This window comes from Papaver somniferum, chromosome 5, assembly GCF_003573695.1.
Source record: "Papaver somniferum cultivar HN1 chromosome 5, ASM357369v1, whole genome shotgun sequence".
Classification (NCBI taxonomy): Eukaryota; Viridiplantae; Streptophyta; class Magnoliopsida; order Ranunculales; family Papaveraceae; genus Papaver; species Papaver somniferum.
In genome coordinates, this window is record NC_039362.1 from 213,821,674 (window position 1) to 213,893,762 (window position 72,089).

The following is a 72,089-nucleotide window of genomic DNA, read 5'->3' on the forward strand; positions in this document are numbered from 1 at the left end:
CGCTCAAAAACAATAGACATGACAAATACCAATCTTAAATCATCCAAAATCAATAATTCTCATCTCCATTTTGAAGAGAATTCAAAGAGGAAGAAAATTAAAAAAGAATGAGTTCATTCTGAGTTCGGAAGAAGAAGTTACGGCCAAAACAAATCGACTGAATATTGACGTCTACAAGCAAATATGCATAACGGGTTTGCAAACGAATTTTCAAGTCCGCGAACTTAAGCCCCTGTATTTTGTTTTTAAAAGATGTTATGCATATCTGGTAGGTGTACCATGAAGTCCAAACATCTCGAACTACTATCTTCAAACCTAAATGTTTAAGAACCTTAAACACGGATCAAGTTATGTAGAAATGAACAATAAGAAAGGTACATGGATCATTATAAAAACACAAATCTTGCTTAGGTCTATAGACATAGATTTTTAGAAGAATCCGGTTGAATTCTACAGCCTTACCGACCATAATCCGTATGCCCCAATTCTCGTGCTTTCCTCACCGTATACATAGCAGGGCATTTCTTCGTGAGGATGCACTTTCAACACAAACAAGTTGTGTTGAGGTGAACAATGTCTTGCTCACCATGGCACAAAGAAAGAGTTTCTTTCCAAAAACTCTTAAATCTTGTAGTGTTGAGAAACACCCAAGGAACTGTTTTTATAAGTCTATCAAAGAACTTCAAGAGAACCCAAAAAGATTTGTGTTTCTGATTTCTAGTTTTCCAACTTATAAAAAACAGTTTCTGCAGATAGTTTTTAGTACTTTGAAGGGAAACTCTTTTGATAAAAAGAGACGTCCTAGATTCTTCATAAAAGAAGACAATACTACTATCTTGATAGGAAGTATCAGGAATTGAGCAACGAATCAATTCATGCTTTGAGATGATACACTCAGATATTTGAGATTTAAACTCCTCTTGTAATTCGTTTAGTTTATCACAACTAATTGGATTACACAGAGGAGTAGCATTGCTCTCACTGATTAGTAAATCAATATCAACCTCAGAAGATGAATATTATTCATATAACTTGATTTAGCCTGTCAAGAGATTCTTGCTCTTTCTGTAGGTATAACTCAACATCAAGAGATAAGCTCTCAAGCTTCTTTTCAAACCTGAAAACATTTCAAGGGATTTTAAACCTAGTGGAGGTTTAGATAGAATTTCTTCTACGGATTTTATTAAATCAGTCATGGAAGAGAATTCTGAAATCTCTGGATCTGGTGGTGCATTTATTGAGATAGCACTACTGTCCACAGAGTCAGATCGCTACAAACAGACTTGTAAGGTCTTGAACGTATTTGCAGGCTCTGATACCAATTAAAAAAGCGGGGGTCTAACAACACCACCCAATATTTCACTTAGCAATTTGTATGGACAAACTCGAATATACTTTTAAGAGAATCAACAAGACTCAATCAATTAAAAGTATATCAACGAGTTTATATCTCTCTGATTGATTTGATTTACTCAAGCAAGAACTGCGAGTTCTAATCAAATACAAGGAATAACTTGGATGGTACCAAAGACAAATATCCAAGGATCAATCAATATCAATCAACAACCTAAGGTCGTATTTCCAATTGATTGATTCAAACGCACAACCTGTATTATTTCAATTATAAAGATAAAACAATATAATGCGGAAATAGAATTAACACAGACACCAGAAATTTTGTTAACGAGGAAACCGCAAATGCAGAAAAACCCCGGGACCTAGTCCAGATTGAACACACACTGTATTAAGCCGCTACATACACTAGCTGATGAGCGATTAAGTCTTACATATTTACTACCCAAAATATATATTGTTGGTGCTTATTTTAGTATTTATTGTTTTTTTGTAGGTAAATTAATAAAATGGGCTCTTCCAAGAAAATCGGCTAAACCTAGGATTCCAAGAAGAAAATATGGACTACGGAGTACAGGGGTCGTGGATACTTTTGTATCTAAATGGGATAGGACCAATTTAAGTTAGTGAAGGAGATGATGGGCTGAAGTTGGTTTAAGAAATTAACATGCTCGGGCATTTTGGTCTCGTGGATTTTAGGATGAGGACTTGGTGATTAGTTCTCGAAGGATTTAGGAGATATCACGTAAAATGAAAAATTCTACTCAATAATTAATGTACGAGGTATGTCGACATGGTGGAGGAAGAAAGGAAACTAAATATCTTTTGCAACTAAAGAAGATTGATTTTAAGCATAATATATACTTCACCACATTAATACATGACATCTGATTTGGAATTGAGATAATGACAAAATGAATACTTACCTCGTACATAATATCAGTATGTGCTCATATAATATTTTCTTTCCGATGAAAAGAAAAGCAAGTGGTCGGACATGTGGCGAGTCTTTATTAGGTGATATTGTGTATTCTTAGACAAGTGGCACACTCCCATTGGACATGACATGTGGAAGAGAATTAAAAGAGGAAGGTTAGATTTTGTTGAAATCTATATATTGATGTCGAGAACAGGAAACCAGAGGAGTTATTGGAGAGCCAGTGAGCCGGTATCCAGTTTCACAATTTTCTTTTATTTCTTCTATTTAGTTTTCTTTATAATAATGAGGAACTAGAATCACATGCTGGGATTATGGAGTAAGTATTGTTCCAATAATAAAGTGGTATTTTCTTATTAATTTATAATTGTAATTTCTTTATGATTATTTGCACTGAACTATAATTGATTATAATATTTTGATTAATTAGTTGTGTTCTCTCTTGATGGTGCATGCTTAGCTTAGAGCTCTTGATGTTCCATACATGCGATTAACAATTAATATTTTTGAAATCTAATATTGGAAATATCTTATAATCAAATTGAACGTATGAATTGCATAAATATTGTTGTTAACTGAATCACTTAAAAATTGGTCAATGGTGGAATCCATAGTCTTAGTTCTTTCCATAATCTTAAATGTTAAATCAATCTTCACAAGTCCGAGAGAACGACAACCTTCTTACCACTATATAAAATTCCACCAATTTTTGGCGTCGCCGACGCGGATTTGTTTTTAAGTTTTATTTTATTTGTTCTTTTTTACGTGTTTTAGTATTTTTGTTTGCTTTCAGATTTGGAGCTAAGCTAAAGGAAAAGAGAAAGTGCTGAAAAGAAAGGAAAAGTCCAAAAATGAAAGAAAAGAGACATCCAAAAGGAGTGAAGAAGAAGATTTTGTAAATAATTTTATTTTTATTTTTTTAGAAACTGTAATTAAGATTTTTATTTTTGTAATATTTTATTTTTGGAAATTTTTTTTCCCTTCTTTTCTTTTGGACATTGAACATTGGACTTTATTTTTAAAACCCTACGGAAGGGTACTTTTAAATAAACTGCTTGCAGAGAAGGACAGCGATTACGATATCGCCTCGGCCCCTCGGGTTCGTACATGACATAAGAGTCGTGGCCCGAGTCGACTTCGAAGGTTCATCCCCCGTCTGGAACAGGAGGTAAGAATTCTAAACACCCGCGAATCCCCTGTCAGCAGGTTTACTGGATGATTTCGTATGCATATATGTTGAGGACCTGAAATCGGATTTAATTTTCTAGTAAAGGGCAAGGCCTGGCCAAATCAAGATAAGGACTCGGATTTCATCACCGTTTCCTTCTTTCCCGCCTTAGGAACACGTAACCTACGCGAACCTAAGCCTTAAAATTTGGATTATAACGAGACCGATAGGGTAACGAGCTTATTAGGAAAGTCGTTCGGAAAATATTGGTCACTCTTTTGAGCATACTTTGAAGTTCATGATGGTTTCTGTGAGTTGAATACGCCGCATTGTAACGCCGGTGAGGCCTTGGGTATCAAAGCTCCACTGAGCTTCCCTCGTATCTATTCAACTTACTTTAACTCGGATTGATTCCAGAGAGGTTTGCTAAGATTGTAACTAATTCCTTTTTGAAAGAATAAAAGCTGGTCTAGAAACAATCTAAGGGAGCCATCATGCTTTTTGTTTGCTAGATAAAATAGGCTTGTTGTGGTCGAGTCAGCCTTCTTTTTGTTTGTTTAGAATTCCTTTGAAGTTAGGATGTCGAACTGGTATTACAATAGCCAATACAACGATTATCCGATTTATTTTCAAAATGGACATTACTTTGACCATAGTGTGAATAGTGGTTGGGATCGCCTACCTTTTGAAGATTATGGCTCATACCATGGTGAGCCCAATTACTATTCACATGAATACCGGTCATACGAGCAAAATTCCTATAATTCCTCTTTTCTAGATGAGGCATGTAAGATACTTGAGTCAACGCGTAAGTTACATGAGTCGACACATAAGTCAGCGGACACATATGACTTAGTTATAGACGAAAGAATTGTAACAATGAGTGAACCTTATTTAGAAGATAACCTCAGGAAGTTAGCTGAGTCAACATGTAAGTTAACTGAGTCAACACATGAGTTTGCTGAGTCAACACGTAGGCTTGAGTTAGAGACGGAAGAAAGAATTGCTCGAATTGCACTGAATTGCCAATACATTGCTTCAAAAATCAACCTTGAAAGTGAGGAAATTTTTTATTTACATAATCAACATGAGAAGGATAGAATTGGAAGCAATACTTTAGATGAGGTTCAACCATTTTCATGTTATTATGATTATGATGAGGGTAGTGCTCAGAAGAATCTGAAATATTCAGGCATAATGATCAGGAATTTGTTACTCCAACTGATCTTTATAATGATAATATTATTTCTAGTTCAAATCCAAATAATTTTAATAATTATTCACCTATTCAAAAGGACGAGGATTTTGACTAAAGATAAGACTTCCTTAGATGATGTAGTACTTCCTTTTGATTACGAAGCCGATGATAGTTTAGAGGAGCGGGTTTATCCTGATAATATTATTGTCGAGTCTAGCGATTTAGAAAGATTAGTCTTGGAAACACAAAATGAAATCGTAGAGATGAGTGAGGATGTAACTGACTTAGAAGAATCAATTGACCATTTTCAGAAATCTGATGACCTTGAAACTAAGGAAGTTGTGACTAGTCTTTATAGAGATACTGAAAACTCTAAGTTTGGGGGTGATTTTTATTCTCCATGCGCTTTAACTCTTACAAAGGTCCCTCACTTGGAACTTAACATATATGCCTTAACCATTTTACAAGATTATCTTCATACACGTTTTCCTGAACTTAATGATGTCCAGAAAGAAGTTCAGTTGTTAGAAACCCATCCTCTGGTTGATGTGGTTAACCAGGCTACGATACATCGATTGACTTTGTTTTCCCACCAAAAACTTTTTCTCCAATTGTGGGAACTTATGAAATTGAAATGTGTCAGATATTAAGTTTCGAGACTAAACCTAATTACTTTAGGAGATTAGAGTCGACATATTTGTTTAAGAGAGGTCGCTCTCTTTATGGTTAGTTGTGTAAGTCAAATTTGATTGACTTTAAGGATCCACAATTATTTAGGTTATTATTATGTGCTTCTAAGTTTTTATTTGAGTTTTTCCAGACTCTAGAACCTGAACATTCGGATCTAACTTTTGGGGAAATGCAACCCATGAAAATATGTTATCTAGACCCAGTTATAGAACCTGAACCTGAACCACATCTAGATGTAGTTGTCTTAAACAGGAAACTAGACAAGGGTGTGCTTTATTTGTTAACTTTCTTGGCATGGTGCAGATTCCTTTTACTTGTGATAGCTCTATTTGGTTTTGGTGATCCGCAGTTATTCCAGCTATTACTTTATTATTCTATAAGGTGAGTAATCCTTTCTTAGTCTGGCTGAAGACTTTAAACTTAGCACTTCTTGGGAGGTAACCCATGCTCTTGCAACACGGTAATATCTTTCCTTAACTCTTTTGCTTCGAGTGGTAACAGTTTCTCCTTGTTCGTGCTTTTAATTTTATCTTTAGAACATTGAGGACAATGTTAAATTTAAGTTTGAGGGTATGGGAGAAACTTTTAGTTGCAATGAATAAACTCCAGAGCCTAGAAATTTATGTTTATTAAGGTTGGCACTAACCAATCTAAGTGGATGAGAACATCTTGGTTGTAGGAGTTGAGGAACCAATCTGATTAGATGGAAACATTTAAAGGGTCTATTCATAAAAGCACAGAGCTCAGGTGTTAAAATTAAAAAAAAAATGGTAGTTTCTCCATATCTCGTTGAATCCTAATCCTTCTGTTTTTATTTTTTTTAAGTGATTTGGTGGAGCACACGATTCAAGTTGTTACTATTTCTAGGGTGAAATAGAGTGATTGAGATACCCAAAAAAATAAAAAAAAAAATTGAGACCAGACCATCAGACCAACCGGAATAAATTCAATAAAGTCGACCACTGGTGCCCTTGTATATGCCAGTTGTGTGGACCTAGAGTTAGGTTTATCAACCATTTGTCCCCTTGTATATGCCAGTTGTGTTGATATTAGTCAGATCGGTATCTCAGTCCATTAGGATAGGTTCATCTTGGCAGAGGCCTTCAGAAAGATATGAGAAACACCGTTCACTTAAAACCATCTATTTTTTCTCTTTATCCATCTTCTTAATATTTCCATGTGATTGGTAGACTCCGGATATGATGTCCAGAAACTATCTGAGTAGAGCTCTGTCACTTATATATGAATTTTAGTATGCGGAGTGCAAACTCGTGTACAACAATTGGAGTTTCGCATCAGGGTACTTCCTCCTGTAGTCAATGAGAGTATGCCAACCAAGGAGATTCTTTAGTGCCTTTCAAGGTTCTGCTTAAATAACTAGGGTCTGGAGTAAAGGTTTTGTGGGTACACATCTGGTAAACCCTTCCAAGACTATAACTCGGTCACTAGGACCACCTAGTGAGTTTTTATTTTCTAGAATAAATTTTCTCGAGGACTAGAAAAATATAAGTTTGGGGGTGTGATGAGCGATTAATTCTTACATATTTACTACCCAAAATGTATATTGTTGGTGCTTATTTTAGTATTTATTGTGTTTTTGTAGGTAAATGAATAAAATGGGCTCTTCCAAGAAAATCGGCTAAACCTAGGATTCCAAGAAGAAAATATGGACTACGGAGTACAGGGGTCGTGGATACTTTTGGATTTAAATGGGATAGGCCCAATTTAAGTTAGTGAAGGAGATGATGGGCTGAAGTTGGTTTAAGAAATTAACATGCTCGGGCATTTTGGTCTCGTGGATTTAGGATGAAGGACTTGGTGATTAGTTCTCGAAGGATTTAGGAGATATCACGTAAAATGAAAAATCCTACTCAATAATTAATGTACGAGGTATGTCGACATGGTGGAGGAAGAAAGGAAACTAAATATCTTTTGCAACTAAAGAAGATTGATCTTGACCATAATATATACTTAACCACATTAATACATGACATCTGTTTTGGAATTGAGATAATGACAAAATGAGTACTTACCTCGTACATAAGATTAGTATGTGCTCATATAATATTTTCTTTCCCATGAAAAGAAAAGCAAGTGGTCGGACATGTGGCGAGTCTTTATTAGGTGATATTGTGCATTCTTAGACAAGTGGCACACTCCCATTGGACATGATATGTGGAAGAGAATTAAAAGAGTAAGGTTAGATTTTGTTGAAATCTATATATTGATGTCGAGAACAGGAAACCAGGGGAGTTACTGGAAAGCCGGTGAGCCGGTATCCAGTTTCACAATTTTCTTTTATTTCTTCTATTTAGTTTTCTTTATAATAATGAGGAACTAGAATCACATGCTGGGATTATGGAGGAAGCGTTGTTCCAATAATAAAGTGGTATTTTCTTATTAATTTATTATTGCAATTTCTTTATGATTATTTGCACTGAACTATAATTGATTATAATATTTTGATCAATTATTTGTGTTCTCTCTTGATGGTGCATGCTTATCTTAGAGCTCTTGATGTTCCATACTTGCGATTAACAATTAATATTTTGGAAATCTAATATTGGCAATATCTTAGAATTAAATTGAACGTATGAATTGCATAAATATTGTTGTTAACTGAATCACTTAAAAATTGGTCAATGGTGGAATCCATAGTCTCAGTTCTTTCCATAATCTTAAATCTTAAATCAATCTTCACAAGTCCGAGAGAACGACAACCTTCTTACCACTATATGAAATTCCACCACTAGCCTACTCCAAGCTAACTTCGGGATGGACTGTAGTTGAACCCCAATCAGTCTTCCACTGATCAAAGGTACAGTTGTACTCCCTACGCCTCTGATCCTAGCAGAATATTGCACACTTGATTCCCTTAGCTGATCTCATCCACAACTAAGAGTTGCTACGACCCAAAATCGCAGGCTTTGACAATAAAAAAAATCTGTCTCCCACAGATAAACCCTAAAGGTTTTGTTCCGTCTTTTGATAATAATCAAGGTGAAAAGGAACCAATTGATAATCCGGTTTTATATTCGCGAAGAACAACTTAGAGTTATCAATCACCTCACAACAATCTTAATCGTATGGTAGCGAAACAAGATGTTGTGGAATCACAAACAATGATACGAAGATATTTGTGATTATATTTTATATCTTGCCTATCAGAGATATCAATCTCAAGCCAATCAATCTGATTGTACTTCTACGATAGAAGATGCAAGATCAGATCACACAACTACGATAAAAGTAGTATCGGTCTGGATTCACAATCCCAATGAAGTCTTTACGTCATTAACCTGGTTTTAGAAGAAGAAAACCAAAGGTTAAAGGAGAATCGAATCTAGTATGAAAACTAGTATCACACGTGAGGTGTGGGGATTAGTTTTGCACAATACTAGATGTCTCCTTTATATAGTCTTTCAAATCAGGATTTGCAATCAATGTTAGCTTAGTAACAAAGCATTCATTATTCACCGTTATATGAAAACCTGATTTAGATTCAAGATAATATTTCTCAACCGTTAGATGAAAAACTTAGCTTGTTATACACACTTGAGAATGCACGCTTCTAGGTTTGTTAACCGTACCCAAACGTATGCACTTGTTGGTTCAACAACAATTAACCAAATGGTTAGCCATATGAGCATTTCATATCAACCATTTTCTTCTTCACCATAACTAGTTCAAATGACTTCAAATGAACTAGTTAGAGAGTTGTTCAATTTCAAGGAAATCTCATGTACTACACAAGACACAATTGAAGCAAAGATGATTTGATTCACTTGAATCAGTTCATGAACTTTTATATCCACGGTTTCCAAAATGCATTCCTTCGTCTTTTTAAGTTTAAGTTCAGAAATTATTTTCAGATATATAACCTTCTCAAGTTCGCAGACTAGGTTCGTGGACTTAAGTTACCAGGCAGAGTTTACAAACTCCAGCAGAAATTCTCGGGTTTGAGAACTTCGCCGGTTCGCGGACTGGATTCGTGGACTGAGTCGCGCACTTAGCTTCACGCAAGTATTTTGTAAACTCCAACAGAAATTCTCGGGTTTGAGAAATTCGGCAGTTCACGGACTTGGCTCACGCCATTCTTCCGGTTCTCTTGATCAACAAAGTTCGTAAACTTTGGTTCAAGGAATAGGACTTATACATAAATGTGTTTCCACAACAATGCTTATGTCTACTATTGGTTATGTAATCTAAACTCTCATTCCAATCATGAAACATTCTTAGAGGACGTTGTGTAGTTGTTACACCATTTCTCGTCAAAGCAATTTTCAAGATGATTGAATCATATCATGACTTTCGTCACATGGTAAAGATAAACTTGATCGAAGCGAAAAGATTACCAACACATATTTCGAGATATAGATAGGCGAGGTATACTCGGCTCGAAATACCAAATGTGTATAATACAAGTCTATATATATAGTATACGACTTCTTGTCTCAAAGAGTAGGAGATAGAGTAGATAGACTTTTGAGTTACAGATAAGTTCAGGTCTTCGCATACCTTTTTGTCGAGAAGTTCCACCGGTTCCTTGAGTATTTCTTCTTCTTGTATGATAAATCTCCATGAAGTCCTTCAGCTCAACTGCACTTTGTATCCTAGTCCAAGACTTAGCTATAATAGACTAGAAATCAATACTTATAGTTTTGATCACTAACATTGAAAAACATGCGTGAGATAACAACGCATGCGAGTTCGACCGAGCAGTGCTCTAACAATAGTTGTTACACCATTTCTCGTCAAAGCAATTTTCAGGATGATTAAAACATATTACGACTTTCGTCACATGGTAAAGAAAAACTTGGTTAAAGAGAAACGCTTACCAACTCATATTTCGAGATATAGATAGCGAGGTATACTCGGCTTGAAATACCAAATGTGTATAATCAAAGTCTATATATATAGCATACGACTTTTTGTCTCAAAGAGTAGAACATAGAGTAGATAGACTTTTGAGTGATAGATAAGTTCAAGTCTTCACATACCTTTTTGTCGAGAAGTTCCACCGGTTCCTTGAATAATTCTTCTACTTGTATGATGCATCGCCATGAAGTACTTGAGCTCAACTACACTTTCTATCCTAGTCCGAGACTTAGCTATAATAGACTAGAAATCAAGACTTATAGTTTTGATTACTAACATTGACAAACATGCTTGAGATAGCAACGCATGCGAGTTCGACCGAGCAATGCTCTAACAATGTTTAAGAACAAATTTATTTTCTCTTTTTTTGGCACGGAAAATGGATTTTCTGTTTGTGAACAAAAAGGATTATATCCAAAAACCTTATTATTCTACACTATAAAATGACTTTTCTGTTTGTGAGGAAAGCTGATTAGGGTCTAGAAAATTTGGCATAAACTAAACATATATGGAATTTGAATAGTCCTCGCTGGAAACTAATTTTATGTTTGCGAAAACAGTTCTATCGCTCTTTCTCCTTCTATAACAGGAACGAAACTTTCACTGACAATCTCTTCCCGTTCAGATATGTCCCATCGAGTAGGGATCTAAGAAGGCACTTTTACTCTTAATAATTTTTTTAGTCTAGTAGTTGATTAAGTTTAGTTTTATTATGCTTTTTTACTTATCATTTGGTGAGTTTTCTACACCTCTATGGTGGTTTGATCACTTCATCTAAAAATGGTTATCTCAATTTTAATGGTTGTTCTTGCCTATTTGGGGTTTAGGAACAGAAAACCTTATAAGATGTTTAGATACATTATTGAGAAGTTATTTTTCTACTTATAAAATTCAAAAAGCAGGAAACGCAATGTCAATGATTCATATAAATAAAATGTCAAAACTTTTTATGAAGTAAAATCTTTTTGTTTCGTACTTTTGGGATTGACTTTTATAGTAACATTTACGGAAAGAAAGCTGATTCGAGTCAAAAACAAAAAAATTAGGTTAGAGTAGTTCTCGTTATCCCCGCTTTAACTCTATATTCCCTCTGCCTTTTTTTTGTTATAACAATATTTTATTTTTCATTACCACATACTAAGAATAATCATGGTGCCTAAAACTAATAAAGATATATTTTTTTTTTCTTTATGATATAAACAAATATTCTTGTTTTTCGAAAAGTAAAACTCGATATGTTGTTTAACTCTTTTAGTTCAAACCAATTTATAAATCCTGAAAATTAGTAAGGTTTTGGTGATATAAAGTGATAAAACTCTATATTCATACTAAAAATGAGCACAATCTGAGATATCAAACCCCGCCTTCCGCCATTCATAATGTTAACCATTAATTTTTTTAATGGTTGATATTCAAAGTGGTAAATGATGGATTGATGGTGTTATACGTCTCGGATATTATGCTCATTTTTCATAGAAATATAGAGATATTAAAAATAACATAACACCAAAATATTGGCTTCAAGTTCATTGTCATTCGAGCTTTCTTTAAAAAAAGACATGTGATAGTGTGTGAACAAAGATATAATATGTTTCTTTTTCTTTTTGATACAAATAGATATTCTTTTTTTTTTTCGTAAAGTAAAACTCCATATATTGTTTAACTCTTTCGTTTCAAACCAATTTATATAACATAATATACAAGAAAGCTGGTTATGGAGCGTGTCTCCGACCAGGTACTGGTAAATGTTTCGCGTACAGTTTGGTTGGCCCCTTTTCCCCTCTAACTTGGTACATCAGTAGATAACAAGGTGGTGGAGGTAGCTAGTTTAGGGGTAGTAGATAACCTTGAAATGATGGTTGACAACATGGTGTCTCATTCACACCAAATTAGGTAAAGATATAGATAACATGAATAAAAGAAGTCAAAATAAATTTTGAATGATTTAAAACCTTCTCCACATTTTCCAGAGGGATTTTTTCATATCACAACGATGTGTGAGAAGAGGGAGTTAGGAGCGTAAAAATAAATGGGTTTATGACTTTTGTGTTGGAGTACTAGGATTAACTTGAGTTCCAGATTAAAAATACTTGCACTGAAGTTGAACTTTCTGTTACACACAGAGAAATGGAATGTTGCTTTGTTGTCGAATGATTGTCAAAGCTTCAGCATGACCGCAAAGTTCCAATATAATTAGTTTGAAAAGAAAAAATTGAAAGGGAATATAAAACCAAAATTGGGATGATGAGGACTCTTCTAACTCTGTTATATTTAATCTAAGTCAAATTTTCTTGACTCAATACGGTATGACTTTCTCCTTAACAATGATCTAAATATATCGAATCATAAAACAAATTAATATTACGAATTTGTTTTGGTTGAAGTATTAGATTAAGTGTATATCAAAATTCTCACCAAAGAAAGATTCATAACACTTGATCATGTGTTGCTTGTTGGGTTTCCAGATTGCGACATACTTGGGAACACACGAGGTATAATATACCTCTTGTCCTAGTGAACACGTGTTGAAGTTTGAGCAACATTTGCATAATATTTTTTGGGTTTGGTATCTTTTGGCGATATAATTATTCTTTTTTTTCTTTTTGAAGGAAAACACAATATTTTGTTTAATTCTTTAATTTAAGACAATCTATAAATCATTAAAATTTGTAAGCTTTTGGTGATATAAAGTGATAAAGTTCTGCGTTCCACATTAAAATGAGCACAATCTGAGTTAACAAACCTCACATTTTAACAATCATAATATTACAGTTAATTTTCTTTGATTGATATTTAAAGTGGTGGTATAGGTGTTATACGTCTTGTTTTGTACCTTTTTTTGTGTGCAGGATTGTGGAGTTTTGTAAGAGGAATACATATCACAAAAAGTTTAGCTTCAAGTTCACTGTCAATCGGAAAAAAAATGGTGTAAATTGTGAGATAATATATGAATGTAATTGGACAGGGATACACCCTCATCATACAATAGTTAGCCTTATAATTCATATTCTTCAATTATTGGTGAGATAAAGTTGGAATGGTGATTTTGTGCAGATTTAGGTTTCGTTTTGGTTCCTAACACTTGTTTTATGATTGTATTCATATTATATGCAAAGGGAAGCAAAATTTGATTTAGACTAAAATTAGGTGAAACTGGGAGAGTCCTCGTCATCCTAGCTAGTTGGTCGTACATTCCCTATTTCCCTATATCTTTTTTTTTCTCTAACAAAAAATTTTCCTCATTACCAAAAACTAACAATAATCTTGATACCTAATGAAAGACATAATCTTTTTCATTATCTTTAGATAGACATAAATGTTCTTGTTAAAAACGAAGTGTTTGTTTCTTTCTTAGTTCAAATCAATATTAGATGTTATCCATCATCACAATTAGTAAGGTTTTGGTAAATAGAAAGTGATAAAAAATATCATAAAATAGGTGTTACGAATTTGATTTGGTGAAATTTCTTACATAATATAATAGTTAGACCTATATTTTATACTCTTCGATTACCATGGAGATAAAATTCGAGGATGATATTGATGAAATTATGATTATTTCTATCTGATGGTTAGTGAGATCAGGTTAAAACTTATATTAGTTTGTAGATCGGATAGTTTTAGACGGGATAATATAGAAATTTCCTTTGAAATTTCAGCACTTACAGCCTTCAAGAAACAACTAATGTGTTGGAGAACTTATTCTGCATTGTTATCATGTTTAGCAGTTTAATTCTCTTTGCGTTTTTGCTAGGAAACATACAGGTGAGTCTCTGAACCTTTTCCATTCAATTTTAATATAAATAGTGGGTTTGATACATTTTCTTTTAGGTTATATTCGCTCAACTGGTGGAACAAGCTAACCAAAGGAAGCAAGAGATCTGGAGTGACCAATACATAGATGATACTGCTCAAAACATGCACAGAAACTGTGCCTGAGCATGGGTCTACTTCTAATGTTATGGGAGAGTCTATAATTGCTATACAAGAGACATCTCAATGCCGTTTAATATGCATCCCGTATAATTTTCTACTTATAAAATGTATGTCTTTCTCAACTACAACGTAAAATTGGTGTCCACTATCTTGTCTATTTTTCTCTGAAGAAAGAATTGTTTGACTTTTTTTTTATATAACGTAATAAAAGATATTGATCTATAACGCGAGTCCTTACAGAGATGGATTATTGGAAGAGTGGAGACAAGAAACTATGGTGAGGTTTAAGCTCTTCAATAGACTCTAATCAGTACTCAAAGTTATGTCAATAAGAATGACATCATAAGGACTAATAAAATCCCTATCTTCTGGACACATATGAGACACATAAGGAAGGTATTACCTCCAGGACATACTAATAAATTACAGTTAACAGTTCCATAATTCAGACATAAAATTCCTGGGCATTTTATACATGGTCTTATACTTAAGACTTTTGAAGAGCCAAAAGCGTCTTAAAGATACGAAATTTATCTTCCATTTATATCCCCCTGGTTAATTGTGACGAAGTTACGTGTGATAGAGGGTACACGTAGGATATTAAACATACATTATGTATTGTATCAAGGGATGAGAAATATCGGTGTTGTGGTGTTATATATATTCAGCAGGACTAAAGACATAACCCCTTCTTGCTTAGTTCATGAACTAATAGGAGTAAAGTATGGGCTTCAGCTAGCAGTTCTATTGGAATATGAGTACTTATACTAGGTTTTGGATAGTGAAAAAGCAAAGAGATTAATAAAAAAAAATCATTTACTCACTTGTCCATTCAATATAACCACTTAGAGAGTTCATATCAGCGACGAGGAGATGAGACTTCCAGGTAAGGTGATGTCAATGACGAAATTAGTGTTGAAACAATTATATATATCATAAGAGTAAAAAGAAGGCATAATACTTGCGTAACAAATATAAACATGGCTATCAATTTATATATATATTTCTTATACTAATAATAATCAATTAAAAGCGTAGATTAAGAAATATCTTCGTGTTTAATTAGGGCTGCACATGGTTCAGTTTTCTACCCGAACCGAACTGGTCCAAATCGACAAAAATACCCAGAAAACCAGAGACCGAAAAATCCAAAACCCAAAAAATCCAAAAACCGAGAAAACTGATTCTAGGTAGTTGGTTTTGGTTTTATGTCACAAAAGAACCAAAAACCCAAAAAAACGAACAAAAAAAAAACACGAAAATTAGAACCAAAAAAACCAACAAAAACTATAACATATAGCGAACCTTCCATCATAATATAATATATATACACTTCAATGAGTATATGCATAAAAATAAAAAATATATCTACTATTGAATTATAATATATATGATTTTAATGAGTATACCATAAATAAAAAATTATAGTTCAAAATATATCTAATATTGAATTATAGATGCATAATATATAAATTTAATGGGTATATCCATATAAACAATGAAACTATAGTTAAAAATATGTTTAATATTAAAAAATATATATACGATGTATATGAATTTTAATGATTACATCCATAAATAAAGAAACTAAAATTAAAGTTATATCTAGTTTTTCCTATAAATATATATTTTCCTAGTCACCTATACCTACAGTACTACACCATTATCATATTCTCAAATCTAGAGTTTTCTCCAAAGAAAAATTAGATGGATTCGACCATGACTGAAAACGTTGGTGCAACCGGAGTCACCGAAATCACTGAAATCACGACTTCTCAAGTAACTTGGCCAAAAGCGCAATAGGACATCAACTGTAAGAACCGGAAGTTCAGATATCTTGACACATATGAAAAGGATTTATGATGGGGTATATGGAGTCAAATAAATTAATGATACTTGTGTTTGTGAGTATTGTGGGAAGAAGTTTAATTGTTCTTCGAAGAACGGTACTAGCACTTTGAGGGCACATCTTAGAATAAGATGGACAAAGTATCCCTTCAGCGAAATGGATAAAAATCAAAAGATGATATCCTTATTGGGAAGAAAAATTACAAATTGTAAATTCGATGAAGTATTATGTCAAAGATATCTTTTAAAAATGTTCATCCTTTGCGAGATACCTTTGAATCTTATTGAGAACCAAGCTTTTAAGAGTTTTATTCAAGATCTCAATCCAACATGATGATCTTAACATGATTTGAAGAAATACATTGACTAGTCAACAAGATTAATGTTAAACTTTGGATTGAGATCATGAATAAACTCCTAAAATCTTCATTCTCAATATGATTAAAAGGTAGCTCCCAAAGGATGAACATTTTAGCAAGAGATCTATGAGACAATACTTGATCAAATTTCCAATTTGTAATTTTGCTTCCCGATAAGGATATCATCTTTTGATTTTTATCTCTTTCGCCGAATGGATACTTAGTGCATATTTTTCTAAGATGTGCCCGTAAAGTATTAGTACCATTCTCCGAAGAACAATTAAACTTCTTCCCACAATACTCACAGACACAAGTATCATTGAAATTTTCGATTACATCGACATTATCATAAATCCTTTTCATATGTGTCCAGGCATCTGAACTTTCGATTCTTACAGTTGATGTCCTATTCTGCTTTGGGCCAGTTATTTGAGAAGTGTGATTTTAGTGATTTCGGTGACTCCGGTTGCACCAACATTTTCATTCGTGGTCAGGGGCAGATGTACAGTCAGACTTACCCATCTTAAGCCAGGGTTAGTTTAAACATTTTCATTTACAGACGGTAGAAAACGGTAGCCATCCAATTTAAGCCTGGATATAATTATCGTGAAGCCATGGTAGATATTTTGGTTAGAATTACCGTGAAGCCAGAGTAGAAATTTTTGGGTTCATGAGGAAAAGGAAAATGGATATTTGAAGTTTATGAGTGAGGGAAGAAAGAAAATGATGAAATAATGAATGATTTACTAGAACTCTATCAGTTTCTTTTGAATTGATTTATCTATATAAGGTTTTAAACAATTTCCCTTGCATGTGTAATTTTAAACCTTGGAAATGGTTAATTTGAATTCCGAGTGTTTCCACGGTTTGTTTAACAACTGACGTTTGGGTTTGAATGATACTAGTTGTGGACAATCTATCAACGATTCCAAGTATATAGGGAGGAAGTACTCTTGTACTGCTTGAAGTTGAATCTGATGGTTTGAACACGAAAATTTTATGTAAGATTTGAGTTAGAGTTATGGTAGTTAGTATAATGATAAAAGATGTGTTGTTAAACTCTAATCTGCAGGTGATTAAGTTATGAGAGGAGGTCAACAATACCTTGTACGACACGAGACCATTTAAACTGTGCATCTGTGTTTGATAAAAACCCTGAAAAGAGAGAAAAGGGGGTAATAGTTCTTGTTTCCTTGTTTATGTATTTGAAAAACAGTACAGGTGAAATGGCTTGATGTTAGGATGCACATCTAAGTTATTATATGGTCTTGATTCAGTCTTTGTTTGGTTATATGCCATTAGTTATTTTATGCCGTTTTGTTTTAGTGTAAACTAATTTAAGAGGTAATCTATTTTTTCTGTCAGTCTACAAAATAGAAAAATTTCAAGCCTCCTAGCTTTGAATCCTGGTTCCACCATTGTTTATGGTCGAATCCATCTGATTTTTCTTTGGAGAAAAATCTAAAGTTGAGAATATGATAATAGTGTAATACTGTAGGTGTCTATATATATATATTTTATAAGAAAAACTAGATATAAATTTAATTTTAGTTTCTTTATTTATGGATATACTCATTAATATAAAAATGTATGTATATGTTTTAATATTAGATACATTTTTAACTATAGTTTCTTTGTTTATGGATATACTCATTAAATTTATATATATTGTGCATATATAATTCAATATTAGATATATTTTGAACTATAATTCCTAGTTCGTGATGTAATTGCGGATATTTGTTACAAAGATAGTGTGTCTGGGCGTAAAGAAGTTGATTTGGGATTTTTGTCAGATAATAACAAGGATTTACGTCCAGTAGACATCCTTGTCCTTCACTGGGGAGGGGGTTCGTGCTTTTGTTCCAGGTCAAGTGATTTTCAAAGTAATTTTGCATAAACGTACTAAATACTTAGATGAATGTGTTTCACATGGATATGGTTTAGGTGTTTTAGCTTTCACCACCTTGGGGGAGATTAGTGAGGATATTGTTTGTTTTTTAAGCGTTTAAAGAATTGTTTAGTTAGTAATGATGCTAGTAGTGGTCTAGGCAGTTTTATTTTTCATAAATTGGGTGTTGCTATTCAAATAGGGTTTGGCACCCATCTTGTTGCTCGGTTACCGACTAAATCTTTGTACGAATCCTTGTGATTTCTTATAATAAATAAAATATTGTTATAGCGCTTACATCCCATAGGTGTACGCCAAAAACAGATGTATTTTGGTTTTCCCATGTCCATGTATATACATGTATTATATCCATGTAACCTAAGAATACTAATCAATATAGTTACCTTCTCCTTCTCCACATCTTTCTTTTTCCTTATCTTTTATACTAAAACATGTTATCATGCACGATGCTAAACCGCGGGGCTATCTCAGATTGATTGATTTATTTTTTCTACACGGATTAACATCAAGCTAATATGTAAATCGCTGGAATCAAATCAGATAAGTTGGATCTGTTTTGCCCTGTAAATATATATATATATATTCCTTTCCCTGTTTTTTATTTTCGTATATCAAATATTAAATTCGTGGTGCAAATTAATTTGATGTATGTTCAAGATCTGCTCTATATCTACATATCTCATAATCAATTGGTTGAATCCATGGAGGAAATCATCTCGATCTGCACAATCTATGTCTATGCATCCTTGTTTTGAATTTATATAAACATATATGCGTACGCTTGTTCATGGGATCAGAATATGTTTATGCGATTGTCAGTTGATTTTGAATTCTATAATTTAATAATATGCATAAGTTTGTGTATGCGATTATCAACTTATCTGAATTCTATCATGCGTTTGTTTATGTGATCATCAACTGGTTTGAATTTTATTATATAATAATAATATATTCACATGATAAGTATAAATAAAATGTTTGGGTGTGAAGATGATTCTAAGCTGTGCTGTGTTTTCTGTTTCTTTTTTCCCTTGCGGCGGCTGATTGTCCCACAATTTCCCATTCTCGCCTACTGTGCGAGGAAGACGAAATTAGGTCAGGAAGGCAGTGATCCAACTCGGTCAGTTCCAACTAGGCCCAACTCAGTCCGTTCATGTGCTTTGCTGTTCTGTCCTATCCAGCTGCAGCTCGGTTCTGGGATATGTGCAGCCAAGACCGTTCCGGTTCTGTGTATATATAGCGGGAACAGAAGCCCGAGGTATGTAACTAAAACGTGGTTTTTTTTACATGACTTGCTAGGCCTATCTATCTGTTTTTAGAATATGCCTAGTTTTGTTTATTTTTGTCTTAAAATAAGTCAACAACATATAAACGGTCAATTTAAATTATTTTTGTTGATCTCGACCATTAAGAATTTTGGTTTTATTGTTATTATGTTCTCTTGAAATGATATTGGCTATAGTTTAATGGTGTTTATCTTTTGTTCAATTGGTTGTACCAAATATATTTATTTGGGGTTTAAAAGTACTTGAGCACCATTATTTTGTATTTGATATTTTCTGCCCAAATTTGAATGTTCTGTGGGATGTAATCCGCTTGCTCGACTACTAAAGAGTCGGTAGTTTCAAAAGATACGTTCAAATAAAATCACATGTATTCCAATTTTTGTGGAAGAACTCACAAAAGATTATATGAATATAAAAATTTCCATTTATTTACTTCATCCATGATACTAACGAACCAGTACATGTTGAAGTATGACAATAAGAGAACTATCTTTAGTTATATATTCAACCTAAAGTAAGTGGTTGACATGTGTAGTGAGATTCTCTTGGCCTATTGAGATAAAGAAAATTTTCAAATTAAGCTAAATGTAGCAAAATTAAAAATGGAAAGAACCTCGAAGTTATGATGGTTAGACGTACCGACTCATATAAATCATGTGAAAAGGGACATACGTATCATGATACAAAGATATACTTTTGTCTTCGGTAGTAATAACACCAGTACACAAGTATCAACCAGGTATGTGATTAGCTAAAATGTAATTGTAGCTCCCATCATAAATGAAAGAGTTGGAAATGAACCTGGTCATAGGTATTGATATACATAATGTAATGTGTGTATCATAGTATCAACCAGTTTTCACATCAACTTTGATAGCAACAAGAACTTTGCCGGGCCAATCGACTATCTTATTGAGTTGAACGAGATCCAATATCTGCACTTATGGAATATATTCACTAAAGCACTTGAGATATATTTGGTGACATGTAATATATATTCCCTCTAAAGTAATTGAGTTGAATCCCACTTTTATAACGTAATAAGGCCACACCACTTATCAAAACTCTCAACACCCAAGTGTCTAATTAATAGTTGTTTTTCTTCCACTAGCTTAAGGAATTTAAACTAGTTGTTGAATTATTTCCTTATAATGTGACTACGAGGATTGGATCATCGAGCACAAAATTTCTTAAAATTTATTTTCAAGATAGAATAAAGACGTCACAAAATCTCTACATGTACCGAGAGATAATCACACCTTGTTAAATTCCAAAGTAACCCATGCAAACGGATATCATGTGGAACCTCACAATGATGAGAATGTAATTGATTGCATCTTTTATAGTTCCTAATATATTTGAAAGGAAATATTGTAACACCCCGAGTTATGGAATAGAGTCAAACCATATGTAGATCCGAACTCGAAGCGCTACGGGTCGGGAAAAAAAAAGACTTATGCATATAACTCTTATAATTTCCTTATTACAACAAACATAATTTAACCTTTCTAACATTAGTTTAAACATATAAATTCTCTAATCATCTTTAACAACATTTTCAACGAACATATTATTTCAAATTACATTTCAAACATTTACAAGAAAACAACGCAGTCATTAAGCTACACATTCCTAGCTTACGCTGCGCAACTCTAACAAATCTGCAAGGATGTCAATTGGGGTGAGATGACAGCTCAGTAGAATGCATTCCCAATCTCAAACATGCATAACAATATCAATGAGTCAATTAGCATACAACATGGGTATACAACACGATTACGAGCGATCAATTATAATATATCGAACCAACAACATTACAACAAAAGTATTATTTACAATAAATCATTTCGTTCATCTATTCAATCATGAATTCATAGTACCAATATTATATACGACAAATCATCTCATTAAGATTTTAAACATGCGTTCACGACATCAATAGTATTTACGATTAACGTTTTCAAAAGTTCATCCATTTGAGTTTCAACACATCGGTTCATCGGTTCATAACACGAATAATATTTCAACATTTCATTCAATTAGACTTCACACACGTGTTCATAACACCAATTATGTTTCCAACAAATTATTTTTCAACACATGATTCACAAATTAATATTTCACCAACACACCATGAGTTCACAATATTTACAGTATTATCAACAAATCATTTATCGAATCATCCATTTAGGATTCAACTTATCAATTCACAACAAACAATATTTTTTTTTAACAATTCATTCATTTGAATTTCACAAATAATTTCTTAACACTGGTTATGTTTCACCATAAATTCATATTAATCTCGAATTAAGCAAACCCAAAGCATAATGAAAGATAAGAAACTTATATACAACTTTTTTTTAGACCTCAAATCATTTTAACATCACTAAGACTTCCTAAGAACATCAAAACAACAGAAAAACGAAACTGTCCAGAATTTTCATAAACTATCATCCAAATTACAAGAAACTTTCAACGGTGAATTTACATTGGAAAATTCTAAAAGTGTAACTAGAGATACCCAATTATGTTATCTACCAATAACCAAAGTCCGATCATCAATAAGATTCATAAAATTATACATATAAATTTCAGAACCCTAATTAAATAAGATTAAACAAATATAAAATCAAAGTATACCAAAGAAAAACACAAAGAGAAAGGGATTAAACATTCTACCTTTCAATTTCTAGAAACTCCTCTTGATTTCTTCTCTAAAAATCTCTAGCTCCACCTCTTTCTTCTTCTCCTTAGACTTTTCTAACTTCTAAAATTCTTTTCCATTTACATTAATAAAATACCTATATATTAACGATTATTTTTCTTAAGTATTTTAATTATCTTTTCATTTTCCCTTGATTTTATTATTATTGATTATTATATTTTCACCCTAACTTGTAGCCTTTCTAGTTTAAACCACCCACCCACCTAGGCTAAGGTTAAGGAACAACAACCTAAATCACAAAGTTAACTAAATTGGGTATAACCCGACCCGAAACAGTAGCTAAGAATACAGGGTATTACAAATATTTCTTGGAGAAACTAATGAGTCAATCTAGTGAAATGTAAATCATTATAATATTTGGATTATTGAATCCATATTGACTCCGACGATGAAATGTTGGGAATTGACTCATTTAGGCTTTGACATAACCATACATGCACTTTGGTTGTGACATGATGTTTCATTTTTAAAGGAATCATACGTACATCACTGTGTTTGAGTGGACAAGACAATGGGAAAAACATTGACAAAATGCGAAGTAACGGTATATCTCTCAATAAGTGTTCTATAAATTACTAGATGCACAACCCCCCCTTCCCATTATGCTTTTAAGTAAGAAAGCATATCATTCATTTTTACAAAGTCTTCAGTAAAACAGGATCGAGACCATCCTAAGATGCAAATGGTAAAAATTCCATATTACAAAGAAAACAAAGGTGACATTTAGAAAAATATTCATGCAAAATGCGTACCATTAATGTGAATGATGGATCTGGTAAATGTTTTGACATTTTGGACTAGTTATAGTTCCCAAGAAATTTGCGTTTGAAAACTCCTAGCACATATTACACAATGCAAAGTGCAAAGGCTCACCATCCTTGTTAATGCTAGAGAATTTACATCAAAAGGATTTGATGAATATTACATGTTTAATAGGATCAATATAGAGCATCTTACACCCACTGGTCTCGCAGAGGCTATCATCAAAGGTTACAGATGGTGTCTAAGGAATAGGTAATGCGTACCAACCTACCTTTTATTGCTTTGGGGATATGCAATATTACGCGCATATTTACTTAGTTCTTTTTAGAACCCAATATTAGTCAACATTTTCTGCGTACCAGTTGGTAACTGAATTTAAGCCTGACACTTGTGTTCTTACGCATTTTTGGTTGCACTATATATGTGCCATTACGAGTCCACATCGTACTATGATGGGTCACGAAAATGATTAAGTAATTTTGTTGGATATTTACTCTCAACAATTATCCGCATTTTAAAAAAGTATTTTAGAACCCAATATTAGTCAACCTTTGGCAGGATATCTCTTACTGCTAGATTTGCAGGTTATCACTTTAATGAGACAGTATTACCATCGTTAGGGGGAGATAAGAAAAAGTATTTTCTAAGGGAACGACATGAATTGTCGTGGTGTGTTCCCGCTGTGTCTCATATTGATTCTTGTACTCCACAAATGTAAATTTGAATGACAAATAATAATCAATTTTCAGAATGTACACCGATGTCGCTAAAGTTACAAGATCACACATACCAGCTGCAAATATTCATGCAAGATTAGTAATCCTCAGTATGGGATACACCATAGACTAAGGTGTTGCAACTACACTTGGTGGAAGTGTAGTTGAGTCCGTGGCTCCATAAAGGAAGATGGACAGACCACCAGGTTCGATCAATGCTCACTTAGAAAGGAAGTAGATGAGTAAGACACAACCTAATTTGTATCATTAATGAAATCATCTCATTTGATTGTCTCTGACTATTTTCATGAATCGATACTGTAGGACGCTCCGAAGTTTTAAATGATTCTAGAGAACAATGAAATCCTGACGGGTTATGAGAATGCATAAGAGTCAATGGAAGGATCATGCGTGCACAATGATGATATAGTCCATAAATAGTTGCTCCAGAAGTAGAGCACAATGAGATCGAACCATGATTTATTTTGATTAATTTCAAATAAATAATATATTTGGCATACACAATCCAGGTAGAACTTAGTTCTTTGGAAAATATACGGGTATTTGGTGTGGTAGTGCTAACCAACCAAGTGTAAAGCCTATTGGACATACATAATTAATTTGTCATAAAGCATAATGAGAAGAAAATAGTCTTAAAGTAAAAAGACTCTCCTTGTGGCGCGAGGTTTATCACAAAGCCCTGGAATTGTTCTATTATAATGGACATTATAGAGTTCCGCTACTTAGTTGGCTTGGTAATTTCAAAAGGACCTGAAATGCAGCATATGTATGTGGTTGTTACGTATCTCTGAAAGAATCAAGAGATAGAAGATATTTACAAAAGTACTTGATAGACTTTTGTTGCCCAAATCAAGTAACTCTAAACCACAGAGTGCATTTACAATTAGATAGAACGTTCACTTATAGATTGAAGCAATCAGGCGGTATACCCATCTAAGTGGCTATTTGATTTAGAGGGGATAGACAAATAAGTTATTTTTTCTTGCATATTCACAAAAAAGTTCCCAATTTGGAATTGTAGCTATTTATGTCGACGGTACAAACATGATGGGTACTCTTGATGTAATAAGAGACCTTAAAAGCTATTTAAAATCCGAATTTGAGATGAAAAATCTAGGGAAAGCTCTACCGAGTACTGAGCTTGTGGGATATTATTCCACCAGTTTGCATATGTCTAAAGTTGTCGGGAAACTTAACAAAGACATGCATCCTGAAAGCACTCCCGTGATTAGTCGAGGTTCAAATGTAAGTAAGTGACCATTTCGTCTAAAGGAAGATGCCAAATATGTGTTGGGAGATGAAATTCCCATATCTAAGTACAATAGACGCATGTTTGTACTTAGTATAATAATGTACTCGATTAAATTTTACATCCTCAGTGAACTTGTTAGCTAGATGTAGCTCAGCGCCAACGCAACATCATCGGAATGGTATAGTGAATGTAATCATGTACTTAAAAGTAACCATTGACATAAATATGTATTTTCCCTACAAACAAATTAAAAGGAATGCTAATGAAAGTGCAATCCAAAAGTTGTTGATTATGAAGGAACAATAATCTCTACTCCAACGAAGTAATCAGAGGGAGATATGGTAGAATATTTTCTAGTTTATTACTGATATTCAGTTTCGAAAAGTACATGACTAAAGGAACTGTCTGAAACAACTCTGAAAGTAATCATGGGGAGATGCCGACATCAGGGGGAGGATCCAAGGATATGATGTTGATATATTTTACTTCGAAATTGAAGCTGTGTTGTACTCTTTTTCCCCTTCGATCGAGAATAGTTTTTCCCAAAGGGTTTTGTTACTCGACAAGGTTTTTAGCGAGACAACACTAAAAACATCAAGTATGTTGAACGTTGAAGACATAAAGATCTCCTTTGATATTACTGAAAATATCTGGATCAAAAAAATGAAACGCGATATTCTATTAAGCAACGTAACTTCCAGAATCAACAACATGGTCTTATAAATATTCATGTCACCAAAGTAAAGTGTGATAAACTCCTTTTGACTGCATTAGAATAATGAAAATTGTCTGACATCATGGGGAGCATCTAATGGTGTGTTGAAATATTTTCCTTCACCGAGGTTACTTTTCCCACAGGGTTTTTTTCTCGGCAAGGTTTTTAATTAGACAACAACAAACACCGGGAATTAACTTCCCAAGTAAGGCTATTGTCTTTCCCAAAAGGATTTTTTGCCTAAGAAGTTGTGAAGAAACTAATCAACTTCAACGAAGCAAAGTGATCATCTGCAACGGATCACCTTTACTTGCATTTGTCACGTTTTACTCTTTCCCCTTCGTCAAGGTTTTGTCCCACTGGGTTTCCTTGTCAAGGTTTTAATGAGGCAACATATTCGAGTCCAACTATGTTCTAAGTTTGCTTAATATTGTACTCTTTCTTTAGTTTAGGTTTTGTCCCTCTGGTTTTCCTGACGAATTTTTAACGAGGAAATTAACTTAGACTCGTCGGTCTTTGAAGATCGTATTTCATGTGATGAACTACATGTAATGTACGAGATAACATGTGAAGTACTACATGTGAATAGTTGTACCAAAGTTTTTGTCCCGCTGGGTTGTTCCTTGTCAAAGTTACCAGGCAATTGATTTCGACACAAGTCATCAAGGAGAGGACAACATTTGAAGAACTATATTCGAAGCACTTTATATGAAGCACTGCATACGGAGTTCTATTGGACCGGACAAGGGGAGTGTTGTAGGTCTTCCAGCCCATAGATGTGCGGCCCAAAACAGATGTCTTTTGGTTTTCCCATCTCCATGTATATACATGTATTATATCCATGTAACCTAAGAATACTAATCAATATAGTTACCTTCTCCTTCTCCACCTATTTCTTTTTCCCTATCTTTTATACTAAAACAAATATTTAATTTTTGAGAAATATTAGATATATTTTATTTATTTATGGATATACACATTGAAGTGTACATATATATTATACTATGATGGAAGGTTCACTATATATTATGGATTTTGTCGGTTTTTTTGGTTCGAACTCTCGTGTTATTTTTTTGGTTCTTTTGTGACATAAAACCAAAACCAACCACCTAGAATCGGTTTTCTCGGTTTTTGGGTTTTTTAGTCTCTTGTTTTCTGGGCTTTTTTGTCGGTTTGGACCAGTTCGTTTCGGGTAGAAAACCGAACCATGGGCAACCATATTTGTATGTGATCATTAACCATAAAATTCCATTTTTGCATGATTGAATGCCATGAAAAAGACGGAATCGATAGATAATGGAGTACCATATCTATTGATTGTAAATTACTGAGCCAAAATATATCTATAATCGGTAAAAAATGACATTTAATTGGCTCCCGATTACAATGTAGCCCCAAAATTGGATTGTGCTAAAATCCTTAAATTTTCAAATTCTCTAAACAAACATAATCGGTAGTAAATAAACTGATATAATCGGTAATAAATGAAGTTCATTTAACTTTCCGATTACAATGTAGACCCAAAATTGGATTTTGCCAAGATCGTTAAATTTTCAAATTCTCTACACAAACATAATCGGTAGTAAATAAAGATCATTTAAATTTCGATTACAATGCCCAAAAAATTAGATTTTGCTAAAATGCTTAAAATTTTAAATTCTCTACACAAACATAATCAGTAGTAAATAAAGTTCATTTAACTTACAATTATAATCAACAATAAATAAACTAACATAGTCAATAGTAAATAAAGTTCATTTAACTTCCCGATCACAAAGTAGCCCTAAAATTGGATTTTGTCAAAATTCTTAAATTTTCAAAATCCAAGGGAAATCTGAATTTTTCTATTTCCACAATCGGTAGTTTCATGATGTTTATTATTTCCATATTGAAGAATCAATAGTTTCGTGATATTCATTATCCACAATCATACCGATTGTTGTAGCATCCCCAATTTTTTTTTTTTTAAAAAACCAATGGAATTTTGAATTTCTTTATTTTCACAATCGATAGTTTCGTGAAGTTTATTATCTACCAATTGTAAAACCGGTAATTTCATGATATTCATTATCTACCGATTATAGTAGTAGCCCCTAATTTAAATTTTTCAAAAACTAGTGGAATTTTGCAATTCTCTATTTTCACAATCGGTAGTTTCATGGTAATAATTATCTACCGATTGTGATAGTAGCCCCTAATTCAAATTTTTCAAAAACTAATAAAATTTTGAATTTCTACCGATTGTGCTTAAATTTTAGCACAAAAAAAATGAAGTTTTTGACGCAAAAATAATCGGTACATAACAATCTATTTTACCTGTCGATTAAGGTTGATGTTCTTAAGAAATGAACATCAACCATAATCGGTAGATAAAATCAACTTTATACTAACCGATTATGTTTATGCAACTGTAAATCTTAGAAAACTTCAGATCAATTTCTTGATTTCAAGCGATCAAATCCTAATTTAGGATCACAACTACTACCATTTATCCATTTTGTTTGTTTAACTCGATTTTTTATTTTGATGTTCCAAGTTTCAATTTTAAGTTTAATGAATTTTGGGTTTCGATTGTATACAATTAACCCTAAAGTTTGATCGACGATATTTCGTTTCAATCAAAACTAAAACGATGAAATTTTTTTCAATCGGTAGAATAAAGAAGAAGAAGAGGAATGCTATGATTATGAAAATAAAGTATATAGGTTTAGATTTAATATAAAGGTGGAGGACAATATAGATAATTTCTATTTTTAGACACCCCATAACCATCTTCATTGGATGGGTATAAAAAAACTTCCCCTAATTCTTTTTAGGCTAAGTCCTACGGTGTGTTAATCTAGCAGCTAGATTAGAAGTTAGGGCAACCACCTAAGTCCTATGGTAGTTCTAATCTAGCATACTAGATGCGCTGAATCATTCAGTGAAAAGTAGATTTAGGAAGCTGCGTTGAATCATTCAGTAAAAAGTAGATCTATGTTACGCTGAATGGTTCAGCGCAACCATCTCAGCCGTCAGATTAAAAAATAAATTTAGATCCGAAAAACCATTCCGCGAAAAGGTGATTTTGATTGCGCTGAGCCATTCAAATAGACAACACTTTTTGGCTAGTCTAACAGTCAAATTTAGCCCATAGGACTTAGTCTTAGGTTGTTGAGATTATTAGTCCCACATTGTTGGGCAATCTAAGATCCTGCGGCTTATAATGCCTTAGGACCTCTCCACTCATTGCCAATTGGTTTTGAGTTGGATGCCCGTATTCTAGCTTGGGATCAGAGCAGGCTATTTGCGACGAGTCATTAGACCGCGCCTTTACTCCGCGTCACTCGATTTAATTGTCCATGTGTTAGACCCAACGAGGCTACACGTGAGGAGGCGTCTTGAGGTTATTAGTCCCACATTGTTTGAGTTATCTAAGATCCCGTGGCTTATAATCCTTTAGGGACTCTCCACTCATTTCTAATTGGTTTTGAGTTGGATGCCGGTATTCTAACATGGTATCATAACAGGCTATTTGTGACGAGTCTTTGACCGCACCTTTACTCGGCGTCACCCGATTTAATTGTCCACGTGTTAGACCCAACGAGGCTACACGTGAGGGGGCGTGTTGAGATTATTAGTCCCACATTGTTAGGAAATCTAAGAACCTGCGGCTTATAATACCTTAGGGCCTCTCCACTCATTGCCAATTAATTTTGAGTTGGGTCACCCTTAGAGTTATCAAAGGTAAGTTTTTTTTTTTTCTTTTTTCTTTCCCATTTCTTAACATATAACATGAACACGCACCTTTAGGACTTCTTAACATATATAACATGAAGACGCACCTTTAGGAATGATGTCCCATCAAAGGACTGTTTTAAACAAAAATTAATTAAACAGTGAAGCATTTATGACTTCTAACTTCAGCACGGCGGCATCAATATAGAATCAATGTCTCATGAAATTACTTCCTTGATGACTAGCTAGTGGCATGCCGCATGTGAAGCACATACTCCACCATATGCCTAATTAAACCAGGTTCCTTCTGGGGATCTTATAAAAATTTTAACAAAATACCCCCAAGTCCACGAAAGTCTTCATACCCGAGATTGAACGCTATTGCTGCAGGTAGGCATTTGTTCCCGGATAGAACATTATAGTACGTATGACTTGAATCTTAACATTTTATTGAAATACTTTCAAGTTACATTTTATTTAGACCATGCATAAACGCATTCAAGAATTTGCATGAATTACTGATCATGGATGACCTGGTAGCAGTATATAAAGGAAGTTAGTTTTGAAACACTAACCCTGATCCGAGCAACTTTTCTTCCATGAGACGGTCAAGTCGTTCAACCATAAGAGGTGTCAAGTAATTCTTCGAATCACCAACTTCGCCTTTCCTGAAGAAGACTTTGTTCTCGACATGATTTCTCCAATATCCATTCTTATTCACGTCCAAATTCTTCAACTGTTCAAAACTACATAGACTTATTATATCTTCAATCACTCCATGTATCTCTTCGTCAACAGAAAAACTATAACCCATGAAATCCGCGAGTTTCTTTACTTGGATTTTCGGTTCTTTCTTCAAATCTTCATATTTTAGAAACAAAACTTTCTGAGGGTTCTCTGAACTTTCTTTCCAGTACCCAAGTACATGATCCCAAAACGGACCGAATTCTGAGACTCCCTCATAGAAAAACTCAAAAGCTTCATCAATCGACAGAGAACTATTGTTATTGTTCACTACTGGCCTCACTTTGTTTATAAACATCCACATAGATATAAGGGTGTCTTGAGGATTTCTACATAGATAAACAATCTTGCAATTTGTAGCTGGCTTCTTAATGGATTCAGCTAAAGAAGGGTAAGGGACATGAGTAGCTATAACTCTACATGGAGAATTATAATCATGAGTGGTGATAGTGTTAGTGAAATCAAGTAGCCTATGATCTGGAAAAAAATGTTTTAAGTCGATGAACGGAACAAGGTCATGGGGTGAAACAGTAAGCAATGGGTGTTGGTGGTAATTGTTTGAACAAGGGTAATTGATTCGGTTGACAATGGCAAAGGCTAGTGCTTTCAACCAGATGCTGCCTGATTTGGGCATTGTTGCTATAATCAAATCAGTACCTAAAGCTTTGAAATTCTGTTGAAAGTCCTTGATGCTTTCTATTCCGATAGCAGAACGCCAAAAACCTTGATACTGATATAGTACATCACTTCCTAAACCGTGGCGACATACATCCCCTTTAGGAAGGTCAAGAGAAATTTCATCACCTTTTTCATGGTTGTTGTTGTTAGTGCTAGCCATGAGTGATATTCAGCTATAATGAGATGGCTAGAAATGTCGCTCTTTTCATATGAGAAATAAGGGGTTTATAAATTGAAAAAGATGCTTAGTGAAGGTGGTGAAGTCATTGCACATAGGTCGTCTATATTCTTTTATTTTGCAAACTCCCTCATCTCATCTGCATTCTAATTACTTTAAAGAATTTTTTTTTGGCGAGAATAAAAACTATTGGTCCAGTTCCACTTGTGGCTAGTTGTTTTCTCTTTATTACCTCACTAGCTGCATCATTACGCAAAGATCAATTTGGTCTAGTTAATCTCCATTTATTCATGGTTACGTTAGTGACATGTCTTAGTTATATCCCAATGGTGAGAATGATATGGACGTCTAATTGGACTTTTTAAAGTAGAGATGATGCTAAACATACAGTGTAGTGGGAGTAACTTAAATCTTCAACATGTTTATGGATATATACCCGGCTGATGCAGAGAGGTGTCTGTAAGGGCATGCGCAGACTTATGGTTACAGTGGGTGGAGCCGTCCATTTATAAGCTAGCATATAAAACTTTGTTTATGGATAGGTGAGAAAATTGACACTTAGATAGATACAGGTTTTCTTACAAATGTTAAATCGGCATACAAAAGCCATTTTTGGTGTTCAAACTTGAGGTTTATTCATCTCTAATCTGGTTTCCTATCTTACTATAGGGACCATTGGGGAAATAATAGACCTCGCCTTTATTAGAGTTTTATCAACTCCAAAGCCGTCAACTATAGTAGGGACAGAAGTTAGGCCACCAGAAATTGAAGTGGCATGAAAGATACAACAGGATATAGTTGCAGAAAGATCAGAGCATACTAGATTTGAGTGGAAGGTCGAGTTAACTTTGACATGAAATGTAGCGTCACCATTGATGCGGTGTTAAATCACATCTTAATCTTGGTTCACATTGATACAATTCCTAAGGCGTCAGCTATAGGAGTGGCAAAAACACTCTAGCAAAGTATGTTCGCTGTTGTTGGCATGTTGGCTTGACATACCACTTCCTAGGCCGTGCCTATAACATGATAAAATCTGATGATCAAGCAAACAAATAGCAACCCTGGTTTGAGTTGATGTTCTATCTGCCACAAATTAAGTAACGAGCGTAATTATTAATAAACGAAAAGGAAAAAGAAACAACAACTAGAGAGGGGAAAGAACCTGACCTCACTAAATATTGGTGCACAACTCAGGAGAAGTAAACAACGGGAACAAACATTTTATTCTCGCTAAATAAGAAACTCTTTATGAATTAATTCGGTTCAGATGCTTGCGAAGAATTCTTCATACTGGCACAAGGTATCCATATTATTTCATTACCCAAATGCATAAGAGCAATGCCTTTAGCAGCCAAGTCGAGCCTGATTTGGTCACTCTCCCTAAATTCCTTGGCTTCCCTTGCCTGGATCATAAGTTCAATTTGTTGCAGAACATCTTCCTCAGTCAACTCTGCTCTCGTCAAAGCCTTAGCTTTAAATTGGATCAGAACCTCTGTATAGGATAAAGATGATAGTAGTCCAAGAGTATCTAGAACCATCTTCACTTCTTTCTCCATTTCAACAAGGGACAGGAACAACGAATGCTCTTGCTGCCCTGCCCCTTGAGCAGCTGGTTCATGAGCCACAAAAGTTCCCAAAGAGCACCAGTTTTGAGGAAGTCTTGAGTGTGGAGATCATCTGACATTCTATTGTAGAAATCAATCTTTAATTTATTGATGCACTCCTGAGCGTTGGGAGTTACTGGAATAATTTTGCACTTTGGTACCAGGGGATTTCTCTCTCGAAATGAAAATAAGGCCTCTTCAGAGTCCCGCAAAGTGTGATACAAGTAGAAAACATCTGCTGACGCAAATTGAAGCTGTTCTTGCGAGTAAGTGACAGGTGCCCGGTAATGCGTACTCATTATCAAATATCTCAATACTAATGGATGATACAATCTGGTTATCCCACGAATAGTATAAAATTTTCCAGCGGACGTGGACACTTTCTCGTTGTTGGTGTTGTCGACAAAACCATTATGCATCTGATGTAGTACATTCTTTGTCCAAGACAGCATCAACTATGACTAGTTGTTCTCGTTCTCCTGAAGCAACTCTGACAAGTTTTTCTCGTTCTCCTGAAGCAACTCCGACAAGTTGATTCCATTCTGTAATCAACTTTGTTTAGTTTACTTGCTTTACAAGTCTTTTAGCTTTCCTAGTTTAGTTAGCTTTCCTTTTTCTTTTATGTTTGACAGTTCTTGTGAACCTATTTAAAGGCTATGCCTTCTTGTTTAGAGACACCTTATTATTATTATTCAATCAAGATTATTATCTTTATCAACTCTTTCAATTCTCTTATTCTTAATCTTTGATTTCATCTTATTCGTATCTCTTTCGTGTCTTTGTATCACTTGCAATCTCCGTATTGCTTTATTCTTAACAGGTTCTACACTAGCATCCAATACTTAATTTGACTAGTGTTGGAGTGGCTGCTCGGAGCAAGTTCGTTTTCGTGATTTGGGATTATGAGATCCATTCCTCCACCATGAATATCAAAGGAGGAAGTGAGTTCCCCTACATAGGTAACATCATAACCCAAATGTGTTAGGTATCTATCAAGGACATCAACAGCAACATATGCACGAGCATGCCCGATGTGGCTAAGATCATCATAAGCTGTAAGACCACCGACATATACCCTAACTTTCCCTGGCTCTTTAGGTATGAAGATCTCCTTTTGCTTAGTCTTGATATTGTACAACTGAAACTTTGGTATCGCCATTATTGTCAACAACAATCACTTCAGAATTTGAAATCGTTGGATGATGAAACCCCCAAGTGGTGATAATATTTTTCTTCAGCTTTTGAACCCTTAAACCCTAGAGGATGAGAGAGGGGAATCTACAATCGACACGCAGGAAATAAAGAGAAGATTTCTAGGTACCTACAACTCAAGGACTAGCCCTATATATGGAGAAGGCAAACATGAAGCACTTTCCTAATTGGGTTAGGAATGAAACCCATCTCAATATATACGGAAACGGACCAAAAACAGGAAGCCCGCTTTTTCCTTGCAGCAGCAAGAGCAGTTCTTTCCTAATTAACAGATCAAGTGAAACTTCAGTATCATTGTTACGTACTTACTACTTAGTAGCAGCCGTGGTAAAATAATCAGAGCAAGCTAGAGTTGAGTGGAATGTCTTAGTGCAACCCGTTATTCATATGCATACAATTACAATAAACGAAGATGAAAAAAGATTGAATCATGAATCCATCAGGAGAATTCAAGGTTCCCAAGTTCAGAATTCTTTTTTTGATTTTGAAGCATCAAGACTACTCAAGGAATCTGGTGTGCTTTTGCCTTTTGATGAATTCAAAGCAGAGCTAACGGAGATGATGAACATTGATGGTACTATTAAATATGGTGAGCCATGCTTCAAAAAAAATATATATATATATATAGTGAGCCGTTTTGTGTTTCGAAATTTCCACAAGCGTTTTGTTGAAGTTGACGAAAAAGGAACTGAAGCTGCTACTTCTACTTCTATGGGTGTGATGCTCGGTAGTGATTTTCGATCAGACCCCCCTCCTCTTACCGATTTTGTGGCAGATCATCCTTTCATGTTCATTATAAGAGAGGAGCAGTGTTGTTCATGGGACATGTCCTTAATCCTTTGTTAAGTTAGTGCGATGAAGACACCCTGAGTACGTCCCTAGCTGTCTCTTTTAGTTTCATCAAGTAGTTTAGATCATCCAACTTTCCTCTTTGACATGAAATCTTTTATGAAAAGATTCAGAATTTTATCAATGATTTTAGTCATTTGAAATTTATCTTTATTTTTAACTTTGAAATAATGTCTCTTATGTTAATTTACTACGTACGTCTTATATACTTTATATTGACATATCATCGTTCTGCCCCGAGCGATTCCCAATTCATTCAGCATTGCACCATATTGTGTAGTATTTTATAACATGTTATGACTGCTTTGTCAGCGTGTTGTGCCGTGTCGTGTCACGTGCTTATCCGTGTAACATACTATGATGTGCCACTGTGCCGATTAGTCTAGTACTGGCACGGCCCAATTTACACCTCTAGCGACGCGTCTTAGAGTTATCCCAATGGTTGGAATCATATGGACTATAATTGAATAATTGAAAGTAGAGATGATGCTAAACATATGGTGTAGTCGGAGTATTCTAAGATCTTCAACATGTTTATGGATAGCTGGCTGATGCGCAAATCTATAAGGGTGTGTGCAGACTTATGGTTAAGGTGGCGACATGACATCAATTTGTGAGTGAGCATATAAAACCTTATTCATGGAGGTGAGAAGATAAACACTTATAGATGCAGGTTTCCTTACAAAATGTTATTTGGCACACCCAAAAACCATTTTTGGTGTTCAAATTTTGGAAGTTTATATATCTTCAATTTGGTTTTCCTATTTTCTAAAGGGACCATTGGGGTAATAGACCTGCCTTTATTAGAGTTTTTAACTTTTTATCAATTCCAAAGGCGTCAAGTGTCAAGTAAAGGAGTGGCAGAAGTTAGGCCACCGGAAATTGAAGTGGCATGAAAGATACAACAGCATACAGCACAACAGTCAGAGCATATTGTAGTCAGTGGAAGGTCTTTGATATAAAATGTGGCGTCGCCATTGATGAGATGTTAAATAGCCCATCTTAATCTTGGCTTACATTGATAAAATGCCTAAGGTGTCACCTGCAGGTGTGGTTGAAACACTTCTGCACACTAAATTCGCTGTTGTTGGCTGGACATACGGATTCGAATGGGTAAGCTAAAAAAACGTATAGGGGTATCTTGTACAACTCAAGAGAAGCAAACACTATATAATAAACAAACAGACATACTTATCTTCTCTTTCAAGTAAGAATTTCTTTATGAATTAGTTCCGTTCAGATGTGAGAATTTATTTATAAAAGAAAAGGAAAACAGAACAAGGAGATGAAGGTAAGCCATTACCTCTAAGAAAGAAAGAAAGGAAATGACAATAAAAGGTAATTGTTGCAGGCGTTGGTGATTTTGTTTTATTTCAGTAGAAGCTATTGAACAGTTTCACCAGTTTCTAAACATCGTGCACAAGGTCTCCATAATATAGTTCCATTTTCCAACTCCATAAGAGCAACACCCTTAGCAGCCAAGTTGAGCCTGATTTGGTCACTCTCCATAAATTCCTTATCTTCCCTTGCCTGGACCATAAGTTGTATTTGTTGGAAAACATCTTCCTTAGTTAACTTTGCTCTCGTCAAAGCCATATCTTTAAATTGCCCCAGAAGGGCCAAAACCTCTGAATAGGATGAAGGTAATGGCGACAATAGTCCAAGAGTTTTCAGAATCCTCCCCACTTCCATCTGCATCACAATAAGGGACATGTACAACGAATGCTCATCTGGCTCTTCCTTCTTGAGCTGGTTCATGAGGGACAAAATTCCCGAAGAGGACGACCATTCAAGAAGTCTTGAGTTTGGAGATCATCTGATATTTTAGCATAGAAATCATCTTTTAATTCATTGAAGAATTCCGCACTCCCGTACCGTGGGATTACTCTCCTGAATTGAATATAATGGCTGATCACACAGTCCAGCAAAGTCTGGTACAAGTTGAAAACAGATTCTGACGCAAATTCAAGGTCTTCTTCTGAGTAATCGACATGTGTCAGGTAATGCGTACTCATCATGAGGTATATCAATGCTAATGGATGATACAACGTTGTAATCTCCTGCATAGTCCCAAGCGACTTGGACATTTTGTCGTTGTTGTTGGTATTGTCGACAAAACCATTATGCATCCAATATTTGATTTCACAACTCTGAGCAGGTTGATCGTTTTCGTGATGCGGGTCCATTGATCCTCCACCATGAATATCAAACGAGGAAGCGAGTTCACGTACATGAGTAACTTTATAACCCAAGTGTGTTAGGTATCCATCAAGGATATAAACAGCAAGATGTGGACGAAGATGACCAAGGTGGCTACTAAGATCAAAATCTGTAAGACTGCCGACATATATCCCAACTTTCCTTGGCTCTTTTGGTATGAAGATCTCCTTTTGCTTAGTCTTGCTATTGTACAACTGAAACTATCGTTGTATCGCCATTGACAACAACAATCGCTTGGATTAATTTTGATGATGAAACCACGAAATCGTGATATTTTTCTTCTGCTTCTTCTGAAACCCTAGAAGATAATAGGAGAGACGAATATAAAGAGGGGATTTCAACGTACCTACAATTCTAGGAGTATCCCTGTATATATGGAGAACACAAACTTAATTAGCCTCTTAGTAGGAGTAGGAAGCACTTTACTAATTGGATCATTAGAAACCCATCTCAATACGGAAACGGTCCAAAACCAGGAAACCCACTTTTTCCTTACAAGCAGCTAGGTTCTTTCCTTATTTATATCAAGAGAAATTCATCACCTTTAGGGAACATTTGAGAAATAGACCGCCTTCATTTGAGTTTTTCTCAATGCCTAAGGCGTAAACTATAGGAGTGGGAGAAGTTAGGCCACCAGAAATGGAAGTGGCATGAAAGGTAAAACAGGACATATATAGTTGTACATTAATCAGAGCAAACTAAAGTTGAGTGGAAAGTCTGAATTGACTCGATGGTGGTGATAGAGGCCAGAGGGAGTCAGCGAGGCACACTTTTGCGAATAAGTTTTTTTTTTTTGTCTGCAAGCAATGGTTTTGGAATATTGACTTCATTCTGTTTTGGCATATGCAAAGCTTATCTTCCAATACATTGGGCCTGCATTGCTAGATTCGGTACCTGCCCGAATTATATAAGTGTAGAGAATTTAATGTTACTGTTGTTGATAATAATTCAGAAATGTGAGTACACTGTAATTAAACAACAATTTTTTCTTGTCTTAATAATCTAAATTACTGATATATTATTACAAGAAAATAAGACGAAACAGACGATTGAACCTGGAATCAATCTTAACACTTTAAATTATTACATGAATATGCATGCAGTACTGATCATTAGAGATGAATTGGTATCATGTGTATCGAGAAAGATAGCTAGTATTCAAACACTAACCCTGATCCATGCAACTTTTTTTCCATGAGACGGTCAAGTCGTTCAACCATAAGAGGTGTCAAGTAATTCTTCCAATCACCAACCTCACCTTTCCTGAAGAAGACTTGGTTTGCGACCAGATTCCAATGTCCATTCTTATTCACGTCCAAATTCTTCAAGTGTTCAAAACTACATAGACTTAGGATATCTTCAATCACTCCATGTGTCTCTTCTTCTGTAGAGAAACTATAACCCATGAACTCTGCAAGTTTCTTTAATTGGATTTTTGGTTCTTTTTTCAAATCTTCATACATTAGAAACAACACTTTCTGAGGGTTCTCTAAACTTTCTTTCCAGTACCCAAGTACATGTTCCCAAAACGGACCGAATTGTGAGACTCCCTCGTAGAAAAACTCAAAAGCTTCATCGATAGATAGAGAACTATCTTTACTGTTCACTACTGCCCTCACTTTATTCATAAACATCCACATAGAAATAAATGTGTCTTGAGGGTTCCTACATAAGTAAACAATCTTGCAATTTATAGCTGGGTTCTTAATGGATTCAGCTAAAGAAGGGTAAGGGACATGGGTAGCTATAAGTCTGCATGGAGAATCGTGGTCATGAGGAGTTGTACTAGTTATGGTGAAATCAAGAAGTCTATGATCTGGAAGAATGTGTTTAAAATCGATGAATGGAACAAGGTCATGGGGTGAAACAGTAAGCAGTGGATGTCGGTGGTTATTGCTTGAAAAATGGTAATTGATTCGGTTGACAATGGCAAAGGCTAGTGCTTTCAACCAAGTGCTGCCTGATTTCGGTAGTGTTGCTAGGATCAAATCAGTATCCAAAGCTTTGAAATTCAGTTGAAAATCACTGACACTCTCTATTCCGTCAGCGGAACACCAAAATCCTTGATACTGATGGAGAATATGAGTCCCTAAACCATGGCGACCTGCACACTCTTTAGAAAGATTAGCATTATCATGGTTGTCGTTAGTAGCAGCCATATGTGTGATAAGGAGATGGCTAGTAAGTGTCTCTATTTTAAGATCAGAAACAAGGGCTTATAAATTGAAAAAGATGCTTTTTGATAAGGTGGTGAGTCATTGCTTAGCTTATCCATAGGAGTGGCAGAAGCCAAGCCACCCGAAATTGAAGTTACATGAAAGATACAACAGGATGTCATAGTTGCACTTGCACAACAACCATATTATTAATAAACTAGAGGTTGAGTGGATTGTAGAGTTGACTTTAATATAAAATGTGGACTCACCAATCCCTATTGATGCGATTATTTATTGAAAAAGAAAAGAAATATCGATCGAAGTAGAATTACAAAACACTTGTACGAGCACTGATGTGTCCAAATGATGTAGTACTACGAGTCTACGACTATCAAAGGAATTTGACCAGCAGTTCAACACTTGCAAACTTGTCCTAGCTGCGGTTCTCTTGAAGCTGCGAATTTTAGCTCCCTAATTTCCCCTGGTACTATAGAGATATTGATGCGATTATTTATCGAAAAAGAAAAGAAATATCGATCAAAGTAGAATTACAAAAGACTTGTACGAGCATTGATGTGTCCAAATGATGTAGTACTACGAGTCTACGACTACCAAAAGAATTTGACCAACAGTTCAACACTTGCGAACGTAAGAGTGAAATATCACACATTCATTATGTATGCGAAGTAATGATCATCTAATATGAGCGAAGATCATCGCACATAGCTAGGTCGAGATGATGTATTTAATGATGTCAGTATAGTCACGAGTAAAATGTGATGATCTGTGCAAAGTGTAAAGTGTGCGAAGCTGAGTGAATGTACATGAGCGATTGTAACACACAGTGATTCCGAAAATTGGGGATCTATTAGCTGTCATCCACTATGTAAAATTCTATATAAAGGGAAGGGCTATCATGTAACAGGAGAGATCTCAGAGAGTGTGTTAGACAAGAAATTAGGGGAGAGAAAGTTTATTTGGAGAGCAAGTAAAAGTCTTTGTGTAATCTTGTGTCCAACTAAAGATTTTAATGAGTAAATGAATGATTTTCACTATGATTTCTTAGTACATTGTCTAGATTCTTACATGAGTGTGGTATTTCCTGCAACTACATTTTGGCGCTAGAAACAGCTTGGAGTGATATACCTTGTTGGTGAATTTGTTTAGAAATCAAGATTACAGAACTTTAAATCTAATATTTTTATTTAAAGAAATTGAGATTTTCATCATTAGAACCTTTCAATTCCTTTTAAAGTAGTCTTTCATTTTTTAATACAAAAAAGTGGTGATGGTACGAATTGGATCTACTGCTGAACAAACGGAAACAACTAGGAGGAGTAAAAGAATTGCTGAAAGAAGGAGAGGTGAAATTCCTGAACAACCAGAGATAGGAGAAAGAGAAAATCAAATAAATGCAACTCTAATTACACCTCAACGTACACAAGAGCAGAACAATGATGTTGATTACGATCGAGTGAGTATTCATACTGCACAAACGAATTCTACCGAAGAAGAGGAACAAAGAACTGGAGATGCAGGAAGGATTGAAGGAAATGAAGAAGATATGACAATTTCATAACTTAGACAAAGATTGATTCACAACGGCGAATAGAAGAGGAAGAGCGTGCGAACTTGATACGTTAGAATGAATATTTAAGAGAAGAGAACCTCATATTGCAAGAATATAGATTAAGAAGCGCTACACGATCAAGATCTAGGAAAAGCAGAAGTTCATCAAGACGAAGTCAATCTAGTCAAAGAGGTGCTAGGCGAGAACAACCTTTAGATAATACTGATGAGAATTTACAGGTAGGTAATAATTTACAAGATCAACGCAATGAGAGACGCATAGAATATGAACGATACGAGCAACCGCATGAGCATCATCAAAGGAACAACATACGTCAAAATGCAGGCGAACGATATCGCACACACTATGAGTCAGGTAATGATGAAGAAAATGATCCAGAACAAGGGAGAATTCTATTGCATGGTAGAGAAATATTGAGAGATCAATATGCACGTGAAGAAGAGGATGAAAGAAATAATACTATTCGTGAACGTATGAGAGATGAGAGAGAAAGGCGTAGGCGAAGAAGAGAAGAAGCTGAAGAAAGAGAGATACAAGAGGCCATGAGACAGAGTAATCATGAGAATAGATTGAGGCAAACGAGATTAAAAAGACCTATGCGAGAGGACTTATATCAAACTATGAGTGAAGAAATTCTTAGAGAAATGACAAAGCTAAGAGAAATGATGACTCCACGAAGAAATGGTGGAAGGAGACAATTAGAGGAAGCTGGAAAAACACCCTTTTCATGGAAAATTCAAAGTGCAATGATACCACCTAAATGCAATTTACCAGTATTCACAAGTATATTTGATGGACGTACATGTGCAGCAACACATAAAAACGTACAGTCGATCTCTGTTGCAATGGGAAGCAAATGATGCAGTATTGTGTAAGTATTTCCCTACCAGTTTAACAGGGGAATCCTTGCTATGGTTTGAAGGGTTTCCAGTAGGAACCATTATATCATTTCGTCATTTACAGAACGTCTTTTTGGGACAGTATATTAGTAATAATATGTCAAGACCAGGGATTGAGACAGCCTTTGGACTTCGCAAAAGGATCAATGAGAGTTTGCGTCATCTAACCACGCGTTGGAGAATAATATGTAGTGAAATGGCAAGACGGGTAGATGAACGAAATCTTATACTAGCCTTTATCAATGCTCTTTTTTCTACAGATTTATTATATACACAGATCTTCAGGATAAAAGACACCATAACAATGTCAGAGTTGTGCGAATTTCAAGAGGAATATATAGCACTTGAGGAGAAGCAGAGAGAAATGGAGTTTTACCCAGTTGCAATACCTAATGTGAATAATGGGAATGCAAGTTTACTTCCAAGAATGACAAATGTTGTTGCGAGTACATATCATGGAAATCAAGGAAAGAACATTACAGAGGTGGAACAAAAGCTGGTAGCCATGGGTAGCGCAGATCAAGAAGAATTTGGAAGAGAATACAAAGAAAAACAATTTCAAAATCGTGGAGGAAATAATAAAATTCAAAGAATGAAAAATCCACCAGAAAGTTATGGAGGCCAACAACCATATTATAATAAAAGATAAGGAAATAGAAAGGTGGTTTGGGAACAGATAAACTTGCCAAAGTTGAATACTACAGTTGACAAAATCTGGAAGTTGTTATACTAATGGAAGAAATTCCTGAACCACATAATGTAGGAGATGAGCCACCACCTGGGAGAAGGAGAAAATAATTCTGTGTATATCATCGCTTTCATGGTCACACAACAAGTAATTGTAGAAATGTGAGGAAAATCATACTGCGAATGACTGAGCACGGAAAATTGGACCACTTCTTATCAAAGGATCCCCAATACTTACCACCACCACCACCAGGAGGAAATGCATATGATGCGGAGAAAGGAAAAAATACATATGTAATCGAAGTTGGTGCGAAGGCGAAAAATCTATACTGTAATTCGATTATACATTCGTTCAAGAATATATAAGACTTCCATGATAACATCTTAAGTCGGGTGCATGCGAGAGACAATGATGGAAGAGAAATTTTTAACCTTGCGAAGGTATCACCATTGAAGGATTGGAAAAAGAAAACTATTTCATTCAGTGCGGAAGAAACACCAGGAGCAGGAGAACCACATGAATGTCCACTAGTGGTGAGGTTAGGGATTAATCCAAAAGAAAAAGTAGAGGATGATGGAGAAGATGAATCGAATACTTGGGCTATAAATAGAATACTCATAGATCCCAGGAGTTCTGTTGATATCCTATTTTATCATACATATAAGACTATGGGTGGAAGAGATGACGAATTAATTCCTTCGACTTATAAAATTTACGGCTTTAATGGTGCTGTGAATAAGACAAAAGGAGAAGTGACAATGCGAATTCCTCTACAAAGTCTTCCAACAGAAAATGTATGTTGTGTTGTTGATGTTGAGTCACCTTATAATGCTCTGATTGGGAGACCATGGATGCATAGTATCTTGGGTGTGGCTTCGACATTCCATCAATGCATAAAGTTTCCTTTACCTCAAGGCCTTGGCATAATAAGAGGAGATATTATTGAAGGAAGAAATTGTCTGGAAATTGATATTGACAAGTGTGAAAAGCGAGAATGCAAACGAAGAAATTGGAAGAAGCATGCTAAAGATAGTCAAAGAGGTGAACGATTGATGGTGGATGTAGTGTCTACAATTGGAAAAGCAGACAAGCAGGGTACTGAGGCAGAATCTTCTGCGAATAATAATACTAAGCGATTCAGAAAGATCTCTTCTAAAGAAGGGGAACGAATGCAGAGGCAGAAGTTATGTTCTCAAGAAATGTGCGAAGATTCTCGCATCATGGAAATCAATGACATCATGCAAAGTAATGCTCTGAGGAGCATCTGCGAACTTAAAGAGATGCAAAGGGTGAATGAAGCAAATGAATAGCACAAATGTTTTTCTTCATGAGTAAGAAATTAATAAGAATTCTGTGTACTAGAGTTGTATAACTCAAGAATAACAATGGAATGAAAAATTATATTTTCATATGATGATATCATGTCAAGAGAAGGAAAATGTAAGTCCTAAAAATAAGACCTTAATAGAAGGCGATAGAAATAAAAAATCTAATTAGGAAGGCTAGGCATCCGAATGTGGCATGCATCCTAGTTCGCATAAAATGCAAGAGAAAAAAATTAAGACCTATCCACGTCATAATCGAGGAAAACCTGGTAAGCATGACTCAATGGAAAGCTACATCGACCCTCGAACTTGAGTCATGGAGATTTGGGGTGAGAAAAACAAAAATGCCCATCCAGGAAAGACACCTAAATAGAAAGATTGGGGCAATAAGATCTTTCCGAAGGAGTGCAGAAACTCGATCAGGGCGCCGAGGTACACGGTTGAGTCAAGAGTGCCCGGGGAGTCTGGAGCGTACCTTGCCACTCTTGACAAATCCTAACTATGATGCACTCGGTCCGAAGATACCCCACTTAGGGTGCAATCTCGTAACCATAAACCTTATCTGTGGAGGGATAAGAGGATGTGAAATCAACTGGTTGTTGTATTACCGGATGGAAGGAGTTAACCTTAACCCGGTAGAGGTAAGCTTCCTTGAAGGGGCAACCAGGGGGAATATAAGGACGGCACCCTCCATTAGGGAGTTTAATTGTGTCAAAAGACATAAATGTCATGAGGCTTTTTAATCATGGGAGTATTAAGGATTGTCATATTTACGCACCTAAGAAACCTGAAGAGGTAATAATACAAGAAAAGTATAAGGCGATATCAATGGGTCGATACACTACAGTGTAAAGACTTCATGCGATTTCGTCGCACATGAAAAAGGAGATTTTTGGGAAAAATAAGACCTTTAATTAGGAAGGCAAAATAAGACCTCATGAGAAAAACAAGATATATGCTAACTTTGTTTTGCAGGAAAATGATTATACTGCGAATAACTTCGCATGGTATAGAACAAGAATAAGGCAGAGAATGGCATTATGTTCATTAGCCTATCAATATGTGGCAACTAACAGAGGAAAGAATGGGAATGCGAACATAACGAGAATGTTATTTGTCCCATTTGATAGTCTCATGCACGTGCAGGAAAGAATGACATTTTTCTATGTGCGAATACAAGTATAAATCAAAGGGAACATATATTAAAGGAGCAAAAGTTAATACTTAAAAGATTTTAATTCCAAAAGACATGAAGATGTAAAAGAAGCAGAAAAAGAATTTACAACAAGAGAAAAATGATTAATTTTTGCCAGAATTATCTTCATCATTTCGCTCGACCTCAGAATCACTTGCTTATTCTTCGTATTCTTCGTATTCTTCATATTCTTCTTCTTCACTATCAGAGATATTAGGAATAACTTCATTTGGGATAACGTCTGCGAATTTATACTTTGAAAGAGGAATATAATTATCAACACAAACCTTCTCAACAGCTGCATCACGAGCACGAGTGGCATCCTTGCCATTATTCGAAACAGTGAGGATATAATTCTTCTTCAACTTCTGATACTTAAACAGCGAGCAGATAACTCCATTGAAGTATTTTCACTTTTCTTCTCTTAAGCAGCTAATTGCATCTTTAATTCTTTAATTTTCTCAAGATAGTTCTTCTCTTTCTCTGTGAAGAATAAATAAGCAAGTTAGAGTTAAAAAAGATATCATCCTCAAGAAATGACAAGTATGACAGAGCAACAAATGACCTTCATGATTGTAAATAATGTCTTTAACAAGTGCGGAATGTTCAGATTGAAGGATCACGTTTACGGATAAACCGTGCCTAGCATCATTCAGAACCCTAGCAGCCCAACTAAATTCAGCTTCACTTTCTATAAGAAGTTGGGAGCGAATTAAATTTCTTTCCTCAATGAGTGCGTTATTTTCGCTCAAAGCTAAGTCACGTTCAATTTGAACTTTAAGGACATTTTCTTGGAATTTTTCTAGTGCCTTCGCACCCTTGAGAGAAACCTCATCTTTTTCACTAATGAGTTTGTTCTTCTTTGCTTCCAAAATATGAATTGTCTCTTTGTTCTCATGAATACGACGTCTGAAGTTATTAAGTGTAGTCAATAGGGGTCTATGATCCATTCTAAGAGCAGTGTACTTCAGTCTTAATTCTTCCAAACTAAGATTCTCAAATCCTTTGGCAGGATAGTTGTTTAAAGAAGAATTGAGGTGTTCTAAAAGAGTTTCCTCATCAGGAAAATTAGTTGCCTCATCAGAAAGGTTATACATGTCTGCGAACATAGAAAAATAAGAAGTGCGAATTATTACATAAAGCAAGGAAAGTGGAAATGATAAAAATTACGTACCCATAAGTTCATCATTTATTTCTCGGATTTCGTGAATACGTTCAGACTTGGAAGAATTTTCAGCTTTAAGTTTGGTATTTTCTCCCTTCAGATTGAGAAGTTTCCTTTGGTATTCTGAGGAAACCACGTAAGATAAGCGAGATACCTGTGAAAATATAAGGAAAGCATTATATTAAAGAAAAGAAATAATATCAAAGAAATTGCGAAGATGTGCACATTACCATGGAACCAAGTGCATATTGGAAACTTGGGTTTATTACAGAAGCAGCTCCGCGAAGAGATACGTCATCCAGAATGGGAGCATCGCAGACTTTAGAGAGCATCTCAAAAGTGTGTTTTAGTTCATCATCATTAATAGCTAACATTGAATCAGAGAAAAGGGTAGATAAATTCTTCATGGAGGAAGAGATCGATGGATCTTTAGAAGCAAGAAAATCATCATCCTCAGATTCAGGACTTGAAGAAGGGTCAAATTCTTTACGCTTCTTGGATTAAGATTTAGATACATGTTTCTTAGGTTGATTCTTAGCTTTACCCATAGTTTTAGCACCCGAAGTTACAACCTGCGCGAATAACTAAGATAAGGAACAGAGGCAACAATATTGTTAAAATTAGAGAAAGAATGTTCCTTACTTCGATATTCTGCGAAGATGACACATCGTGCGAAGTCTTGGACCTCTTAGCCATATTCTTTGACTTAACAACCTGGAATTCAAGGAGTGGGAAAATAAGAAATAAAGAAAATAATGCTATGCGAAATTTAGAATATTTCTGCGAAAATCTCATGCCGCTTTCTTATTCTCATCTTCGGACAGAGACAATTTCCAAGTTTGATAAGAAGAAAATTTCTCATGATGAGTAAGATCGCAACCATCAGCAGCTCTGCCCGATAAATAAGGACCTTCTAAGACTACAGGGAACTTAAGCCAATATGTGTCATTAGATCTGCGAGCAGTACTATTGGATTTTTCGTTCCAATCTACATCTCGCATAATCTTCCCATCTTCATAAATGCTATCTTTTCTTCCTAAGCGAATGGCCCACTTGGTTGATTCATTCTTCATGATCGCAACATAGTAGTGTTTGAAAAAATTATCAAGAGAGTAATCAGCAGGGTTGATGGCTTTATCACGAAAAAATTCATTTTGCACTTCATAAGAATAAGAAGTTCCTAATACTGTAGTGCGACGCGAATATTCCAAAGCTATTCTAATAGCATCACCACTCAGCTGAAATATTCGTCGTGCGAATCGATCATCAGCTATAATTTCGTAGAATAAGTGGATTTCTGGATTATACAATGGTATAGGAAGATTATTCAGAAGTTGTCCTAGTGATACGATAATCTTCTGATTATTCCATTGTTCGGAATTGATTAACTCAAGATTGAGTTTGGATGAATAATCAGATTTAGAAGGAATGGAAAGAGAGTAACCTCTGGTATGAAATTCTTTCTTGAGTCTGGTGAATTCTATCTCCATCAAATCAGTGAAATTGATATTAAAATACAAGGAAAAGAGGGGAGAACGTGGAGAATGATAAAGAAGATGGGGAAGAGGTAATAGACTGTAAAAAAGAGATGATGAAGAAAATTGCAGTAACAGGTGAAAAAGAAAGAAGAAGTAAAAAGAAGAAAGAAGAAGATGAAGGAAGATATATAAGAGAGTTTACTCTCGTTTTCCGAGGTTTATCTCATCTAATGCGAAAAATAAACGGATAGAAAGAAGCGGTTATAAGGACGTGTCAGATAAATTAGGAAAACTCAAATTCTGGAAATGTGTCGGCAAAGCAGAATATGAAAAGTTGAACATGTGCGATACATTAGGATGGAGATTTCTCATATCGTTCACTCTATAAAGAAAATGAAATGAGAAGAGGCAAAATGTAGGAGTGAAATATCGCACATTCATTATGTATGCGAAGTAATGATCATCTAATATGAGCGAGGATCATCGCACATAGCTAAATCGAGATGACGTATTTGATGATGTCAGTATAGTCACGAGTAAAACGTGATGATCTGTGCAAAGTGTAAAGTGTGCGAAGCTGAGTGAATGTACATGAGCGATTGTAAGCACAGTGATTCCGAAAATAGGGTATCTATTAGCTGTCATCCACTATGTAAAATCCTATATAAAGGGAAGGGCTTTCATGTAACAGGAGAGATCTCATAGAGTATGTTAGACAAGAAATTAGGAGAGAAAAAGTTTATTTGGAGAGCAAGTAAAAGTCTTTGTGTAATCTTGTATCCAGTTAAAGATTTTAATGAGTAAATGAATAATTTTCACTATGATTTCTTAGAACATTGTCTAGATTCTTACATGAGTGTGGTTGTAGGATTTCCTGCAACTACAACAAACTTGTCCTAGCTGCGGTTCTCTTGAAGATGCCAATTTTAGGTCCCTAATTTCCCCTGGTACTATATAGATTGAATACCAGTTTGTATCTGTAGCTTGACTCTAACATTCGTAAATGCTAAGGGGTAACAATTTGGTTTGCGGTACTAAAATCCACATAAAATTATCTACACGCAAATTGGTACCCACCACATTAGCAGCGTAACATTGTATTCCTTGGAATCTGATTTGTTTTACTTTGATTGTTGCAGAAAAGGCCTACAGGTGACTCACAAGACGATCTTCGTTGCTCGGTCATATCGAAGACATTTCAGCTCAACTAATACAGACATGTGGCAACTTTGTTGATTTTCTTCGTAGTTTTTTTAAGCCTCCTCTTCTAATTTAAAACTTAACAGAAAATTGGTAACCAGTTAGAAAAGTGCGTCTTACATGAAAATCGTGTGGGGTACTTCATAAATTTTTTACGTTCTTGATTGTGTATGCTGCCAAACGAGTTATTCAACCTCAACCTATGCCACTCATTGACTCCAAAACCACAACGCTCCTTTTTTTTTTTTTTTTTTTTTTTTTTTTTTTTTTTTTTTTTTTTTTTTTTTTTTTTTTTTTGTAGTTGGCTCGCATTCGTGTAGGAGTGAGTGATGGAACTAGGGTTGCTCAGTCACACCCAAATCTCTCTGAACGTCACCCAAAATTCATTTTTTGGTGCATATTTTTGATTGTTTTTCTTAAGCCCATCTAGATTTTAAATCCTGCTACCATTATAGGACCCACCGATTCATCCAAAGGGGTTTTTCTCCTCTTTTAGGGTTTAGTCAGGGGAGTTGTTTTCCTAAAGGTCCGTAGGATCAAGCAAGAGAGAGGAGAGCACACGCGGAAACAATAAAACTATTACATTGATAATCAGTTTGGTGTACAGTTTTTCATGGTTCACTAGCCTAATTATATTCTCACAAACTTGACGATCATTCAAAGTACTTTCCTAATAAAAACAAACTCTAAATAAAGCACACTTCTAGAAACACAAAGATACTTTAAATATAGTAAAACTCTAAAACAAGCAACCGACACAACTTGCTCTTCTAGTTAACTCGAACTTCCAAATACAGCACAGTGTGTCAACAGTTCCTGTTGATCCAACTTGACTGCGTCAACTGCAGCAGTTGATCCACTTGGACTGGATCAACATCATGTTGATCCACGAACCAAATCACCATATTTTGGTTTAACTTCCAACAAGGTCAGTCCAGAATCACTCAATCATTCATCGCCTATTACGTTGCTAAGATTATCTCGCCTCATTTATTAAAGGACATGGTCCGTTGCAAGAATCGAAGATAACAATGATCAACCGCAGCTTGGTGAGGCACAAGCTAATTCTTACCATTCTCTGATATATTGACCACATTGAAATTGTTCATGTACTTTTTCGTTTGAAAGAATCCGTGGAAAAGGACCAGACTATCTATATAGTTGTATTGTATGGTTGTGAATCGGTTTTGAGTAGTACAAGTTTATTTCCTAAATACTCTTACAAAGCAGAAGCTTTCAATTTTTGCTGTTCTGTTCAGTAAGAGTTGTTAATTAAGAAACCTTGGATTATGATGTCTCGAAACAATAATAAGGCCTCTTTACAGTCACGCAAAGTATGATACAAGTACATACATTTTTAGACGCAATTTCAAGCTGTTCTTGTGATTAATTGACAGGTGACCGGTAATGCATACTCATCATGATAAATTATTGATAATATCTCAATGCTAATGGATGATATAATCTGGTTATCTCACTAACAGTAGAAAAGTTTCCTAGGGACTTGGACATTTTCTCGTTGTTGGTTGGTATTGATGTGGGAACATTAATTTTGAACAGCAATTTTTTTTTTTGCCTTCGTTCAATTCTTATTATAGGAAAATAAGATGAAATTAACATACGATTGAATCATGAATCAACCTTAACATCTTATTTGAAACACTTTCAAATTACATGAAATATGCATGCAGTACGGATTATCAAGGATAAATTGGATATCAATGCATGAAGAAAGATAGCTAGTATTCGAACACTAACCCTGATCCACGCATCTTTTCTTCTGTGAGACGGTGCAGTCGTTCAACCATTAGAGGTGTCAAGTAATTCTTCGAATCACCAACTTCACCTTTCCTGAAGAAGAATTTGTTTTCGATAAGATTTTGCCAATATCCATTCTTATTCACGTCCAAAATTTTCAAGTTTTCAAAACTACATAGACTTGATATATCTTCAATCACTCCATGTGACTCTTCTTCTGCAGAGCAACTATAACCCATGAACTCCGCGAGTTTCTTTACTTGGATTTTCGGTTCTTTTTTCAAATCTTCGTACCTTAGAAACAACACTTTCTGAGGGTTCTCTAAACTTTCTTTCCAGTAGCCAAGAACATGATCCCAAAAGGGACCGAATTCTGAGACTCCCTCGCAGAAAAACTCAAAAGCCTCATCTATCGATAGAAATTTACTGTTATTATTCACTACATGTCTCACTTTATTCATAAACATCCACAAAGAGATAAAAGTGTCTTGAGGGTTTCTACATAAATACACAATTTTGCAATTCGTAGCTGGGTTCTTGATGGATTCAGCTAAAGAAGCGTACGGGACATGAGTAGCTACAAGTCGAGAATCATGGTCATGAGTATTAGTACTAGCTTTAGTGAAATCAAGAAGGCTATGATCTGGAAGAACATGTTTAAATTCGAGGAACGGAACAAGGTCATGTGGTGAAACAGTAAGCAGTGGGTGTTGGTGGTAATTGTTTGAACAAGGGTAATTGATTCGATTGACGACCGCAAAAGCTAATGCTTTCAACCAAGTGCTGCCTGATTTAGGCAGTGTTGCTATTATCAAATCAGTATGTAAAGCTTTGAAATTCTGTTGAAAGTACTTGAGGCTTTCTATTCCGACATCGGAACGCCAAAAACCTTGATACTGATATAGAATACCCCTACCTAAACCGTGGCGACCTGCAGCCCGTTTAGAAGTTTCATCACCATCATCATGGTTGTTCTTGTTAGTAGCAGACATGGATGATCTTTAATTTTAAAAATTTCGAGGTTTGTTATTTAATGAGATTGCTAGAAATTGTATCTCTTCTCTAATCATAAATAAAGGGTTGAAAAGATATTTAGTGAAGGTGGTGAAGTCATTATTAACTTTGCTCGTCCATTCATTTTTCTTTCCCGGAACTTGTGCTTCTTAATTTTCATTTGATCATGATTAATTTAAAAAATATTGACTGGTCAGTAATTCATTAGAAGTAAAATTTATTATTATTGTTTTTGACATGAAAAAAAAAAAGGAAGAAGATTTGATATTTTGTAATGCTTGCTTATAAAGGGGCTCCTCCACGGCTCAGCCACCTTAGATTTGGTCTATTGTTTTTTATGTAAAAAAAGATAACGTAAGATGTGGTCGCTTATATATATGAACGCTTCCTGCATCCACCTTAGACTACACACTACGTTATTGATATTCACAACAGGTTCACAAGCAGGTTTGTGATGAGAAAAGTTCTTCTTTTTGCAGTTTCACTGATGAGTTGAGAAATTCCCTTCATTAGGGTCTTCGTCGCTCTTTAGTCCCACTTTCTCGACTGACAGACCGATGAATGCTTGCGATTTGGCTTTGATACGAAATGTTAGGTGACCGTTGTTTGATGGGATGTTAGACTTGGTGTTTATAGAGGTCCACAGACCATGACGCACTTTTTTTATTTTTTATTTTTTTACTTTTTTGATGATTCTTTATGTTATTTTTTTGGTGCTTTGGATCCGATTTTACCTTTTCTTTTCCTTGATTTTCCCACTTAATAGTCCAGCGCTTTTACCCTCACTCCTTCACAGAGGGGGTGCTTTAACAAAGAATACGTAGAGCAGGTTGTCAACCTGGTCACAAATCTCCTCTAGTCTTACAACCCAATCGTCAGTGAAGGAAACGGTTCTTGTTAAATAATGGTTCTTGTTCTTGAGTGTGCATGCTGCCAAATGAATTATACAACCTCGAACTATGCCACTCATGGACTCCAAAACCGTCCTCTCATGTAACTTGTTTTTACAGTGGGATTAGTAGAAACAAATAATCTGAAATCCATTAAAGTTAAAGATGAAGTTTACAGGTTATAAGAAACTCACACAGTTACAGAAAAAATTACAGTTCTTGATTAAAGAAAGAAGAAGAAGATGTCTTTTTATTACAGACCGAATGCACCGCCAATTAGAACTCTCAGAGTGAACCACCAGAAATGAGACACATGTAAAGTAATGACAGGTTGTTGCCAGGATGGATACTGATGAAAGTAGAGTGTAAGATTAAGCAGTGTTATTAGCCCCCCTCAAGCTGATGTGGGCTGACAATGGAAGAACCTTCAGCTTGCTGCGCAGAAGAGCAAACCTTGGACCATCCAAGCCTTTGGTAAAGATGTCAGCAACTTGAGAAACTGTGGAAACATATGAGACCTGTAAATATTTAGACTATACAAGCTCTCGCACAAAATTATAATCAATATCCAAGTGTTTCATCCTTGAGTTAAAGACAGGATTGGTAGCATATGAAATTGAACTTTGATTGTCACACAACAGAGTGGGTGAAGCTGGAAGGATAATGTGCAACTCATGAAGTATCTTATAGAGCCATAAAACTTCAGCAGCAGAGTTAGCAAGGCTTCTATATTCAGCTTCAGTAGAAGACCTAGCTACTGAGGTTTGCTTTTTAATTGACCAAGAAATCGGATTTGAACCAAAAAAATATGCAGTAACCACCAGTGCTTCTTCTGGTATCAGGATCACCAGCCCAATCTGCATCACTGAATCCATGAACTGCAGAGAGGCCTTTACTAAACAAGATACCATAATCCAATGTGCCTTTAATATACCTGAGAATCCTCTTAGCTGCAATGAAATGATCAGAAGTATGACGCTGCATATGTTGGCATACCTGATTCACATCAAAGCTTATTTCTGCCCCGGTCCAAGTCAAATATTGTAATGCACCAACTAAAGATCTCTATAAAGTTGGATCAGGAAGCAAAGAGCCAGAAGAAGCTACAAGTTTACCATGAGCAGGAAGAGGAGAATTGCATGGTTTAGCACTAGCCATATCAAATTTATCCAATGAGTCTAATGCATATTTGGTTTGAGACATGAACAAGAAATTAACATTCCTTTTAACTTCCAATCCCAAAAAGTAGTGAACATCTCCAAAATTCTTAATAGGAAAATGTTGTTGTAATTGAAGAATAAGATCAGTGCAGTAAAGTTTAGAACTCCCAGTGATTAAATTATCATCCACATATATCAAAACCAAAGTAAGTATGGAGTTGAATTTTTGAATAAACAGAGATGAATCAGCTGTAGAAGCAATGAAACCCAAAGATACCAACACAGTAAGAAGCTTCTCATACCAGGATCTAGGAACTTGCTTAAGTCCATATAGAGATTTATGATGTTTGCAAACATAAGTGGGATGAAGGGGATCAACAAAGCCTGGAGGCTGAGTCATGTAAACATCTTCAGTAAGCTCTCCATGAAGAAAAGCATTACTCACATCCAGTTGAGTCACTGACCAATTGAAATTGACAGCTAAAGAAAGAATGACTCTAATGGTTGCAGGTTTAGCATCAGGACTAAATGTTTCTGTGTAATCTAAAGCTTCTTGTTGATTGTAACCCTTAGACACAAATCTCGCTTTAAACTTATCAGTAGTACCACCAGGATTTTTTTTTTAATTCTAAACACCCACTTACACCCTACAACATTTTGAGAAGGATGAGGAGGAACAATAGAAAATGTACCTACTTTTTGTAAAGCCTGATGTTCCTCATGAAAAGCAACTTTCCATTTTGTATGTTTAATTACCTGACTATAACAAGTTGGCAGAGCTAGAGATTGCTTTGCCTATAAATTTATAGATAAAGAATGCATTGTGGAATATACTTTAGGCTTGAAAATACCTGATTTACCTCTAGTGATCATTTTATGCTCATTTGTAACTGGAGAAGTAGATATCAAACTTGATGAAGATGAATCAGATAATAAAATAGGAGAAAAGTTAAGATCAGAACTGCACTGCATCTGAAATTACTGGAGTAGCATGTTGAGCTGTATAAAGACTGAGAGGAGAAGTATCTGAAGTAGCTGTAGAAGTAGGATATGATTGACCTACTGATGGTGTTGTAGTAGAAGTGAAAACATCATAAAAAGTTGGTGAAACATGTGTTTCTCTGAGAGGAAAAACCAATTCATTAAATGTCACATGTCTGGAGACATAAATTTTGCCAGTAGCAAGTTCTAGGCATCTATATCCTTTTTGATGTTGATTATAGCCAATAAAGATACAAGAAGTACTTCTTGGAGCTAGCTTGTGAGGTGCATATGGATTTATCCAGGGAAAACAAAGACATCCAAAAGATCTGAGATAACTGTAATCTGGAGGCTGATGAAATAAGATTTCAAATGGAGATTTGTTCCCTAAAAATCTTGCAGGAAGTCTGTTGATAGTATAATTTGCAGTAGTGAAGGCTTCAAACTAGTAAGACTCGGAAATACCAGATTGAATAAGAAAAGTTCTTCCAATATCAAGCAAATGTTTATGCTTGGACTCAGCTACACCATTTTGCTCAGGTGTATGAGGAAAAGTAACTTCATGACTTATACCATGATCAGATAAAAAGGAAGCTAATTCATTGTTAATAAATTCACCACCTCCATATGTTCTTATTGTCACAAAGAACATTGTAAAGAATTTTCAATTTGAGCTTTGAACTTTAGAAAGATGATCTTGAAATCAGATTTATCATTCAATGGATATAACCAACAGAATTTGGAGAAATCATCAATTATATTTACACAATACCTATATCCAGAAATGGATTTAACATGACAAGGACCCCATAAGTCTATATGGAGTAATTCAAAAGGTTTAAAACTACAATGACTAGAAAGTCTAAATAGTAGTTTATGACTTCTTCCTAACTTGCAATCATTACAAAATAAGGGGGATTTCATTACATTGGAAAAATGTAAAGAATTAGAAACATGTTTCATAGTCTGAAAAGATGGATGTGCTAGTCTTTTATGCCATATTTCAGCAGGAATAGTTGTGGTGACAGTAGAAAGAGCCTTCTGATTTGACTGATGAATAAAATTTAGAGGATAGAGACCATTACTGTGTGGGCCTTGTAAAATTTTCTTCCCAGTTGATAAATCCTTCACACAAAACCCAGAAGCATCAAAAGTTATGGAACAATTGTTATCTGAAGTAAACTTGTGAACTGAAAGTAAGTTCTGTGATGTTTGAGGTACTAGAAGTATATTATCCAAGTGGAAATTATGATTTGGAGTAGACTTTATTGAAAAACCAGAATGAGTAATGGACATACCTTCTCCATTTTCTTCATGTATTTGTTCTGCACCTTAATAGGTATTAATATCTTGTAACTTCGTTTCATCAGAAGTAACATGGATATTAGCACCAGTGTCAGCATACCATGGATTTTCTCTCATTATGTTAGCACATGCAAGCATTGCACTCAAGTGATATGGTGTATGATCATTATGATAAGAAAAGTTGAGTCTATTTCTGCATTCTCAGGAACCATGACCAATTTTGCGATAGATTTGGCATTCAATAGGAGATGAAGTAGGATAAGAACTTGAAGAATGCGAACCTTGAGGTGGTTTAACAGAAGATGTTGATGCAGAGGATGAAGCACTTGAACCTCTACCAATGGAGAATGTAGCATTATTCCCTCTACCAAAGGAGTAAACAGATCTTCCAGCATTAGGTCTGCTATAGTTGAAATTATAACCACTTGGAAAGCCACCGGAACGACCACCATAACCTCTACCAGTTGATCGAAAAGCATTAAATTGAGCAGCAAAATCTTTATTAACTAATTCTGAAAGTAAAGCTTGATGACGATCTGTGATGACTATTTCTCCACTGAGTATATGATTATGCAATTCGATACATGAAATTGGAGGATTTTTATGTCTCATAGCAGTTGCAAATGGGATATAATCAGAATTGAGAGATGATAGAGTAACAACAACAAGTTCTTGATCGGAAACAACTTCTCCAGCAGCTATAAGTTGATCAGATATTGTTTGATCTCATTTATCAAAGTAGGAATAGATTTATCACCTTGCTTAAGAGAAAGAAGTTTTGTGCGTAATTGAATCGAGTGAGTTGATGAAGCTCTTGAAAATCGTTCTTCAATACTACTCCAAAGTTCATGAGAGGTTTCAGATCTGTAAAATTATGCAAGAACAGATTCTGAAATAGTTGAATGTATCCACAAGATGATTGATGTATCATCATTAATCCAATCAAGATATAGAGGATTCCCGACTCAATTCGCCTGATTGCGTTGATTAGTATACTGAGGAGGACATGGATAAGATTCATCAAGATATTTTTGGATTTTAAATTTGCGAATAACAGGTAACATTAGATTTTTCCATGTGATGAAATTACTATCAGTAAGTTTGAGATTAACAAAGCGAGTGAGTTGATGAACAGGAATGCTAGAAATCGAAGTTGCAGTAGGATTTTCCATTGATGAAGAAGCAGGAAATTCTTGAAGAAGATGAAAAAAATGAAGTAGCAGAAGCAAAGGATCGGAGAAAAAAAACCTGAGAGATGTAGAGATTTCTCAGTCTGATACCATAGTAGAAACAAATAATGTGAAATCCATTAAAATTGAAAATGAAGTTTACAGGTTACAAAAAACTCACACAGTTACAGAAAGAAATTACAGTTCTTGATTAAAGAAAGAAGAAGAAGAATATGTCTTTTTATTACAGGCCGAATGCACCGCCAATCAGAACTCTCAGAAAGAACCACCAGAATTGAGACACCTGTAAAGTAATGACAGGTTGTTTCCAGTCTGGATACTGATGTAAGTAGAGTGTAAGATTAAGCAGTGTTATTAGGGGTTTGCTCGTGTAGGACTCACCGGTTCATCTAATAAGGGTTTTTCGATTCAATTTTTTTTTACATAGCGTCCCAGTAAACTACAAAATAATTATGATCAGCCTCTTACTATAAATGGGAAGCACTTTCCTAATTGATGAGGCACAATATGGAAACGGACCAAAAACAGGAAGTATAAGTTTAATATTAAAGTCGCCCTCTCATGTAACTTGTTTTTATAGCGGGCTCGTATTCTTGTAAGGTTTAGTCAGGAGGAGTTATTTTCGTGAAGGTCTATTTAGAATCACTTATCACCTATATAACGTTGCAAAGATTAATTATCTCGCGTCATCTCCTGAAGGACATGGAAAACCCGGATGCTAGAATACAAAATAACAATGATCAACTGCAGCTAAGTGACGGAGCTTCTGATTTTTATCCAAAAGATGTAGAGGCAGAAGCTAATTCATATTTTCACAAGTTATTCTCTGGAAAATTGACCACCATTGAACTTGTTCGTGTTCTTTTTCGTTTCAAGGAATCTCTTGAGGAGAAGGACCACTCTATTTATTCGTGTCTGATAGACAATCTGTTTGAGGACTACAAGTTTCTTCCTAAATATCCTTACAAGCAGCTTTCAATTTTTGCTGTTCTCTTCGGTAAGAATTGTACCTTACACTTTTCTCATAACATGGAAATGATTAATCATACGAATAGCATCCCCTTAACCTATCAAGGTCCCCCCTTCTAGGAATAAAAGAGACTTGGGGACTAGGCCTAACCCATTAAGATGGGAAGTTCTAGTCCACACAAGAACACACTAAGGAAGTTGGGCTTTGAATTAAAGAGAAAGACCCTTTAGAGTTTGGTACTAACTTAAGGAGAGGGAAATGACAGTTTAGTAATATGGTAATCTTATGGGTATCCATAAGAGGGCCATTATAAAAGGAAAAGAGGGTACACTTCTTAAGATCACCATTAATCCACCATTATCTCTCCTAAACCTCTCTACACCTTGGGAGTACTTTATGTGATTAGGGTTAGTTCCTCCTTCCCACATTTTATCCTATTAACATTGCGACCACGGTGGGAGGTTCTTAGCCTCTAGTCCAGCATGATATTCCCAAGTGCGATCCATGAGATGCCAGCGGGTGGAGCACTTCACATCCCGGACCGCGGCACTATGGAAGACATTCAAAGAGAAAGTGATGAAGAGGTACATGTCCGAGTGGTAGTCACTACACCTACTGTGAAAGGAGCTGGAGGATCTCAGAGGAAAGAAGAAGCGCCTAAAGAGAAATCCGCGGCAGATATCAGCGAGCGAGAGATGTACGAGTTACAAGAGGAATTAGACGCATCCATTAAAAAGCAGCGAAAGCTACGCGGACGACTGAAGCAAGCGAGAGAACAAGGCACGACGATAACTAAGGCTGCCAAGAACACATCTCCGAGCATGACAGAAGATGCAATCGCTAAATACCTAGAGGCAAACTATTGAGTAACGAAAAACAACGCCTACGATTCACTGGAGCCTCCATACTCCACCGAGGTTGCTGAGTACTCATATCCCGAAGATTACATGTCACCAAAATTCAAGATATATGGAGGAAAGGAAACACACGCGAGCATGTAAGCCGTTTCATATCAGCAACGAACGCATATGCTCAGGACGAAAGCCTTTGCATGAGGGAGTTTCCAAAGTCACTTATAGACAATGCTTTTACTTGGTATGATAATTTGAAACCAGGAAGTCTCAGTTCATGGACCTCCATGATACAACTATTTATAAAAAAATTATATTCCTCCCAAAGGAAAGTCACATCAATAGATTTGGAAAGATGCAGCCAGCGGGTTGGAGAAGAAATTGGGAAGTTCATCACCCGTTTCCGGGATTTCACACTTGAATGCCATGAGGAAATCCCAGAAGAGCTCTTGGTGGAAATTTGTGTCCGAGGAATGGATGCGGTCTTCCGACTGAATTTGACAAATTTCAAATTCCAAACTTTTGTCGAAGTTGAGGAGGCTGCAGCTGGGATATCAGACGGCCGAATGTTATGAACTCCGGAGAAAGTGAACACAGCTGGCAATTACATTCTGTTAATGCGGCGTCGAATGATCAAGGGGGCGATATAGATAAATGAGGAGCGTCTTCTTTTGTCCCTTATCAAGGAGGACAATCAAATAGGATAGGTGGAAGAACAAATAGAGGGAGACCAAATCCTCCACCACTACCATGAAGCAGGGAGAAGATACTAGGACTTCTGGAACAATGGGTAGCTAACAAAGAAGAAACTCTTCCACCTGTGGTTACGGAACCAACCGCAGCGGATAAGATGCATGAACGGTACTGCCGTTATCACAGAAGAGTCCATCATCCGACTGTGGAATGTTTTTCTCTACGTTATATAGTGCAAAGTAAGCGACCCAGAGCCGAGCGAAAAATAAGAGAGCAAATAATTCAGAAGGATCCGCTCCCTCAGCAACAAATCATGATAATCTCCCATGAACCTATAGAAGAGGAAACCTGGAGACCATGGGAAGATGAGAAGGAACAGGAGGCATACGAGGCAACTGAGACGGCTACCTTCTCAAATACGACCGGAGTCGCTAGAAAATTCGCCCAAACAGTCTCAGCCCAGCAATTCTTTGATTCACTTGGTTCTAGAGAGGATCAAATCCGCGAAGCATCCAAAGCTATTGCAGCCATCGCATCTGGAAAGGCGTATAATCCGTTGCCACGGGAAGCTATAACCTTTACTGATGAAGATATATGTTATCCGGGAGAGCACCTCCGGCCCATGTACCTCACAGCCCATATCAACAAGCAGTCTCTCAAGCGAGCTTTTATAGACGGCGGAGCATCCCTCAACATGATTTCATTGCACACATTGGAGTCCTTAGGAGTACCAAGAGCGTCAATCAAAATTCGAGCAACAACTGTGAGGGGGTTTGGCGGACAAACCAAGACGGCAATGGGAATAATACATTTGATGATGAATATTGGACCCATCAAAGCGCTCACGCCTTTCTACGTACTCGAGGATGATTCCACGTTTCATGTATTACTAGGGAGAGGATGGATTCTGAACCACAAGGTGGTAGCATCTACGTATCATCAATGTGTTAAGACCAATATCGGAGGAAGACAATTCTGGATCCCAGCTACGAACAATCGGTTTGGTCCAGAAGAGTCTTACATGACAGATGCGGTTTTCTACACACAGCCAGATGTATACCAAGGCGAACAAACAGAGTGTTTTATCACCCTACCTAAGTGGGAAGAATTCCAGCCAGAGGCAGAAGTAAAAGGAAAGGCCAAATTCTTTTTCAGTCCGTCAAGGATGGGACTCGCGGCGGGAAATAAACGATCTATAGTTGAAACAAAGAAAACGCAATTCAAACTTTTCGCACGACCAGAGGGTGGACATGTTTACCGCTTATAGTAATTAGCCGGGGAAGCTTCCAGTCAATAACACGACTGCGCCATGTCATCGGTGGACGAAGAAAACATGATGGAAGTGACCCCACTTGGTGAAGATTGGCGAGAAGAAGTAGAACTCTTGATTTCGCTAGAGAAAATGATAAAATATTTACCTGAGGAAAAGACGAAACCCGATCCAACTATGGACGGACTAGAAGAAGTGAACCTCGGCTCAGAAGAAGAACCACGATGCGTGCGTATCAGCAAGCATCTAGAAGAAGAAGAAAAATCACGATTAATTAAACTGCTATGTGAGTATAGAGATGTGTTCCCATTTACGCATGACAAGATGCCGGGCCTTGACAGCAACTTGATCGCATACAACCTCAATGTTTCACCCGAGTATCAACCCATCAAAAAGCGGAGGCGTAACTTTTCTGAAGGGGTAGAGTTGGATATCAAGGAATAAGTGGATAAGTTGTTGAAGTCTAACTTCATTAGACCAATCCAACACCCCACATGGTTAGCTAACATCGTACCAGTAGAGAAAAAGAATGGCAAAATCCGATGTTGCGTCGACTATCGAGACCTAAACCGAGCGTGTCTTAAGGATGATTTTCCGGTAACGAACATTGACATAATGTAAATAATACGAGCGGATATGGTATGTTTTCTTTCATGGATGAATTTAGCGGATACAACCAAATCAAGATGTCGGTAGAGGACGCGAACAAGACGGCTTTCCAGACTTCATACGAATATTTATTTTACGCAGTCATGCCCTTTGGATTGAAGAACGCGGACGCCACTTACCAACGATCCATAGTAGCGATCTTCCACGACATGAGGCACCAGATCATGGAAGTATACATTGATGATGTGGTGGTAAAATCTCGAGCACAAGTGGATCATCTTAACCATCTGAGGCACGTTTTCAACATATGTAGAAAATACCACTTGAAAATGAATCCTCTCAAATGCGTGTTTGGTGTCACCTCCGGAAAATTTCTAGGGTTTGTTGTCACTGACAAAGGAATACAAATCGATACGGACAAAGTCGAAGCAATAACCACTATGAGATCGCCGGAAAATGCAAAAGAGTTGCAAACTTTTATTGGTAGGGTGTCATACGTTGGGAGGCTCATTCCGGGCCTGGCGCAACTGTTGTGTGCGTTTACACCACTACTGAAGAAAAACAAACCGTTCGAGTGGGGTGAGGAGCAAGAGCAAGCCTTATAGAAGCTCAACGAATGCTTGATATGCACAAGAGTCCTACGACCCCCTGTCAAAGGCGAGCCTCTCTATTTGTATACAGCGTTTACCAACGTGGCGATTGGAGCGTTATTAGCTCAAGACCTTGGCAACGACCAATTACGCTGAATCCATTATATCAGCAGAGGGTTCAGAGACGCGGAATTCAGATACTCAAGGGTAGAGCAAGCATGATTAGCACTCATCTATGCCACGCAAAAGTTACGATCTTACCTGCTCGCGCATGAAACCATAGTGGTGGCCACGACTAATCCAATTTCCTACTTAGCAACAAAACTCATATTATCCGGCAGGACAGCACGCTGGCTGCTGCAATTATCCGAGTTTGAACTAAAATATCAGTGGTCGAAAGGAGTACGAGGGAAAGCATTCGCAGACTTATTAGAAGCGTTCCCAGAAATGGACATGACAGAGATAAGTGGGGAAATACCTGGTGAGGTAGCGGAACTCGAAGAAGAGGAGCGCTGGACAATGTTCTTTGATGGGTCTTCATACGGATCTTATGGAGGAGTAGGAATAATCTTCGAAACACCTAAGAAATAATTGTTATCATTCGCTTTTAATCTAGACTTTGAATGTAGCAACAATATGGCGGAATATGAAAAACTAATCCTCAGATTACGATTGGCAGAGGAGCTCAACCTGGGAGCCATTGATGTCAAAGGAGACTCAAAGCTAGTCACAAACCAAATATCGGGCGACTTTCAGGTAAAAGAAGCACATCTGGCGCATACAGGAAGGGTCAGTAAAAAACATGCAGATGCTATGGCTACGCTGGCGGCTAAGATACAATTAAAAAAATATGATGAAGGAACTATAGTAGTAAAAAAGAAGAGCACTTCCCAGCACATGGAAAGAGGACGCCGCATTCGAGCTAAAGGATGATTGGAGAACAGCGTATATCGAAGATCTGACTAGAGGGGCGTACGATAAAGTGTTGCCCGTCATAGTACTAAATAAATTTGTTTTAATACGAGGAGCATTGTACTTTCGAACATCTGGAGGCGCTCTGTCACGATGCATAGGAAAGTCAGAGGCACAGGAAATACTGAATCGCGTCCATGAGGAGTCATGCGGACAGACAGAGGGAATCCCGTTATATCGACGGTTACAAAGGATGGTGGCAGGTCCGGAAAGTGTATAGAAATTGATGCGATGGAAACGGGCCTACAGTAATACCGCAAGTGCACGGTCGTCAGTTGTAGCTCGTGCAAGTACGGGTCGATCCACAGAGATCGGGTGTGTTTCGGAAATGTGTCTTAGCTAATTGGGTTTCTAGTTTTGCTTTGGGCTTAGAAGCCCTTTTGGAAGTGTTGGGCTTAATGTACTATTGGGTTTGAATGCCCTTTGAATGGATTGGGCTTAGTGGGTTTGTTAAACATAAAATGAACTGAGCTTGGGCTCAGTTATATTTAAAGTGCAAATGGGCTGTGGTTCTAGGAACTGGTCTGAGCCTTGGGCTCAACAGTTCAACTAGGAGTTGGGCTTAACAGTTCACTAGGCTTAGGCCTTATCAGTTCACTGAGTCTTGTGCTCAGTTGTTTACTTATGAATTGGGCTGGGCTTTAACAATGAATTTGACTTGGGCCTTAATGAACTGGGTTTAGGCTTTAAACAAATGGGCTTTGGTTAAGCCCACAGATGACTGAATTGGGCTTCAGTTTGAAGTGAGCCTTGGGCTTAACTGTATTAGGCTTAGCTATTGAACTTTTGGTTCCAAAGAACTAATTTAAACTTGGGCTCAGTTGGATGGGATCTGAGTTTGGCTGTAGGAACAGCAAGAACTGGACTTTGGCTTGGCAGGTAGCACGAGAAGAAGTGGCAGGGCAGTACAAGGCAATGCACAACAGCAGGGAAGGCAAAGGCAAAGGAAATGCACAACAGTGGTGCACAGCAGCTGCAGGAGGAAGAAGGCAGCAGTAGAGGAAGCTACAGCAGCTGCAGGAGAAGTTACAGCAGCAACAGAAGCAAGAGCTGCACTGCAGTGAAGCAAAAGTGACAGAAAAAGAAAGCACACAGCAGCTGAAGTGCAGCAACAGTACTGCAGGTCTGCATAGCAGCTGCACAAGTTTAAATTAGTTCTTTGGAACCAAAAGTTCAATAGCTAAGCCTAATACAGTTAAGCCCAAGGCTCACTTCAAACTGAAGCCCAATTCAGTCATCTGTGGGCTTAACCAAAGCCCATTTGTTTAAAGCCTAAACCCAGTTCATTAAGGCCCAAGTCAAATTCATTGTTAAAGCCCAGCCCAATTCATAAGTAAACAACTGAGCACAAGACTCAGTGAACTGATAAGGCCTAAGCCTAGTGAACTGTTAAGCCCAACTCCTAGTTGAACTGTTGAGCCCAAGGCTCAGACCAGTTCCTAGAACCACAGCCCATTTGCACTTTAAATATAACTGAGCCCAAGCTCAGTTCATTTTATGTTTAACAAACCCACTAAGCCCAATCCATTCAAAGGGCATTCAAACCCAATAGTACATTAAGCCCAACACTTCCAAAAGGGCTTCTAAGCCCAAAGCAAAACTAGAAACCCAATTAGCTAAGACACATTTCCGAAACACACCCGATCTCTGTGGATCGACCCGTACTTGCACGAGCTACAACTGACGACCGTGCACTTGCGGTATTACTGTAGGCCCGTTTCCATCGCATCAATTTCTATACACTTTCCGGACCTGCCAAGTTTTTGGCGCCGCTGCTGGGGATTTGGCTGTGCTGTTGTTGCTGCTGCTGCTGGGCTACCAAGGCTGCTGCTGCTGCCAACTGAAGTGAAGCTGGGCTGCCAACTTCTGTGAAGCTGCTGGGCTCTGCCAACTTCTGGTGGGCTTGCACTTAACTGAGTTGGGCTTCACCATCTTCTGCTGCTGGGCTCCGCCAACTTCTGGTGGGCTTCTGGTCTCTTGCTACTAAGCTGAACCCAACTCAACTGGGCTTCACCACTGGTCCTGCCTTCTGCTGCTGGGCTTGTGCGGGAGCTGTGTAGGACGATCCTAAAGCCCAACTGGGCTGTGCAACTAAAAGGGAACAAAAGCCTAACTAGGCTTCCCTCCTTAACCAAGTAAGCCTAAAACCATGAGTAACCCACTTGGGCCTCATTAAATATTCAAATTGGGTTTGTAATAATTAATTTACTTTTATTTTTATTTTATTTTTTTTTATTTTGGGATTGTAATAATTATTTTTGTTTTTATTTCTTTTTTTTTGTATTTTCTTTTTCTTTTATTTTCTTTTATTTTTCTTTCATGGGCATGTAATTATTATGATTGTTTTTATTTTCTTTTATGGGTTGTGCTAATGTATGATAGGTTTAGTTCAAAAACTCTTCCAAAACCCAAATTTTAAACCAAAAACAAAATCCCTATTTAAAACCAAAATTCCACTCCTTAAAACCAAATTTCACTAAACCCTTTCAAAACCAAACCCTTATGGGCCCTGTTTTCTTCCTTATCTGTGGGCTTGTTATTTCATGAGTGGGACATGATTGTAACCTTTAGAGACCAATCAAATAGACTAGTTAGAGTAAACCAATTAGACCCAATTGACATACCCACAACTTCTGAGGAAAACACACCGGACCAATCTGAAACAATGGGAGAACCCCGTACCCTTAAGGATTATATGTACCCAACTCGAGCCAGTCAACCTTCTTGTATTGTGCTACCCGAGGCTAATGGCCATTATGAGCTGAAATCCAGCACAATACAGATGCTCCCTGTTTTTAGAGGTGTTGAAAATGAAAACCCGTACCATCACGTGAGAGAGTTTGAGGAGATTTGTGGAACTCTGCGTTTCACTCAAATGTCCGACGAAACCCTAAAGTTAAGGCTCTTTCCTTTCTCCCTGAAAGATAAGGCAAAGGCCTGGCTGTATGCTTTACAGCCTCAATCCATCATGACATGGGATGACCTCATAAAGGAGTTCTTCAAAAAGTTTTTCCCGAATCACAAGACTGCGACAATTCGTCAAAGTCTGAATAGCTTTGTGCAATTAGAAGGTGAAACCTTAGCTAGATACCTGGAGAGATTCAATGAACTATTGCTCCAATGTCCCCATCATGGTTTTGAAAAATGGAGACTTGTGCAAATTCTGTATGAGGGTCTAGATGTGTCTACCCGAACAACGGTTGAGTCAATGTGTAATGGTCTATTCGTAGACAAAACCGCTGCGGCGTCTTGGGACTTCTTGATTGAAGTAGCTGAAAAGACGCAACAGTGGGAATCCATCCGTGAACCTAGGAAGACTACACCTGTAGCTGGAATCCATAGAACAGCTGATGTCTATCTCGGACCTTCCTTGGTTTGCTGATATCGTTAACTACCTTGCTGCAGGTAGGATGCCCTCACATTGGTCGAGACAAGACCGCTATAAGTTTTTAGCTGAAGTCAAACATTTTCTTTGGGATGACCCATATTTGTTCAAGTACTGTCCAGACCAAATCATTAGGAGATGTGTCCCCAACGCTGAACAGAAAGATGTGATATCTTTCTGCCATGACCAGGCATGTGGAGGCCATTTCAGTGCCAAGAAGACTGCTGCAAAGATCTTGCAGTGTGGATTCTATTGGCCATCGTTGTTCAAGGATTGCCATGATTATTGCGTTGCTTGTGAACGCTGTCAAAAGCTAGGAAGCATTTCCAGGAGAAACATGATGCCATTGAACCCCATTCTGATTGTGGAGATTTTTGATGTTTGGGGGATCGACTTCATGGGTCCATTCCCCATGTCTGACAGCAAGCTATACATCCTAGTCGCAGTTGATTACGTTTCTAAGTGGGTAGAAGCCATAGCAACCAGAACAAATGACCACAAGGTGGTACTTTCATTTCTAAAGGAAAACATATTTGCACGTTTTGGTACCCCTAGAGCTATCATCAGTGACGGCGGTTCACATTTTCGTAACAAGTACTTTGAGTCTTTAGTACGCAAGTATGGCATAACTCACAAGGTTGCTACTCCGTACCACCCTCAGACTAGTGGACAAGTACAAGTTTCTAATAGGGAAATTAAGCACATTCTCGAGAAGACGGTTAACCCGTCTAGGAAAGATTGGTCATTAAGGTTGAATGATGCTTTGTGGGCCTATAGAACAGCTTATAAGACACCAATTGGCATGTCCCCCTATCGTCTAGTGTATGGAAAGCCGTGCCATCTACCTGTGGAATTAGAACATCGTGCCTACTGGGCAATCAAGGAGCTGAACTTTTCTCTGGACGAAGCTGGAATTCAAAGGAAACTTCAACTCAACGAGTTGGAAGAATTGAGAAATGAAGCTTATGACAGTGCCAAGCTGTACAAGCAGAAGATGAAGATGTTTCATGACAAGCGTATTCTGCGCAAATCCTTCACTCCTGGTCAGAGAGTCTTGCTGTATGACTCCCGATTACATCTTTTTCCGGGAAAACTGCGTTCCAGATGGAAGGGTCCGTACCTAGTACGCACAGTTTTTCCTCATGGAGCTGTAGAGTTGGAGGATGTCTCCAACAAGAACGTTTTCAAAGTCAACGGGCAGAGATTAAAGCCATTCCTTGAGCCATTTCCACCCGACATTGAAACAACCAACCTGGAGGATCCGGTCTATGTGGACTAAACTGGTCCACTCTTTCCCTAAATAACCAAACAGTTTTCGAAATGTTTTTCTCCCCTAAAAAACCAAAATTTTTCTTTTTCCCGTCCAAACCAAATGTCTCCCGACAAAACCAAAATTTTCCAAAAAGTCCAATCCCATTAAAAACCAAATTTTCTTGTAGATAACATGTTAGTTAAATTTCCTTTTGTATATATTTTATGCTCATCCATTGTGACTCCTATTATGATGGATTTTTGCCTTGAATAACGGAGTTTTAATCGAGCTTCCGCCGTATAATCGGGTATTCTCTCCCCTTTTACTCTACTCAGCATGTTCCTCTTCATATATTGTTTTATAATTCTTTCCATGTTTTGAAACATTGAGGACAATGTTTAGTTTAGGTTTGGGGGTATAGAGTAGATACCATGATAAATTGCCATAATAGAAAACGAACTCCATCTTTTTGAAAAAATTGAAAAATTCCAAAAAATTAAAAAAAATCAAAATTCAATAAAAAATTAAAAAAATGAAAAATCATAAAAAATGGAGCTCATTTACCTTGAAATGTTGACTCTTGTGCATATATGTATTATTATTAGGAGTCTTAGTCTAGATATTTAGGCACCCTGATTCTAGCACAATTCACATAGTGATAAGAAATTTGCACGCGCACGATCTACCAATACATGTATGGCCTCGATCTTCAAGGTGTTGGATAGGAAGTCACGATTGCCAATCACTTTAGAATACTGAACGAAACTGGACTAGCTTGTTCCTTGGTTGGTTGGGATAGAAGATGGAGGTTACATTAAGAAAAACAACCATCGAATTTAACCGGGTGCATCAAAAAGGGCTACCTCTTGCAAAGTGTCATGTAATTTTTATTTCTTGTTGTTTATGTATCAAAAGTGTTTCATTGCTAAAAAAAAAAAAAAAAAAAAAAAAAAAAAAAAAAAAAAAAAAAAAAGTCAAGTATTTATCAATTCCATCATCTCTTGTTCTAAAAATAAAAAGAGATTTGTCAATGTAAATAAGAGTCATGTAAATAGTCATCTTTTATTGTTTCTTTTGTAATAAGCAAGGAAGGGTGTATGTCATTGATGTACAACGCGAGAAATTGTGAAATACCTCCAACTCATTCACAATTCTCGTAAAGTCCGGACAGCTAGCTAGATTTCGACCTCAGTTCTTAGCCCGAGAAACTATCTCTTGGTGATTAGTAGTCATAACTTCAGATCTTTCTTTACACATGTGTAGATACACTTTACACTCTTATCACATGTCCTTATTTGTTATCAGTGCTAGGATTGTGCCTTGATGGCTAGATTGACATCTCCATTTTGCTGTAAGCTTAAACTGTTTTGCACATGTCACGTTTGATGGAATCTGAGCTTATATTTTGACCTAGAACTTTGTAGGTACGTTCTAAGCAATCCTTCACGAGACTTCAACTCGTCCACTAGGGACACTTAGTGGTTTAAAAGGCTTAGTGCATACGCTAAATGCATTCGAGAGACCAGCGACAGTGGTATAGTTAGGATTTCCTTAGTTTCGTTTTACTTGAGGACAAGTAAAATTCAGGTTTGGGGGTATTTGATGAGTGCCAAATATTGTATATATTTATCCCTTTTTGTTGGCATTTTAACTCATCTTTTATGCATCAATTCTACATTTTAGTTTCTTGACCACTGTGACTTAGTGAACTGCTGCCTTTGCCTTGCATCTGCTGCCTAGTTAGCCCAACTTCAATCACAACCTCCTAATCCCTGTGGAACTGACCCTTCTTACCCACTAGCTACAACTTATCCCTGTATACTTGCAGGCAAGTTGTGAGCAGTCCTTTTTCTCTTCACACCAAGTTTTTGGCGCCGCTGCCGGGGAGGGTAGGGTATTTGGTGCTGTGGTGCTGTGGTGTGTAGGGTATTTGGTGCTGTGGTGTGTAGCGGTTGCAGCGAGAGATGATGTTCCTCGATCTAATCCGTAGGATGTGACAGTGGTAGGTAGATCCAACGATAAGATGTGAAGCTGCGGGTAGCGACCGTCGGATGGAGGAATGCAACGAAAAGGACGGCCCAAGATGGAGATGGGCGTTGCGATGTTCAGCGGGAGCTTCGGAGTTTGATGTGCGATGATGGAGCGACCGTAGGATGCTGAGATGCTTCGATCTGACGGCTGAAATCCGATACGGGCTTGGGTAGTGGAAATGGGTTTGAGAAAGGGTTTTGGGCCTTAGGTATGCCAGGCCCATAACTTCTTTGAGAGCAATTCTTCCTTCTTGAGCCCATTTCTACCCTCTTGGTCTTGTGCACAACATTCTTCGCGGCTTCCTTGCGTAATTCCTCCCGGCTTTTCACTACTTTTCTGCTCCATTCCGCTCCGCAATTCATCCAGACTTTATTTATTGCCAAAAAATGCAAAATTAAGTAAGAAAAATATTTATTCTTGAAAACAATGAAAATACAGAATATGGGATAAAATGTAGAATTGATGCATAAAAGATGAGTTAAAATGCCAACAAAAAGGGATAAATATATACAATATTTGGCACTCATCAGATGGGTGTATACTGGCCAAACATGGCAGTTAAAGCAGCTGTGGTCCAACACAAATGCGATGATTTCCAAGCACCCCGCAACAAACAGAAATATGCAGCGCAGAGATAGTAGACTGGAGACAAACCTACATAGATTTCATCCATCATGAGCGCCTACCGTCAAACAGACAGGAGGCATTAAAAATTCAAAGGAAGTCCGGTCGATTCTTTTTAAGTAAAGGCGTCCTCTATAGGAAGAGTTTCGGAGGCAGGGTATTACGTTGTCTATCACAGGAAGAGGCGAAAACATTCATGGCTACAACCTACAATGGCGAGCACCAAGGTATGCGGAAACTCTTCCTACAGCTACACGAAGCAGGGTATTACTGTCCCACATGGAATTCGATACCGCGGAACACGTAAAGAGATGTCAGCAATGTCAAAGTCACGGATCGTTAATCCACGCACCACATACCTGGCTGCATAGCGTCGTCACCCCATGTCCTTTTCACAACTGGGGACTTGATATCATTGGGCCGATAAACCCAACCTCGTCAATGCGTCACAAGTATATCATCACCGCAACCGAGTATTCTGCCAAATGGGTTGAAGCTATACCACTCCGAGACTACTTGGGCGCAACAATTGCCGAGTTCATCAAAGAGCACATCATATGTCAATTCAGGAAACCTATGATCATATGCTCAGATAATGGTACCTCTTTCGTTAATCAAACTATCAAAGATCTGTTGGATCAATATGGGATCAAGTTCCACACCTCGACTGTCTACTACCCGCAGGGGAATGGACAGGCAGAAGCTACCAACAAAACACAGTTACGAATATTAAGTCGAATGGTATATGATCATCACAGGAGATGGCACAAATATCTGACGCTTTCATTCTGGGCGTATCGGATCTCTAGAAGAAGTTCCACAGGTGCGTCCCCTTATTCTGGTGTATGGAGAAGATGTGATACTACCAGCGGAAATTTCCATACTATCCGCGCGTGTGACCATGGATAGTCTCACTACTACGGATGATGTCAGTCGATTTGCACACCTGGACACCTTAGAAGAGCGACGAGCCAAGGCTGAGACATTTGCGGATAAGTATAGACAGCGGATAGTAAGGTACTATAACCAAAAGGTGAAAGAACGAGTTTTCAACATGAATGATGTAGTGATGAAACTCGCACCGCACGTCCAATATAATGAGAAAGAAGGTAAGTTTGTTGCTAACTGGCAAGGTCCTTACATAATAAGTGAGGCAGCGGAAAGTGGATATTATTACCTAAAGTGGATGAACGGCTCCCGCATTAATACTCATATCAATGGTAAATGGCTCAAAACTTACTGCGCTTGAATAACTTAATGTACGTCGGATGGCTGGAAATAATAAATTATCTGTTTTATATTCGAACTGAGTCATGATGAATCCTAGCATATACCGTGATTAAATACATCTAAATACATCAATAGTCCTAGAAAGGGCAAGGCTCCGTGCATGGCTTTAGATGAAGTGCATCAATATTCCAAGAAAGGGATAGGCTCCGTGCATGGATTTAGATGAAGTGCACTAATAGTCCAAGAAAGGGCTAGGCTCCGTTCATGGCTTTAAATGAAGTGCACCAATAGTCCAAGAAAGGGCTAGGCTCCGTGCATCGATTTAAATGAAGTGCACCAATAGTCCAAAAAAGGGTTAGGCTCCATGCATGGATTTAGATGAAGTGCACCAATAATCCAAGAAAAGGCTAGGCTCCGTGCGTGGCTTCAGGTGAAGTGCACCAATAGTCCAAGAAAGGGCTAGGCTATGTGCATGGCTTTTAGATGAGGTGTACTAATAGTCCAAGAAAGGATCAAAAGCCCCCATATAATTTGATGAGATGCGCGGAAAAAAAAAATAAAAGGACATGATAAAATAGACAGGCCAGTCAAACAGAATTCATTGATTAAGGTGACAAAACAGCACAAAAATCTATAATAGCGGCATCCTTAAA

General features: G+C 36.7%; 3 protein-coding genes and 1 pseudogene across 3 annotated transcripts; all 4 read right to left on the reverse strand.

The window, feature by feature from the left end:
- Window positions 1-30,032: 30,032 nt before the first annotated feature.
- Window positions 30,033-31,058, reverse strand: LOC113280757 (cytosolic sulfotransferase 14-like). The gene has a single exon (XM_026529344.1). The coding sequence runs from the start codon at window positions 31,056-31,058 to the stop codon at window positions 30,033-30,035; it is 1,026 nt and encodes a 341-aa protein (XP_026385129.1).
- Window positions 31,059-32,332: 1,274 nt separating this feature from the next.
- Window positions 32,333-33,842, reverse strand: LOC113280758 (annotated as a pseudogene).
- Window positions 33,843-38,115: 4,273 nt separating this feature from the next.
- LOC113280760 (cytosolic sulfotransferase 15-like) lies at window positions 38,116-39,123 on the reverse strand. The gene has a single exon (XM_026529345.1). It carries the CDS (start codon window positions 39,121-39,123, stop codon window positions 38,116-38,118), a length of 1,008 nt encoding a protein of 335 aa, XP_026385130.1.
- An 11,277-nt stretch (window positions 39,124-50,400) lies between these two features.
- On the reverse strand, window positions 50,401-51,411 carry LOC113280761 (cytosolic sulfotransferase 14-like). The gene has a single exon (XM_026529346.1). It carries the CDS (start codon window positions 51,409-51,411, stop codon window positions 50,401-50,403), a length of 1,011 nt encoding a protein of 336 aa, XP_026385131.1.
- Between the last annotated feature and the right edge of the window lie 20,678 nt (window positions 51,412-72,089).

Excerpts from the sequence above, each read along its gene's own strand:
- LOC113280757 (XM_026529344.1), bottom strand. The coding sequence starts at position 31,058 with ATGGCTAGCACTAACAACAACAACCATGAAAAAGGTGATGAAATTTCT.
- LOC113280760 (XM_026529345.1), bottom strand. The coding sequence starts at position 39,123 with ATGGCTGCTACTAACGACAACCATGATAATGCTAATCTTTCTAAAGAG.
- LOC113280761 (XM_026529346.1), bottom strand. The coding sequence starts at position 51,411 with ATGTCTGCTACTAACAAGAACAACCATGATGATGGTGATGAAACTTCT.